The sequence below is a fragment of the Rutidosis leptorrhynchoides genome, chromosome 1, assembly GCF_046630445.1.
Source record: "Rutidosis leptorrhynchoides isolate AG116_Rl617_1_P2 chromosome 1, CSIRO_AGI_Rlap_v1, whole genome shotgun sequence".
NCBI classification, from domain to species: domain Eukaryota; kingdom Viridiplantae; phylum Streptophyta; class Magnoliopsida; order Asterales; family Asteraceae; genus Rutidosis; species Rutidosis leptorrhynchoides.
The window spans coordinates 646903209-646975297 of NC_092333.1; the positions used below are offsets into that span (position 1 = coordinate 646903209).

Sequence of the window (72089 nt, forward strand, 5' to 3'; positions counted from 1 at the left end):
GATATGGTGAACACCTGGTAACCGACATTAACAAAACGCGTCTAGAATATCCCCATCATTTCGGGACTCTCATCGGACATGATAAAATCGAAGTACTAAAGCATCCGTAACCCGGATGATGTTTGTTAGGCCCAATAGATCTATCTTTAGGATTCGCGTCAATTAGGGTGTCTGTTCCCTAATTCTTAGATTACCAGACTAAAAAGGGTGATATTCGATTTGATAATCCAACCATAGAATATAGTTTCGATTACTTGTGTCTATTTCGTAAAACATTTATAAAAGCAGCGCATGTATTCTCAGTCCCAAAAATATATATTGCAAAAACATTTAAAAAGGGAGCAAATGAAACTCACAATACTATATTTTGTAGTAAAAATACATATGACAGCATTGAACAAGTGTAGGGTTGGCTTCGGATTCACGAACCTATATTATTTGTATATTCATTAATACATATAATCGAAATCAAATAAATATATATATTATTATTATTAGTGTTATGATTTTTATATTAACAACTTCTATATATATCCTTATTTAATTAAATGTAATCATTTTGTATATTTAAAATAAATAAGACTATTGATATAGTTAGGTTATGTATATTAAATAAATTTTTATATATAACGTTTGTTTATTGAAACTAGTAATTATAATGATACTTATATAATAATTGTCATGGTACAAAAGATAGTATTGATAATACTACAAATAATAATGTTAATAATTCTATTAGTGATAATAATAATGATATTAATAATAATAATCATAAAACTATTAATTTTTATTGTGGATGATAGTTATGATAATGGTTTTAGTATTTACATAATAATAATACTCATTATAAATGATAATAATAATAATAATAATAATAATAATAATAATAATAATAATAATAATAATAATAATAATAATAATAATAATAATAATTATGATACTTGAAATGATAATTATAATACTATTAATAATTATAATACTAGTAATAATTATAATAATAGTAATAATAATAATAATCATAACATCTATAGTAATAATACTTTTACTAATAATATTAATAGTGATATTAATAATACTTATAATACTATTAATAATGATAATATTGGTAATAATAATTATAACTATGTTAATAATTATACTAATGCTTAAAATGATACTAATACTAATATTTGGTGAAAGTAATAATAACTTTGATTATTTTTGTGATAATAATAATAATAATAATAATAATAATAATAATATTAATAATAATAATAATAATAATAATAATAATAATAATAATAATAATAATAATAATAATAATCCTACTCCTATTTTTAACAATAATACATATATTAGTATTAGTAATAATTATAATACTTGTAATAACATTAATCACAATTAATAATAATAATAACAACAACAATAATAATAATAATAATTAATAAAAGAAATGTAAGTTGTATACCCTTTAAAAGAACCATCCTAAAAAGAATTGCCCAAGACCGGGCTTGAACCCGAGACCTCTCGGTACCCGCTAACACCCTTAACCAATACGCCATACTTACTTTTCTATTTTAATTCCCTTGTGAATTTATTTAAACCCGTATTATAACTTGATTCCTTCTTCTTCTTCATCTGACCCATTAATCGATCCAGAATTAAAACCATTGTTCTTAACTAGTTGTTTATTTTAGTTATAGGATTCAAAATTGAAACAGAAGACTACTGAGAGTGTTGGATTGGTAGAGAAAAAAAAAATATACATAAACCAAACAGAAGCTGGAACAGTCGTGAAATACATATATGAATACAATTTTTTGATTCGATGATCCGGACACTTTTAGGCTAGGACTTCTTCATGAAAGAGGTAGGAAAACATTACTAGAAACTCCTTGAATCGTCAGTTGATCCAGAAATATCAACATGATCACGAATTTCACGATGAACACATTGTTTGACTTTTTGAATTTGAAGTTGACTTCCAAATTCTTACTCAATAATAAAAATTGGGAGTTGATACTTTACAGGTAGTTTAAGTGGAGGATTTCTGACAAAACTACATTTATACATTTTGAAATTTGATTTGAATTCGGGGTTTTTGCAGTTTGAGTTCAAAACAGATATACCGAAGCTTTTTATGTTTTTTTTTTGATTTTTTTTATTTGAATTGCAATCGAAGGTGTATATAAAGTGAATGAGGGAGTGATGTAGTAATATACTTGATTACGATTGTTTGTATTTGGCAATTGAAACTGACATGTAACTGTGTGTCGACATAAGGAATCAAGATCAGATGGAAGAACCAAAAATTAGAGTATAAAAAGCAGATTAGGACAGGGACATTCAACAGAATTTGGATCCTATCTGATTAAGTATTTGATTCGTACCAATTTAGAGACATAAACAAAATATAAAACAGTGTGATTGTGATGCACAACCGAATCTCATGCTATATATAATTTTTATTTACAATTAATATTAAGATTAATAATTATTAAATATAAATATATTAATATTATAAAAATATTGATAATTATAATAATAGAATAATAATAATAATATTATTAATCAAAATAAGTTTAATATTAATAATAGAAATAATGATAATAATATTTATAATACTAATATTAATAATTATTATATCAATAATAATGATACAAATATTAAAATAAAACATGGAAAGTATGATAATAAAATGATAATAATAATATTATTAATGTTAATAATAATGATTTTTAATGATAAAGGTAATAATAATATTTGTTAATTCTACAAATAATAATTAAGATATAACAAGTTAAATGTATCAAATATCATATTTATATATTTATATTGTAAATACTAATATTAATAGCACAAATATTAATATTAACATTAGTAATAATAATGAAATTACTAATAGTAATATAATATTTATCTAAATTTGTAATTAAATATATTAATATTATAATTCATTAATTATGTAATATTTAATAATAACATACATTTAATATTAAATATTTATATATGTTAATATATTAGAATATACATATAATCGTAGTCATATTTAGAAAATCATTTATACATAGATTCATTATATTCTGTTTATATATACATATTAATATGTTCTATTACAAGGATATTATCAGAATCAATTAAGTATAATGTTATATGTTTAATACTTTGTTAAGGTTTCCAAATCCTAATCCTAATAATAGATTTCGTTACTTAGTAATTTATTTTCATATTAACCAAACCATTTACAGTTTTATTTATATTTCTCAATTTATTACACACACACACACACACACACACACACACACACATATATATATATATATATATATATATATATATATATATATATATATATATATATATATATATATATATATATATATATATATATATATATATATATATATATATATATATATATATATATATATATACATATCTAATTACAAACAATTATTCGTGAATCGTCGGGAATAGTCAAAAGGACAAATAAATATATGAAACAGTTCAAAACTTTTGAGACTTAACATAACAGGCTTTACTTATCGTGTCGAAATCATATAAGAATTTAAGTTTAAATTTGGTCGGAAATTTCTGGGTCATCACAGTACCTACCCGTTAAAGAAATTTCGTCCCGAAATTTGATCGAGGTTGTCATGGCTAACAATAAAAATGTTTTCATGGCGAATATGAGTTGATAAATAGAGTTTTATCATTATTGACTAATATAGATAAAACGATTCGATTATGTGAAGCGTACGAGTGAAGCTGTCACAACAGATTGAGATAGAGATTTAACTTTTGATGTAGTCACTGTAGATTTCCGGAATTCAAGGGATTTAAAGAAAATTTTCGAAATCTAAAAGATTTGATTCTTCGGTGAATAAGGAAATTAAGACCTCTATAATTAAATACGGTGATCTGCCTTGATTACTCTGTCTGATATTTTCATTATAAATTAAGCCCTTCCGTTCCATTATTCTCACCATTCCTATACTTTCTTTCTTAGTCCATACATCCAAAAGATTGTGAAAATGCTTAATCACGTTCTAATCCTTGATATTTTTCTAATTATCATTTCTGTCATCCTTCTTTTCAATCTTCCACTAGCGAAATCGGTTTATTTCTACTATTACCTTGGGGTGATACTATTCTTAATTCTACCGTGTCTTTATATTGCTATTCGTATTAATACCCACGGATTGTAACCTCCGTGTTGTTATTGGGCTTTATATTTTCTCTTATATTTTGGAGCTCTTTGCCTTTTTATTATCTTCTCGATCTCTAGTAAACGAGTAACGGTCCAGAATTTGTAAGTATGGAACTTCGAATGAACTTAATGTTCTAAACAAGAAGGAACAAAATCGTACGATTTGATTTGTCAAATTACCTGAATCACTGAGAATAGAACTATCAAGAATATACTTTCTTGATATGTTCAGAAGTTAAGCAGAATGAAAGAGTTATGTAACATGGCACGTGATGGCATTATGGTCTGTGAATCATCACGTTCCATTAGAAACTCAGCATGACTTACTGTAATATAATCACGTTGATCAAGTGTCATTATATTATACTAACTCATGCTTCAGTTCCCAACACTACTTCAATAACATTCGTATTTTAAGTTCGAATTTTTTTCATAATTTAGAAGCTAAAACAGTTTCCTTTCTGATGTAACACTGATAGCGCGAGAAGATAAATAATTTCGGATAAGAATAGTTATGAAATTATCTTCAGAAATATCGAGGATATTTATAATAGAGGATACGATAATATCTTAGAATTTTAGAATCAAATTGTGATGAAGAAATTCATTCACGATGATTTAGAGCGATTAAGGAGCAAGGTATTCGCTAAAGATTTCATCAGAATCAGAATCATCAGGATTCTTAAGTTTAGTCCTTGTGATTTGTCCACAGCCTCCTTCATAATTTCGCATAATCCGCTTTTTGGTACAATTTTTTTTATTGAGCGTTTCCAACACTCCATTCTTTATCATCATACTTTCGACAGTTAAGGTCGTTTACAGTTGTCTACAGTCTCTGCTGCTTCATTCAGCTTTTTAAAAAGTTGGAGTATCGATTCGTAAACTGGGTGCTTTTCAGAATTTCAGAATGAAAAGTCATAATTCTAAGAGATAAATGTTATATGTATACATATAACTGTTGTTGTAGGAACGCTACGAAATTCAAAATACTGATTGCTGATACCCGATAATTGGTATGTCAGTTCTTGTTACAAGATGCGGATAAGTATATGATAGGGTTTTAATGAACAATTATAATGGTTCTTCGGAGAAACTTAAGCCAATGAGTCATGAAGTTTTTGGTAAGTTTACTGCTTATGTGGTGGAATATAAATGGTTTCCTGATAACGATTACGAAAGTTGAACTTATATAACAAAGTTAGAGTTCATTCGAATGAAAATTCGAAATTGATTTGTTGGAGCCGTGACAAAATTGGCTAATTTGAAAGGGATTACCAAGTTATTTTGGGTAATAAAAATGCTTACAGGATCTGATACAGATTCATGTTAAACTTTTACTCAGGTTCCGAGTGTTTTCAAGTGCATAACTATATGCGTCAATCTTTTCTTTCGTAAATGAAGTGCGATTGGTTCATCCTCTTGATTGAGGTGTTTTCAAGAATCATAAAAGGTTTGAACGCAGATTGGAATCGTCAAGATACAAACGAGGTTAAAGATGAAATTAAGTGACAACTTGAAGAATTGTTTAGTTTCATATGTTATAATCAATATTTTAATTCATTTTAATTGTCCAATGTTGATAGTCCACAGTTAGCAATTTAATAATTCATATATAGTTTAATATATAATATTTGAATTAATTACTACGTATCGTGACCCATTGTATACATGTCTCAGACTCGATCACAACTCAAAGTATATATATTATTATAGAATCAACCTCAACCCTGTATAGCTAACTCGATCATTACCGCATATAGAGTGTCTATGGTTATTCCAAATAATATATATAGATGCGTTGATATGATATGTCAAAACATTGTATACGTGTCCCGATATTTAAAATGCGTAAATAACAGTATTTAAATGACGATAAATAAAGTGCGTAAAATAAATAACAGAAATTAAATGACAATAAATAAAATTGCGAGAATATAAATTGCGATAAATAAACTGCGATAAATAAATTACGATAATAAAATGTAATAAGGAATTAATAGTTAGCTAGGAACAGTTAACTAGGATTTTGTTAGCGTGAATTCTTAACAAAATTTTCTCATAGTTAATTTGTTTGTTTCTAACAAATTTTATTTTTGTCCAATGTTTTCTTCATTATGCCACTTGTTGGATTCCGATAAGTCAAAAATCCAAATATGAAATTGAATGAAAATGGTTATTTTGTGGTGAACGGATTCCTATATCTTGTGGATGTAAGTAGGATAGTAAATGATTGTTGAATTAGATTCGAAGAATGTACAATGTAACTTATTAATGTGAAATCTAAATATTTCTCTGGTATTACCTACCCGTTAAAATATTTTCACCATTAATAGTTTGTGAAAGAATTTTTAATTACAATCTTTATGAAAATATACTTACATATATATTTTCTTCAGATGTAATCATAGATTTAATGAGTTAATATAATATTAATCTCATTTGATTTACAGTTAGAACTAGAATACATAATCTCTAAAACATTAGAGATTACATAATCGCCATGAAGAACGAAGATAATTGATGTAGAACGATACGTAGAACGATGATTATACTCGAGGTACAGAATGAGATGTTGAGGCATGAATTGTTGAAACTTAGGTTGTTGGTGGTACTGGTGTGGATGTTGATGTTGTAGACGTAAGTCTATCTTCTAAATTGCGTACTGTACTTTCCAGAGACTCCATTCTTTCTTCAAACCTAACATGAAGCTCCCTGAATTCTTCCACTAATCCTACCTGATTAGTAGTCGGGAATAGAGGTTGAATCACCAACATAACTCTATGAATGCGTTCTTCGTGGCGGAATATTCTGGCAAAGAGTGTAAAAATGGTATTGCGGATTGGTTGACCGGTGAGCGCGTTAAGTTCTCCGATGTCGGGAGGTAAATTTGGTTCACGGTAGGGTTCTCCCTCTTCATTTCTCCGGCGAGTGAGTATGTCTCGAACCCATCCCCATCTCCTCCAGAAAGAAGTGCAGTCAACCAGTTGGGGCACTTCGGTCACACTACCTTCAGAGTCTTCAGAATTGTCTTCGGAATTATATGAATTCGAATTTGGTACAGGATCCATCTGACACGATCAGCTAAAGGATTGTCGATATGAAATGATTTTTGGATTCGGATGATATTATAATTACATAGGATATCTATATATAGTTCAAAAAGATTCCGTAGATTACGGAGGAACTTTTGGAAGCTATCGGGCAAAGTTTACAGTAACAGATACGCTAAGATATGAGTTTTGTCTATACACTATTTATTCAATCAATGCAGTAAGATGTGTCTAGATTAAGAATGATAAGCAGATAATTTCCTAAGGATGATAAGTAGGTAATTTTCGACACGAAATGATAAGCAAAACTTTTGACATGCAGACACAGTCGAAGTCCAGACTCACTAATGCATCTAAACAACTATCAGTTAGACACACTAATGCAAGACCTGGTTCTCTAAGACCACCGCTCTGATATCACATGAAGCAACCCGTCCTAATCCAAAAGGACGAATACAATAACATATGGTTACATTGCGAGGTATTTGACCTCTATATGATACATTTTACAAACATTGCATTCGTTTTAAAAGACAAACTTTTATTTCATCGAAAGTTGTTAGGCATGCATACCATTTCATAATATCCAACTACAAATAACCTAATCTGTCATTTGCTTAATCATAATCTTTAATGAACTTAACGACTTGAATGCAACGTCTTTTGAAATATGCCATGAATGACTCCAAGAAATATCTTTAAAATGAGCAAATGTACAACGGAAGATTTCTTTCAAACCTGAGAATAAGCATGCTTTCAAGTGTCAACCCAAAGGTTGGTGAGTTCATTAGTTTATCATAATCATTCATTTTCATCATTTTAATAGACCACAAGATTTCCAGATAATTAATTGTACACGTAACCCGAGTACAAAATAATACGCGTAACCCGCGAATTAAAAATCATTGATATGGTGAACACCTGGTAACCGACATTAACAAAACGCGTCTAGAATATCCCCATCATTTCGGGACTCTCATCGGACATGATAAAATCTAAGTACTAAAGCATCCGTAACCCGGATGATGTTTGTTAGGCCCAATAGATCTATCTTTAGGATTCGCGTCAATTAGGGTGTCTGTTCCCTAATTCTTAGATTACCATACTAAAAAGGGTGATATTCGATTCGATAATCCAACCATAGAATGTAGTTTCGATTACTTGTGTCTATTTCGTAAAATATTTATAAAAGCAGCGCATGTATTCTCAGTCCCAAAAATATATATTGCAAAAACATTTAAAAAGGGAGCAAATGAAACTCACAATACTATATTTTGTAGTAAAAATACATATGACAGCATTGAACAAGAGTAGGTTTGGCTTCGGATTCACGAACCTATATTATTTGTATATTCATTAATACATATAATCGAAATCGAATAAATATATATATTATTATTATTAGTGTTATGATTTTTATATTAACAACTTCTATATATATCCTTATTTAATTAAATGTAATCATTTTGTATATTTAAAATAAATAAGACTATTGATATAGTTAGGTTATGTATATTAAATATATTTTTGTATATAACGTTTGTTTATTGAAACTAGTAATTATAATGATACTTATATAATAATTGTCATGGTACAAAAGATAATATTGATAATACTACAAATAATGATGTTAATAATTCTATTAGTGATAATAATAATAATGATATTAATAATAATAATCATAAAACTATTAATTTTTATTGTGGTTTTAGTTATGATAATGGTTTTAGTATTTACATAATAATAATACTCATTATTGGGTAGATTTAAGTAAGGGCTGGTTTAAATCATAAATGGGAGTTTAACGCACTACAATACAAACTAAGCTTATAAATCTTTAAGGATGACTGAGAACCATCAGAGGTTCTAATTTGTCGACAAACCCTTAGATTTTACCAAACCATTGACAGAAAGGAATTCGAAACACAATCATAACCACTCACTTGGGTGATACACTAAGGTGTTAAGAAAGGTTGGATATTATATATATATATATATATATATATATATATATATATAGTTATGCTACTTTATTCGTGCGTCCAAGGTATGCATTGCATCCAAGATGGGCCGCTTATATCCTTAAACTGGATTAAACGTCGGGAGTTGAGCATAGTCCATCCGATCAGAATCACGATAGCATAATTCCTCGTGACATGCTAATCGAGAAATCAATTAGTAGGGAATCTAGTGTTTACACCAAGGTATATGTATCCAATGAGTGTCTCGCAATCATCCCGACACTAGGTTATCTTAAATCATGGTGAACCACGTCTTCTCTATTCTTAGCTGTTGCATGCTAGCTAGCTTATTTTAATTATATTGCTTTAATATCTTAAATCAAATCAACCCAACTATTGCCTTTACACAATTTGATATTCCGAATAAAAGTGATTTCTAGAATAAACCGGTTGTACTTGGTTGTTGGATTTTCCGAACAGTCGTCAATTTATTGGGACCAAAAGGATCATGCCTCTCTACACAAGGTGTATCTGGCCACTAGTCTTGGATATTGATTTGTGTACAAACCATATCTTAATCACTAAATTATCTTAATAAGCTCCATTTCAATTTCAATCGCTCAAAGAACGACCGTAGGTCATATTTGCCCTTACTAACCCATAAGAAGGAATAATAGATTTAGGCCCAACATATATAAATTAAACAATCAACTTCTTATATTGATATCCTGAATTGACGTTTTGCGATCTAACGACACCGCATAAATAAATCGTCTGATTCAGACATATCAGACATCATCATGGTGCCTCCAAGAATTTTCTAGTTTTTTTTTTTTTTAGTTTTTGTTAAGCTTGAAAAATGTGTATTTACAATATCATCATTTTAAAATTTTAATAGAAACTAGAGATACTTTATTTTTCGCATAAATACCTCCTCGGTAAAATGAGCAATTGACATTGGCGTGATGTCATCGCGATGTCAGCTTGTAATTGCAATTAGTACCGTATAATGTTGATAAATAAAATATTTTTTTAAGTTTAATAAAGCTGACTATTAAGGAAAAAGATATCTAAATATAAATTTCGTACCTTTGACCCATTAAGTCATGCATATCTTTAAACCCCGTTGTACAAAGCTTTCTTTGTCCTCTTCATGACTTCGTAGTTACTTAGAACTGGTTAGAAGAAAAAAAATCATAGTTGTAGAGGTTATACCAAATATTGTATACATATTCATTTGAAAAAATGAATGAACAGTAAAATTTAATTGAAATTCAATTTTGAATTATATTTTTTACCATTAAATATTATTCTACATCTGAAACAAATCAGATGTTGGCTAACTGGTTAGACACCTGTGTTCATTACCAACGTGTCACGGGTTTGAATCCCCTCTTCTCTCACCCTTCTACTTTTTTTTTTTTTTTTACCCAGTACTCTCCCTTTTTAATTTTTCTTATTGCACCCCTTAAATTATATTATTATTAATACAATCCTACCACACTAATTTTTTTATTTATAATTTTTTTTTTTTAAATCTAACCTTTATTACAATATTTATATGACTTCTTTTAGTTTATCTTAAACATTTTTTATATTTTTTATATTTTAGTTAAAATCTTTTTTTTTTTAGTTTTTTTTTCAAATATCACGGCTATAACTATTTTTTTTCTGGGTCACCTTAGGCTCATTAACGTTATACTCCGGCCGTTTCAAAATAAATGTCCACCTTACTATTTATATTTGTCTCAAAATAACTGTTCACTTCTAAAAATAATCAATAAATATCATTAAATCCTCAAATTTACTTTTATTTATTACTCTCAATCACTCATATATTAAATAAATTCAGTCAAACTTACCTTAACTATATGGACAAAATTGATATTTATCATCAATTTCTTAAATTCAACAAAAATAACTCCCAGACATTCTTTTTGGGACGGATGAAGTATTATTTTAATTGAAAACATATAGTTTTATACGAAAAAAATACTAACATAGACATTTAGTAGTAATATTCGTTAAAATCTTACATGGTCAATCGCTCTTCGACCGCAGCAAAGCGCGGTGACCCTAAAACTTGTTTATTACATTTATAATTTTCCTTATTTTTATATCACATAGTTAGATTAACCCATGCTCAATAGAAGAGAAAGAAGGTGATCATGATTCATGACACATAATCGATCTACACCATATAATATAGTGACCTTTATACCCTTTAAGGTTGCAAAATTCGTTATTCCAGAATTATCAGTTGGGACTTTAAAAAGAGTAAGTAATCTGTATTTGGCAATTTACGGATTAATCGCCGATTAACCAGATTGTACTTTTATACATTTAAATAACAAATTTCAAAATGTAGAATAAAACCATAAACATTAAAATATATAGTGTAACATAATTGTTTAAAATCATTCATTTTGTTCAAAAACTCTAAAAATCTAGTTTAAAAGTCATGTTAAAATGTTGAACGATAACAAATCCGATTTTGACTCATCAATCGGCATGAACCGATTAATTAAATGAATTTTTTAAAAAAATTTGAGACTATTTTGAAAAATAAATAATCGGTGATTAATCGAGAATAACCCGAGTCTTTTACAATAATGCTTCATATATACTAATTAACAAAATCAACACTATAGTTAATTGTCACACGTTCATTTACGTTCTATTGATTTTTACAGCTATTGATTTTTACAGCTAACATTAACATGGTTGTTAAACATGATTTTACACTATATTGATTTATTACTTACCAAACAAAAGCATCTTTATAATTAAGTATTGGATATTGCTAACGAGAACTCATGCTACTGTCGTTAACATACGTTATTAAATTGTACAATACTTGACATTTACAAGACCCGTCATCAGTTACGCCGTGCAACATGTGTGCTTGCATACTCACAATCCGATGGACATTCTCATGGATGCACTAAAGCGGATAATCCATTACATTAAAGGCACCATCTCTTATGGTCTACACTTAACAAAATCAGGGGCCACATCCCTTGTCTCTTACACTGACGCTGACTGGGTGGTTACCCCCAACACCCAACGGTGAACATCGGGATATTGCATATTAATTTCCTAGGTGCCACTTTGATATAGTGGTCCGCCAAATGCCAACCAACCATTTTAAGGTCAACTGTGGAAGCCGCATATAGAGGTGTAGCAAATGTCGTATCCGAGTCCCGTTGGCTTCGAAATCTGCTCCTAGAACTTCATTGTCCAATTAATACGGCAGCGCAATATATCTATCCGGGAATCTTGTACAACACCAACACACCAAACACATTGAAATAGATATCCACTTTGTTCGGGAGAAGGTTGCTCAAGGATAAATACACATATTACACGTTCCTACTTGTTTTCAAATAGCTGATATATTCACCAAAGAAATACCACACATACTTTTCGATGACTTTCGAAACAGTCTAAGCATACGTCTTCCTCTCGCTTAGACTAAGGGGGTATATTAGACAATATATTGTATAGTTATAGTTATATTTGGTATGTAGATAATCATGTAAAGCATGTAACTGATTGTATGTATCATATCCTTAATTTTCGTATTGTCTACTTGGCAAGTCCAAGATTGTAGTATATATTGGCGATTATCATGCAATAAAAATCAGCAGTTCAAATTATAACACCAACGACAAAATATACACTATCAAACAAGAAACTCAAATACGACCAAGCTTCTCCTCGACAACCGAGGTTTTTATTCCTCTCGCCCCGTGCTTTGAAACCTTAACGTCAACCTTTTTTAGGGGACATATATTTTCTTTTTTGAGACGGGTACGAGTACAAAATTAGGGGAGGAAAATGATGTGGCACTCGAGGAACCAACTAGTTTACATTCGACCGTATAAGGGCCAAGAACCGATTCAAGAAACTTCGGGATTTTTACCAAAGAGCCGCCGAGCGTAGAATCACCATCCTTGTCCCGAAAGACAAGAGTCAAGAGACTTGGGATACCGAATAAACTCAAACCTTCACTGTTCTTCGTTGAATCTGAAAAACTTATATTGGACTTTCCCTACGCCTCAACCTGGGGCGGAAATATGTGGGACAAGGTGGGGCGCCCGGCCGCCCCCAATGAATTTGTAATTTTCAGTGCAAACATTTTGGATTTTTCGATTTTTCCCCAGTGAATTTTTTTTTGCATAGATGTCTCCATATTTTGCCCCCAAAGCCTCCGTATTTTGCCTAAAAGCTTCCGTATTTTTGCCCAAAAGCTTCCATATTTTGCCAAAAAACCTCCGTATTTTGTCAAAAAACCTCCGTATTTTGCCCAAAAAATTTGCTACGCTTTTAAATTTTTTTTCACCCCGGTGAAAAATTTGTTGCTTCCGCCACTGGCCTCAACAATCTTCAAACCCCGAGACCCTTTGCCGAAGGATAGTCCTTAATCAGGATTATCTTTAAATAAATCCTTCTTAATGTATAATACATATATTTGATTGGGTAAAGTCAATTTAGAAAACGGACACAAATCTTGAGGACGCAAACGTGAATTAGATCTAAAGGTTAAGTTAATAACACACATTAAACATGACAAACACATTCTTAGTTCTTACACTACCTTTTGGGTCTCCTTATTCAAAGAGATAAGACTCTATACATGCATATTATACTACTATAGATATGCTTGATGCACACTTCCAAAACTACAAACTCCTGAAATTGAATACACAAATTTTCGAAAAATATTTCGAAAAATGATGTTACTTATACAAGTAATCGCTATCGTCCTAGCCACCATCTTTCGTACACACCAAGCCAATAATGTTATTTACATACCATTTTCTTCTTCGTTAGTTCTTCCAATCAGTAAACACGCAGACGCTGCTAAACCTCTCTATAGCACTAGATCGTATTTCAACAACTCTGTATTTAACCAACAAAATCTCCTTATAGATCTCGACGCTCCATTCATATGGCACAACTGCGTCCCACATCAAGACGTTACATGGCATAACTGCTCTCTACTAACCAATCGTTCGATGAATTCAGATTATAAAGATTACGAATTAAACCCATTTAATATAGTCAATCCTGTTACTGAACTATGCAGTCAAGACCTCGTTCCAACGTATAACGAGCAGTTGTTGTTTAACTATAGCAACCAAGGTAGAAATGTTATGATTGATTTATTTAGTACTTATGCCACCACTGCTTGTGCTTCTCCTTCAACGTTTGATGCGTTCCCATCGAACATTTTTGGTGTGTTATCCCTTTCATCCTCACTATTCGCTTTGCAAGCCCAATTACACTACCCGATAGAAAAAATACTAGGTTTATGTCTGCCTAGCACTTTGTCTGTTCCTGGGGTAATGTTTTTAGGAGACGGGCCTTACTACCCGTCTCCTAAATTCAATATCGATTTAAAGAGGCTACTTTCTTATACACCATTGCTTAAACAACCAAATTCTTTTGGTTACTTTATCAGTATCAATTCAATTGTTATTAAAAATAGATCTATGAATCTTCCCGCGAGTACCGTTGCAAAGATTAGTACACTTGACCCTTACACCATTCTTAGGAGTGACATTTATAATGGCGTGGTTCGAAGGTTTTTTAAGGTTACAAAACGAATCGTTACTGCAAATCCTATGGCCCCTTTCGGGCTTTGTTTCAATACGTTTGCTAATAATGCTAACGATGTTGGAATAACAGTACCAGTTATTGATTTAGTACTAGAAGGTGGGAAGAAATGGAGTATATATAAAGCTAACTCTATCAAGCAAGTGACGGATGACGTGGCATGTTTGGCATTTGTTGATGGTGGTGCGAAAAGTGAACACGCAATCGTAATAGGAACATATCAGTTTGAGGATAACTTCTTGTTGTTTAACTTAGAGAATTCGACTTTTGGGTTTAGTTCATTGTTGTTACGTAAGAAGGGTTCTTGTTCAACTTCTAACTTTGCTCATTAGTTTACGAATTTTGAATAGTTCATAGGCCCCGAATGGTACTGTGTATCCATCACATAAATAAAGTACTTTCTGTATAATTAACATGTTAATTAATTTTTTTGTGCATAATTGTGAATTTGTCAATAAACCAGGAGGTGTCAATTTGGGTTGGTGTGGATTGGTTGGTAAAGTATCTGTATGACTGTATAACCAATTCAAATGTAGGTACACTCCTGAGGTCACCAAGACTATCGAGCTTGTTCTTTATACCGTCTGAATGTCTGATTGAGCTAAACTCATGATCTAATACTCAAAAACTGGATTTATTCATTTTTTTTCAAAGACATAATAAACTAATTAAAAAAAAACTAGCGAGGAGATCACGAAGATTACAAACATCATAGCAGATAAACAAACTAACTAAACCTTTACACAGGAACACGAGTAAATAAAAAGCGACAAAAAAATTACATATTTGCACTAAAATGACTGTGTGTGAAAATATAACAACAATGGGGTGGTGGCGCAGTTGGCTAGCGCGTAGGTCTCATAGCTAAAGAGTGATCCTGAGGTCGAGAGTTCGAGCCTCTCTCACCCCATATTTTTTATTAACATAACCAAACTTTCTAAAACATTTGATCAAAATTATGATAAAACTACACAATGATCATATAGTTAAAAGGTTTCATTGTTGAATACCGGAAATATACTATGATACCTCTACCGGAAATATACTATGATACCTCTATACGCTTGATTCATTATGTGAATCACTGTGGACATAAGGACATTAAATGTTATTATTACCATAACAAAATTTATTACGTGCAAATTCAATCAGACTCATTGACTAAATCTCCCATAGCGTGCGGTTATTGTGCGATATGCCGTCACGCGCGCAACTTTGAAGTCAATCATTAATTTCTTGGTGACCAAGGATAAGAACTTTTGGATAAGTATATCCAATATTTTGAGAAGTCAAGTTATGGAATGGATTATCATGATCCTGAATGATCTGGAATTAGGGTTTGTCTATAAATACAAACCCTAAACTAGGGATGACAATGGATGTCCGATCCATCGGATATCTATCCGATCTGATCCAATAAAGCTGATATGGTTAATATCAATTGATGATGATAAATAAATTGATATGGATATGGATGATGTGAAAAATTATTAAATCAAATATGAATGACAATTTATCATCCACGAATGTATCCATTACCACCCAAATGCATATATACATATGAATATATACATATTTACTCAAATATATCAATATCCATAGACATATCATTTTACATATATTATATATTATATTATATAAACTATTAAAATATTATTGAATATATGGATTGTAAAAAAATACATGCATATTTTCTTGTTATAAACCGAAACCAATTCTCTTTGGGCAAAAGTTATTCGAAGTATTTGTGGCTCAAGTGGTGGCTTGGAGTTGGGGAGTGATTCTCGTCACTCCTCTCCTCTAGGTATTTGGCATAACATTATTTTGGCAGGTTATACATTAGAGGAGTTGAATATCCCATTCAGGAGCTCATTTTCAAGATCAGTGGGCGACGATTCAACAACTTATTTTTGGATCGAACATTGGATCGGGGAGAACATAAGTATCGTTATGTTTCCTCAATTGTACAGGCTGGAAGCTTCGAAAGATGCGTTGGTCAGCAGCAGAATATTGTGAAGCGATTTTGAGGTGATTTCGAGTTGGGACTGGACATGCGTGCCATCCAGAAGAACGAACGACGATATGTTGGCGTTAACTAAACTTTTGTCGAATTTCAGGTTCGATTTTGAAAACAGATATACGTGGAAGTGGATCCTTTCATTAGATGGTCGAGTTACAGTCAAACGTCTATCTTCAATTATGGATGAGCAGCTCATTTCAGACAGCAATTATGTGGAGGAGACAAACCGAACAGCCTTGTACCAAAACAACTGGAAATCTTCGTGTGGCGTATTATCAAAAACGAATCCCGATTAGGATCGAGCTCGACAAAAGAGGGATCGATTTACATTCCGTTAGGTGTCCCCTTTGTGATGACAATTTGAAATCTATCAACATTGTCTCATTTTTTGCAAGCACTCTTTAGAATTATGGTATTGAGTATTTAGATGGTGGGGGCTTGGCACATTCACAAACCTAAGTTTAAATGAAATACTTCGGGGAAATGCCATGGCCCCAGTGTCGTGTTTTGGTAAGAATGTTTGGCAAGCGGTAGAATGGATTTGTGTGTATTTTATTTGAAAAAAGGGAACAATATGGTATTTCGCAATAACATGTGAAACGTCCTGGTGGCCCTAAATGAAATACAAATAAAATCTTTCGAATGAATATCACAAAGATCGGGAGGAAGGAAATTCGATTGGCTTACATGGTTGAATGGTCCTGGAGTGTATCTTGCGAGTTAATATAGTTTATTCACTTGTTCGGGTTTGCTAACTTTGCAACCCATATATTATTCTATTATATGTAATTCGTGTACTATCTGATGATGCGTTTAAGGGTACTTAGTGGATGCTAGCTTTGGCTATATGATAAGAATTGGAGTCTACATTTTAGTTTAAATTTCAGTTAGTAACCTTATCTATTTTGTTTGCTATCTATCTGCTTGTAACTGCATATCATGAACAGTACAATAATTTTATTCAGTTTTTGAGTTTTAATAAATAAACAAAAAAGGACGTGAAGTCTTATTAAATCGAGAAGGTTTGTTGTCAGGTTAACCCGTTAAGATTTAGCCATTATCTTTCTTTATCATTTAAGCTATCGATCTCTTACCCCCGAGTGCTCGTGATGCTGAGTTCGAGAGACTGAATCGCAGGATTCGAGAGTTGGAATACATGCAAAATCTATTGCTTAATATAGAGATGAAGCTTGAAAATCCTGAATTTTCGGAAGAGACCCATTCGGATCACTTTGTTGATTCAGTTGATAAAGTTTTTAGCATGGAGTACGTTCCTGAACCTTGTGTGGTTGAAGATACCGTACTTATTTATGATACGGATGGTGAGGAAGAGAAAGAAGAGGCACAAGCGGATGAGGTGATTATTACTTTGGCGCCTTTGGTGTCGCCAATCACTAGTCATACCACTGGATAATGCAAATTTTTGGTGAAACACTATTGTTGGATAGTGTAAATTGTTTTAAGCTTTTAACTAGTGATACTAGTAACTATTCGTAGACCGCCACTCGACATATGATCAATAAAAAACTATCTGCATGAGAAATTGTACATTTGAAATTAGGTACAACTATTATCAGCTTCCGAAAATATTCTTGCATCTCCTTTATTTTAGAAGGTGTGTTTCACATGTGTGTAAGAATTGAAGGAGCAAGTCAAGTTGTTGGAGGATTAATTCGAAATATTGTTGAACTTAACTAAACACACACACAAAATAACAAGGCTAAATGCTGAAATTGAAATGGAAACACACAGAGATTTTGCACGTAATGTTTGTGCTTTTTCTGATATTAAATCAAAGAAAACATGATGCCTTATATAGGCTTACAGAGAATAAAAATAACTGAAGATAGCCTAATCTACTGCCACTACTTTCTCCACTACTCAGTGACAAAATCAAATGCATAAAAATAGGAACAACCTACCACTAACTTATTCAAACATAACTAAAATAAAAGATAGGGTTGACTAAGTCATACTAACTTAGTCTTTGGTGTTGTAATGTGACTTTAACACTCCCCTTCAACACCAACTTTCTCCATTCCAAGTTGACGACAAAAATAATCAAATTTGTTGCCAACCAAGCTCTTTGTGAAAACATCCGCAACCTGCTCATCTGTTGGAACATACTTCAACTCAATTTCTTCATTCAACACTTTCTCTCGTATGAAATGATAGTGTACTTCAATGTGCTTTGTTCTAGCATGAAAAACCGGATTCTCAGCTAATTTGATTGCTGACAGATTATCACAATACAATGGAACCCCATATTCAACTTCTTGATGTAACTCAGATAGCAACTGTACGATCCATTTGACTTCTTGAGCTGCCATAGCTGCTGCTCGATATTCAGCTTCGGTGGATGATAATGAGACTGTAGGTTGCCGTTTACTGCACCACGAAATGGCTCCTGTTCCAAGCATAAACACGTAACCAGTTGTTGATCGTCTCGTATCATGATCACCAGCATAATCTGCATCACAGTATCCAACCAAGCTACATTCTTCACCTTTCTTAAACAAGATGCCATAACCAAGAGTACCCTTTACATATCTCAACACCCGACGAGCAGCTTCCAAATGAGGCTTCTTAGGACTTTGCATATATCGACTCATTACACTAGTAGCAAATGAAATATCGGGTCGGGTTAGTGTAAGATATATCAGACTGCCTACCAATTTTCGATACATAGTAGCATCTTCAAGATTCTTCCCTTTATCAGCACACATCTTGAAATTAAACTCTAAAGGTGTTTTCATTGGCTTGCATTCCATCATGCCAAACTTCTTCAAGAGATCAGTTGAGTACTTAGTTTGATGAAGTATAATTCCATCACTACTGTACTCAAGTTCCAAGCCAAGAAAGTGTCTAAGACGGCCAAGATCTTTCATTTGAAACCTTATACTTAGATTCTTCTTAATTCGAACAATTTCTTCTTCACAATCGCCTGTGATAATTAAGTCATCTACGTACACCAGAATCACAGCCATCTTTCCTTCCAACACTTTGACAAATAAACTGGAATCGGCACTTGTTAATATATAACCATTATGAGTTAAGAATTCAGAGATTTTACCATACCACGCTCTCGGTGCTTGTTTAAGCCCGTAGAGTGCCTTTCGAAGCTTACACACATACTCTGGATGACGTTTATCTTGAAAACCCATAGGTTGATTCATGTAAATTTCGCGATCCAACTCGCCATGCAAAAAGGCATTTTTCACGTCCATTTGCCACAATTTCCAATCTTTGTTTGCTGCCAATGCTAGTAGCACACGTACTGTTGTGAGTCTAGCTACAGGGCTGAACGTTTCATCATAGTCCATCCCATATTGCTGTGAAAACCCTCTTGCTACCAATCGTGCCTTGTAACGTTCGATTGAACCATTTGCTTGACGTTTTATCTTGTACACCCATTTACATGAGATGGGTTTAACATCATTCGGCTTTGGTACTAGTTCCCAAGTCTGACTTCTCACCAATGCATCTATTTCTTCCTTCATGGCTGCATCCCATTCGACAATTTGAGATGCATCTTCGAATGATTCTGGTTCAACCTCCTCATCAGTTACAATCGCTGCATTAGCATATTTTGGATTTGGTTTTCGAATTCTTGATGATCTTCTCACTGACTGTGATCCTTCTCCCTCTTCATTTCTTTGATGCACACCAGTTTGCCAAGGACTGTCACTTTCACTTTGTTGATTATCAGAATCATCCTCTACAACTTGCTTATCTTTTGCAACAAGTTGTATTTCTGACTCTTCTTTTTGTTCCTGATCAGGTACTTCTCCATGTGGTGCTTCTTCATTGTTTGAAGTCCACCACGAAGATGATTCATCAAACACGACATTTCGGGACGTATAACACTTTCCAGTCGATGGATCACAACATTTCCATCCTTTTCGATTGTTATCATACCCTACAAAAATACAACGAATGGCTTTCTTTTCCATTTTGCTGCGTAAATGATCAGGCACAAATACATAACAAACGCATCCAAACACACGATAGAAACTAACAGAGGGTTTAGTATTCCATATTTTTTCGAAAGGAGAGAGATAAGCTAACCGTTGTTGTGGAATCCTATTGATCACATAGGCTGCGGTTTTCATTGCTTCAGCCCAAAAACGACCAGGCACATTCTTAGAGTGCATCATACTTCGACATGTTTCAGCTAAGTGTCGGTTTTTCCTTTCAGAAACACCGTTCTGTTGAGGTGTATTAGGACACGTAAGATGATGACGTATCTTACTTTCTCGAAGGAAAGTTGTAAACTCGCTTGAAACATACTCTCCCCCATTATCAGTGCGTAAACACACTATACTCGAACCAAGCTCAGATTCACTTTCTTCCTTAAACAATTTGAACTTCAATAAAGCATCAGATTTATGTTTAAGAAAATATACCCACACGTACCTTGAATAATCGTCAATAAAGGTGATCATGTACTTCATTCCACCAACCGAAGCCTGCTTTACTGGACCAAATAGGTCTGAATGAACCAGTTCTAACACCTTTTTAGCTTTAAAATTGGAGTCCTCATATGGTAGTTGATGTGCTTTACCGTATTGACAACCTGCACAAACTACTTCTTTTCGCACTTCAAGTTTTGGCAGACCCCTCACCAGTGACTTCTTCATCATCATTTCCAATTTATCATACCCAACATGACCCAATCGTGAATGTCATAGATCCACAGTCTCGCTTTTTCTTGTTTTGTCAACATAAGCTGTTTCGGCAGACATCACGTAGACAGATTCTTTCTTCTTCCCTATCATTATTGGTTCACCAATTACTTGAATCTTCTCATAGACTTTAACATCTTCTGGACCAAATAGCACGAATTGACCATTTGATGTTACTTGAGGAACTGAGAACAAATTCTTCTTGACACCAGGCACGTGATAAACATTTTCTAGTGACACATCAGAATCACCTTGAGGAGATGATACAACAGTATTGCCAATATGGGCAATAGATAATTTCGTATTGTCTGCTGTCACCACAACTTTGCTGCCATTGTATCTTACTGTGTTATGAAGCTTCTCCTTGTCACCGGTCATATGATTCGAACATCCAGAATCAACAATCCAGTCACGTTGATGATTAAGTCGTTTAGACTTTGAAACAGACAGAGACAATTCTTCTTCTTCTGTCACCAGTAATGCTTCGACATCCCACTCATCATCATCTTTTGATTGAGCATTATTGACCTCTTCTGTTTTCTTGGCATTACAATCCCTTGCCAAGTGCCCTTTCTTCTGACAACTGTAGCACCTTGGTTGTAGCGACCCCGACAAATCGTCAAATGACGGCGTCATCTACGTATGGTCCCATTACATGGTCGTAAGTCTTTATAACAAAGTTTGACCGAAAAGTATGTCGCATTCATTTCATAAATAAGGGTGTTTCAAAGTTTACAAAAGTAGTTTCCACAACAAGTACATAACAATGTTTAAAGTTTGTGTAAAACACATGCGACACGATTAAAAGTAGTCAAAAGACGCTCCACGTATGCAAGTATACTCGACATCCAATGCAAGTATCAAATAGTATGAGCGGAAGCATGTATCACCTAAGTTCAAGGACCTGAGAAAAACATAGAGAATCTGTCAACGAAAACGTTGGTGAAATCATAGGTTTAAATAAGTAAATGAGTAATAGTAAGTTGAACCACAATATTTGCAACATCGATAAAGCCATAGTACATTCTAAAAGTTAATATTCACGAGCACCCAATTATCAAAGCTTAACGTTCCGTCCGTTGAATACCCCATCAATTAGTGCTAGAACAACACTGTTCCCGAAAATATATTTCATTCGTAAACGGTAGCGAACCGTTTGAATGAGGGTTTGTCAAACCCATATGGCCATATAACATAAGTTCTCGCTTACACCATCTGATGTAACTAATGATAATCGGATTGAGGATTTTCGTTCTAACTCGTATGTAGAATGTTTGTTTTCCCGTTCTTGTGTTCACTTAGTTCAAAAGTATCGTTTATGTTTTCTCATCCCAAAAGTAAGTTTAAAAGAGTAAAAGTGGGACTATGATCTCACCTTGAGTGCACGAGTAGTAAAGTACTTCAACAAGTAAACGTGTGCAAAGAACAATGCTAGTCTTGACCTAAACAATAGGTTGTATCAATAACGGTAAACACGATAGGTCAAAGATGTTCAATTAGTCCTATGGCTCGTTACGACTCGATTATTTAGCATGTGAAATCAAATTGCCAAGTTTCATGCAAGATACAAGTATGTAAATAAGTTAGGAAGGTTGCATAATCATTTGGTTAAGTTTGACAAAAAGTCAAACTTTGGTCGGTCAAAGTCAACGGAAGTCAACACGTTCGGGTCGGGTCCCAAACTATTTTTCTAAGCTTAGAAGTCATATATGAGCATGTTGGCCAAGTTACATGTTAATCGGAGGTGCGTAGCATAGCAAACATTATTCGAAAATTGACCAAGTTGGACAGAATCTGTCCAGGTTATTCTGCGCGCCGCGCAGAAAGGGGGCGCGCCGCGCCACTTCCTGGGCAGAGAATCCTGGCCAGTTTTTCAAAGTGTGCACGAACCAAAACCTTTTCTAACACAACTCTTGACCCGCAAACACTTATAGCGCCTATCATACGTCGTTGGAAAGGTATTTTGACGAAGAATGCAACTAAACACATATCATCAATCAAACTTGCACTTAAAACAACCAAAAACCGTAATTAAACATTCATAATCAAAGTTTAAGTTCCAAAAACGCATTTTATGATTCGGGCAACCAATTTACATGTATGTTATGCCGTTTCGAAGGTAATCCAACACACATTGCAACAAAACACTTAACAACAATATCTCATAGCATTTGACGCATCAAAAGTTCATGTAAAGCTCATCAAACCCTAATCCAAAATCACAAATTCAACAATCTTGCATATGAAACTAATCCATGTCAACCTACATACCAATTTGAAGCTAGTGATGTTAGGAACACAATTAAAACATCAACTTTTAACATCTAACAACATATGATCATCCAAAATTCAAGAATAACACACCAAAATTCAAGTTCATGCTAGTTACACTAAAACAACGAGATCGAGCATATAAATCATATATTCGTGTTAGACTTGAGCCATAGACACTAATTAACACTTTTATAAGTTAAAAACATCAAGAACACAAAATCTAGTGATTTTAGAAAGTTACCCAAAATTGATGAAATCGGTATGGAAACGAAGAGGAGATCACGAGGAGTTCAAATATGCAATTTGTTTTGATCGAATCCTTCTTGAACGAATTTGGATGATGATTGAAGGTTTGAGGGTTTTGAGAGAAAAAGGTGAAGTATTATTTTTGGGGAGGTGATAGAATGAATGGAGAGGAAAGAGTTGACTAGTTGACCTAGTCATCTCTTTCTCCATTTGGCAACTTTAGTCCCTCAACTTAGGAAACGGGTACGGGAATTACTCAAACGAGATAATTCAAACGCGTATTAACGAGATGTGTTATAAACATATAACGGAACTTAAATAGTTAAACGGAAAAGTAAATGGAAAAAGGCGGGATGTTACATTACCTACACCTTAAAAGAAATTTCGTCCCGAAATTTAAGTAGGCGTAGTAGTCGTTGTTTCTTCCTCGAGATCTTGCGTTTCCGAATTCACGAATAGATGAGGATACTTCCTTTGCATTTGATCTTGTCTTTCCCAAGTAAACTCGGGTCCCCTTTTGGCGTTCCAACGGACTTTAACAATCGGGATTCGGCTTTGTTTCAATGTCTTGACGGAGGTGTCCACAATTTCAACCGGTTCCTCCACGAAATGAAGTTTGTCATCAATGGTGAGCTCCTCGAGAGGAATGACGATATCGGGTTCGGCAAGACACTTTTTCAAGTTGGATACATGGAAAGTAGGATGAACGGAGCTCAATTGAGGCGGAAGATCTAAACGATAAGCAACGGTTCCAATACGCTCCAAGATTTCGAAAGGACCAATATACCGCGGATTTAGCTTCCCGCGTTTCCCAAAACGGATTACACCCTTCCAAGGTGCGACTTTTAACATTACTCGGTCACCGGCTTGAAATTCAAGATCGTTGCGTCGTTTGTCGGTATAGCTCTTTTGACGACTTCGGGCCGTCCTAAGCCTATCTCGAATTTGAATGATTTTCTCGGTGGTTTCGTGAATGAGTTCGGGTCCGGTGATTTGCACGTCGCCTACCTCGGCCCAACAAAGAGGTGAACGACATTTGCGGCCATATAGCGCTTCAAAAGGTGCGGCTTTAATACTCGCGTGATAACTATTGTTGTAAGAGAACTCGGCGAGAGGTAAGTGCTTGTCCCAAGCTTTTCCGAAGTCAACCACGCAAGCTCGTAACATGTCCTCTAAGGTTTGAATTGTACGTTCGCTTTGTCCATCGGTTTGAGGATGATATGCGGTGCTCATGTCTAAACGCGTTCCCAACGCTTCTTGCAATGTACGCCAAAATCTAGAAACGAAACGGCCATCTCGGTCGGAGATAATCGATAAAGGTACACCGTGTCGGGCTACGATCTCCTTAATGTAAAGTTGTGCAAGTTTCTCCATTTTGTCCGTTTCTTTCATGGCAAGGAAGTGTGCGGATTTGGTGAGACGGTCAACAATAACCCAAATGGTATCATAACCGCCCGTCGTTTTTGGTAGCTTGGTGATAAAATCCATCGTTATCCTTTCCCACTTCCATTGCGGGATCTCGGGTTGTTGAAGTAGTCCGGACGGTCTTTGGTGTTCGGCTTTGACTTTGGAACATGTCAAACACTTGGAAACATAAGTAGCTACGTCTCTTTTGATGTTCGGCCACCAATATAGTTGTTTAAGGTCGTGGTACATCTTATTGGCACCGGGGTGAATCGAGTATCGTGACTTATGGGCTTCATCTAAAATAAGGCTTCGTAGGTCCCCATAACTAGGCACCCAAATCCTTCCGGCGAAATATCGGAGTCCGGTTTCTTTAACTTCGAATCGAGAGGTGAGGACGTTCAAGTGTTCGAGAGAGATGTTTTCATCCTTGAGAGCCTCATCTTGAGCTACCCGAATTTGGCTATTAAGGTTGGTGTGAATGGTGATGTTTAAAGCTCGGACACGGAGAGGCACCGCTCTTTCTTTTCGACTTAAGGCATCGGCTACTACATTTGCCTTCCCGGGATGGTAACGAAGCTCGCAATCGTAATCGTTTAAGGTTTCAATCCACCTTCGTTGTCTCATGTTTAGTTGCTTTTGATCGAAAATGTGTTGAAGGCTTTTGTGATCGGTGAAGATAGTACTCTTGGTTCCATAAAGATAGTGTCTCCACATTTTAAGTGCAAAGACAACGGCTCCGAGTTCGAGATCATGTGTCGTATAGTTTCGTTCATGAATTTTGAGTTGCCGAGAAGCATAAGCAATGACGTTCGTTCGTTGCATCAATACACACCCAAAACCATGTTTTGAGGCATCGCAATATACAACAAAGTCATCATTGCCTTCGGGAAGTGACAAGATAGGAGCGGTGGTTAGCTTCGTTTTCAAGATTTGGAATGCTGATTCATGTTCGGTCGCCCAAATGAATTTCTTTCCCTTGTGAGTCAATGCGGTTAGAGGACGTGCAACCAAAGAGAAATTTTCGATGAATCTACGATAGTACCCGGCGAGACCCAAAAATTGACGAATGTGAGTAGGAGTAGTAGGAGTCTCCCATTTGCTAATGGCTTCGATTTTCGTTGGATCGACTTTAATACCTTGGTCACTTACAACATGACCAAGAAATTGAACTTCCTTTAACCAAAATTCACACTTGGAGAATTTGGCATAGAGTTGTTCTTGTCTTAAGAGTTCAAGCACAAGTCGGAGATGTTGTTCGTGCTCTTCTTCATTTTTAGAATAAATCAATATGTCATCGATGAACACAATAACGAATTTATCGAGATACGGTTTGCACACGCGGTTCATAAGATCCATGAACACCGCCGGTGCGTTAGTGAGACCAAATGGCATGACAAGGAATTCATAACTACCATAACGAGTTCGGAAGGCGGTTTTGGAGACATCTTCCCCCTTAACCCTCAATTGATGATAACCCGAGCGGAGATCGATTTTCGAATATACACAAGACCCTTGTAGTTGATCAAAGAGGTCATCGATGCGAGGAAGAGGATATCGGTTCTTGACCGTCAATTTATTTAGTTCACGATAATCAATGCACATTCGTAGGGATCCGTCTTTCTTTTTAACAAACAAAATCGGAGCGCCCCAAGGTGAATGGCTAGGTTGGATAAAACCACGATCAAGTAGTTCTTGGATTTGACTTTGCAATTCTTGCATTTCGGATGGGGCGAGTCTATATGGTGCACGTGCTACGGGTGCGGCTCCCGGAATAAGATCGATTTGGAATTCAATCGGTCGATGAGGCGGAAGACCCGGCAATTCGTCGGGAAATACATCGGAATAGTCACTAACAATTGGCACATCATCGATGTGCTTCTCATCAGACTCGACTTTCTTAACGTGAGCAAGAATCGCGAAACAACCCTTGCGAAGCAGTTTTCTAACTTTAAGGCACGAAACGAGGTTGAGTTTGGTGCAACTCTTATCGCCATAGACAATCAATGGTTCACCATTCTCGATAGGAATTCGGATTGCGTGAAGATCGCAAAGAATGTGAGATTTATTTTTGACCATCCAATTCATACCGATTATTACATCAAAACTCCCTAATTCCATGGGTATCAAGTCAATTTCAAATTCCTTACCCAAAATGTTCAAAGTACACCCCCGGTAATATGTGTCGGCACTTAAGAGTTTTCCGTCGGCCACTTCGATGGAATAAGTAGTATCTAAGGGGTGTGGTGGAGTGCAAAGAGTAGGAGCTAAAGTCTTGGACACAAAACATTTATCGGCACCCGAATCGAATAAGCAAGTAACATAAGAGTTGTTGAGAAGAAACGTACCCGTGACTAGTTCATTGTCATCTCGGGCTTCCTCGGTGTTGATGTTAAAGGCTCGGCCTCGGTTGTTGGGGTTGGTTTTCTTTTTCGGGCATTCGTTCTTATAATGGCCCGTTTGGCCACATTCGTAACAAGTGACCGTTTTTGGAGGATTGGGCCCCTTTCGAGCGACGGGGGCGGTGCTTGTGCAATTGTTGGCCCTATGACCAACTCCTTGGCAACGGTGACAAATTAGCTTGTTACATTCGCCGTAATGATGTTTGTGGCACTTGTTGCACAAAGGTAAGTTTCCGACATAACCCTTCTTGCCGTCGTTGTTGAAGGGCTTTTTGGTGAAGGTGTTGTTGTTGTAGTTAGTTGATGGAGTGGCTTCCCATTTCCTTTTGTTGCCACCCGACTTGTCCTCGGCCTTAGGAGCCGGTACTACGATTTCGTCAACCGTTTCAATTAATTGGCGAGCCATGTTCATAGCGGCTTGATGAGTAGTGGGTTTGGATGACATCACCCCTTGTTTGATGCTTTTTGGAAGACCGAGCATGTAGAGCTCAATCCTTTGAGATTCGGGGTTAACAAGATTAGGACACATTAAGGATAGTTCGGAGAAGCGTTGATTATAAGCCTTAAGATCGTTTCCGACCGCTTTCAAAGCTCTTAGTTCTTCCTCGAGCTTTCGGGTTTCTTCGCGCGGAAAGTATTCGACAATCATCTTTTCCTTCAAATCGGCCCAAGAGAGGGCATGAGCTTCATCGGTACCCACCGATTGAACATAGGTGTTCCACCAAGTGAGAGCAACACCGGAGAACGTGTGGGTGGAGTATTTGACCTTGTCTTGATCCCGACAACCGCTTATGCTAAAGACGGCCTCGGTTTGTTCAAACCAACGAGTAAGCACAACCGGTCCACCGGTTCCATCATAAGTGTGAGGTTTGCACCCCATGAAAGCTTTGTAGGAGCATCCCTCGTTTGAGTTACCGGCTCCATTGTTGTTGTTGTTGTTGTGGTTGTTGTTATTGTTATTGTTGTTGGAAGAGTGACCGGCCATGGCCGCATCTACGGCGGTAGCTATCATCCGTTCGAGAGCTTGTTCTGGAGTTTCGTTGCGGCGTACGCGACGAGGAGCCATTGTTCCTTCAAAACAAAAGAATACCGTTGGTTAGTATTCTAAATAATACTAACCGTGATATGGAATAAAGATAGAGAGAAAATTTATCTTTGACCCGCCTTAAATTCTTTATGTCATAATGTCGGTATGTTCATATGAGTCACCGTACTATAATTTCCGGGAATTATATTACCCTAATTCATATGTGCATTCGACATTACATCATATAGTCAAGGTGGCGTGTCAATTAAATTATACAACGCAAGATTTAGATAGGATAAGAGTAGATATGAGTAAGAGAGTTCGAGTATAAATGCACAAATAGTCAAGTAATTCCTACGTCAAGTCTATATGCCGGTTGTAGTCTAGACTCACCAATGTACCCTAAGACTCGGGGTTGACACCAATGAACTCTAAATCCCTACAACCAAAGCTCTGATACCACTTGTAGCGACCCCGACAAATCGTCAAATGACGGCGTCATCTACGTATGGTCCCATTACATGGTCGTAAGTCTTTATAACAAAGTTTGACCGAAAAGTATGTCGCATTCATTTCATAAATAAGGGTGTTTCAAAGTTTACAAAAGTAGTTTCCACAACAAGTACATAACAATGTTTAAAGTTTGTGTAAAACACATGCGACACGATTAAAAGTAGTCAAAAGACGCTCCACGTATGCAAGTATACTCGACATCCAATGCAAGTATCAAATAGTATGAGCGGAAGCATGTATCACCTAAGTTCAAGGACCTGAGAAAAACATAGAGAATCTGTCAACGAAAACGTTGGTGAAATCATAGGTTTAAATAAGTAAATGAGTAATAGTAAGTTGAACCACAATATTTGCAACATCGATAAAGCCATAGTACATTCTAAAAGTTAATATTCACGAGCACCCAATTATCAAAGCTTAACGTTCCGTCCGTTGAATACCCCATCAATTAGTGCTAGAACAACACTGTTCCCGAAAATATATTTCATTCGTAAACGGTAGCGAACCGTTTGAATGAGGGTTTGTCAAACCCATATGGCCATATAACATAAGTTCTCGCTTACACCATCTGATGTAACTAATGATAATCGGATTGAGGATTTTCGTTCTAACTCGTATGTAGAATGTTTGTTTTCCCGTTCTTGTGTTCACTTAGTTCAAAAGTATCGTTTATGTTTTCTCATCCCAAAAGTAAGTTTAAAAGAGTAAAAGTGGGACTATGATCTCACCTTGAGTGCACGAGTAGTAAAGTACTTCAACAAGTAAACGTGTGCAAAGAACAATGCTAGTCTTGACCTAAACAATAGGTTGTATCAATAACGGTAAACACGATAGGTCAAAGATGTTCAATTAGTCCTATGGCTCGTTACGACTCGATTATTTAGCATGTGAAATCAAATTGCCAAGTTTCATGCAAGATACAAGTATGTAAATAAGTTAGGAAGGTTGCATAATCATTTGGTTAAGTTTGACAAAAAGTCAAACTTTGGTCGGTCAAAGTCAACGGAAGTCAACACGTTCGGGTCGGGTCCCAAACTATTTTTCTAAGCTTAGAAGTCATATATGAGCATGTTGGCCAAGTTACATGTTAATCGGAGGTGCGTAGCATAGCAAACATTATTCGAAAATTGACCAAGTTGGACAGAATCTGTCCAGGTTATTCTGCGCGCCGCGCAGAAAGGGGGCGCGCCGCGCCACTTCCTGGGCAGAGAATCCTGGCCAGTTTTTCAAAGTGTGCACGAACCAAAACCTTTTCTAACACAACTCTTGACCCGCAAACACTTATAGCGCCTATCATACGTCGTTGGAAAGGTATTTTGACGAAGAATGCAACTAAACACATATCATCAATCAAACTTGCACTTAAAACAACCAAAAACCGTAATTAAACATTCATAATCAAAGTTTAAGTTCCAAAAACGCATTTTATGATTCGGGCAACCAATTTACATGTATGTTATGCCGTTTCGAAGGTAATCCAACACACATTGCAACAAAACACTTAACAACAATATCTCATAGCATTTGACGCATCAAAAGTTCATGTAAAGCTCATCAAACCCTAATCCAAAATCACAAATTCAACAATCTTGCATATGAAACTAATCCATGTCAACCTACATACCAATTTGAAGCTAGTGATGTTAGGAACACAATTAAAACATCAACTTTTAACATCTAACAACATATGATCATCCAAAATTCAAGAACAACACACCAAAATTCAAGTTCATGCTAGTTACACTAAAACAACGAGATCGAGCATATAAATCATATATTCGTGTTAGACTTGAGCCATAGACACTAATTAACACTTTTATAAGTTAAAAACATCAAGAACACAAAATCTAGTGATTTTAGAAAGTTACCCAAAATTGATGAAATCGGTATGGAAACGAAGAGGAGATCACGAGGAGTTCAAATATGCAATTTGTTTTGATCGAATCCTTCTTGAACGAATTTGGATGATGATTGAAGGTTTGAGGGTTTTGAGAGAAAAAGGTGAAGTATTATTTTTGGGGAGGTGATAGAATGAATGGAGAGGAAAGAGTTGACTAGTTGACCTAGTCATCTCTTTCTCCATTTGGCAACTTTAGTCCCTCAACTTAGGAAACGGGTACGGGAATTACTCAAACGAGATAATTCAAACGCGTATTAACGAGATGTGTTATAAACATATAACGGAACTTAAATAGTTAAACGGAAAAGTAAATGGAAAAAGGCGGGATGTTACATTGGTATGTACTTCTTTCCTTTGAAGCGTTTACTTGAACCGTCTTCTGATCGATTCCCTTTACCACCTTCTTGAGTCTTTGTCTTGTCATCATTCTTTTTCCACCCACTTGCATTTTTGTTTTTCGAATTCCACTTGCTCTTGTTGACATATAGTGCTTCTTCTTCGGTCTTTACAGAGACTGCACCCATTTGCTTTGTCAACGCCTCCTGACTAGCTAGTAGATTTTCAAATTCTACAAGTGATGGTTGTGTTTGCCATCCTTGTACAGCTGCAACAAAACTGCGAAACTCAGGTTTCAAGCCATGAATAATTATTCGCTTCATCCTGGCTTCACCTATTCGAGCTTCTGGATCTAATTCAGAAATTTGACGACAAATAGACTTCACTTTGTAGAAGTATTGTGCTATTGTCAGATCACGTTGAGTCACTGATAGTAACTCACCTTCTAACAGTTGAAGTTTTGTATCATTCTTCTTGGAAAACAGCTTTTCAAATGTATCCCAAGCCTCCTTTGGATTTTCAGCATCCCGGATATGTTCTAACACCTCTTCTTCAACTGTTGTCTTCAACACGAACATTGCTTTCCCTGCTTTCACCTTCCACTTCCTTAATACACCATTGTTGTCTTCTGCTGTAGGCTGGTGAACATCGTTCCCATTCACAACTTCCCACAGATCTTGTCCCTGCATATAAGACATTATGCAGGTCGACCATGTGTTGTAGTTTTGATTGTTTAATTTCTTAATCCCACCAAAAACTTGTAGATCAGACATGTTTATGGGCTGGCTCTTGATACCAGATGTTGAACTTAACTAAACACACACACAAAATAACAAGGCTAAATGCTGAAATTGAAATGGAAACACACAGAGATTTTGCACGTAATGTTTGTGCTTTTTCTGATATTAAATCAAAGAAAACATGATGCCTTATATAGGCTTACAGAGAATAAAAATAACTGAAGATAGCCTAATCTACTGCCACTACTTTCTCCACTACTCAGTGACAAAATCAAATGCATAAAAATAGGAACAACCTACCACTAACTTATTCAAACATAACTAAAATAAAAGATAGGGTTGACTAAGTCATACTAACTTAGTCTTTGGTGTTGTAATGTGACTTTAACAAATATATCCACAAAATTATCCTATTTATTTGTTATTGACTAATTAAATCTTCAAATCAAGATTTGTTTAATTACATCCACTAACTAACCTCCTTACTTGCCGTCCATGTCTGCACAACAACACCACTTATATCTATATCTTGCATGAAAACTTTTTATCTTCTTAAAAACTATATATATCTCGCTCATAGCTTCTTTGTACTTTATAGAATTTTATTCATTTCTCGTTTCAAAAAACTATTTATTCATTAGTGCACTAGTGTTGTCCCTTTAAATGATTATTTATAATTAACTAATTACTGTTTTGAGATTACAAAAGCGATCGTGTCTACTCCAAAGAGAAGAACATTTTGAACAATAGTTATAAAAGGTTTAATTCGCAAAAGCGATTCAATTTTTATTTTGAAAGCATTTTTAGGTTTCGATTAAAAGTCTTTTGAAATTAAATGGGCTCAAACCTTAAAAGTTTCTTGTTGATCTTGATTTTCATGTCACCACCTATGATCTTTGCTAAATTAACTAGCAATGTAGGTGGTTTTTCATCGGCTTTAGCGACATGGTATGGAGATCCATATGGTGCCGGAAGTGGTAATTAATTACATCATCTAATAACGTTATTAATTAATATATATACTTTTGCATAAATTTAATTATATAATGGTTTCACTTAAGTAATTACATTGCAATAACATTAGTGTTTTGATAACACAGGTGGAGCATGTGGATGGGCAAATGATGTGCAATCTCCTCCATTTTCAGCCATGATTGCAGCCGGAAATGCAAACTTATATTTGGAAGGAAAAGGTTGTGGAAATTGTTATCAGGTATTGTAAGGTGTACGTTAAGCTTCTTACGGATAAGTTCGATCGATCACTTTATGTGAGTGAGACGTTATTAGGTCGGTAACATTTAACAAGTAATGTTTCAGGTTTTTTGCACAAGACAGCCATATTGTTCGATGAATCCTATTACTGTAACCATAACCGATGAGTGCCCTGGTGCATGTAATAATATACCATTTGCTTTCGACTTAAGTGGAATCGCTTTTGGCGCAATGTCAAATCCAGGACAAGCTGATAATTTGCGAAACCTTGGTCGAGTTGACATTCAATACCGAAGGTATATATGTAATAAATGCCTTCTTAATGAATTAGCGAGTATCAACTTAAGTGTTTATTTCTTTTACAATGAACATATATGCATTGTTAGGATTGTTTGGATTCGCTTAGTTAATTGTTGTTGATCGATCGAATTCAGCAATAAATGATAAGCAATTAGATAATAGGAGCGTATACAGTATTGGAATCACGTGACACTACTTGAATTTCTCTTTTTTCTTTTTTAAGAATTATTAGAATTCAAATTATATAGAACACCAAACTTCAATTATAGTCACATATATTTGTAGGATTTAAGTTTTTTTTTGGAGTTAAACAACCACTTAATGTAGAAAGTATTTTGTAAATTTCGAGACCCCTTTGAATTTTGATCCACGTGCTATAAAGATCCCCTATATTCTATACAAAAAGTTCAACTATATTACGTTTTTATAATAGTATTATACAATTCATTCTGTGTTATTTACATCTTAACTATGGTGATTTCTAGAGTGCCATGCAACTATGGGAGTACAAGTATTGCCTTCAAGATAGATCCAATGACGAACCCATATTGGTTCGCCATGGCAGTAGAGTTTTGTGCAGGAGATGGTAGTCTTAGTTCTGTAGAGGTATCGGCAAATGGTTCACAACAATATAGACGAATGGAGAACATATGGGGTGCGGTTTGGGCAGTGCATGTTGATCCATCTTTTCATGGTCCATATACAATTAGACTCATCTCTCGAAACAATGAACCCGTTGTCGCATTCAATGCAGTGCCATATGGTTTTTCACCCGGACAAACGTATTATTCACATGTCAATTTTCGAATCTAGCTAGAATCGAACATGAATCCTGATAAGATGTACATATCATCATGTGGGATCGATGCTAGAAGGATTGTTTTGTTTCTTTTTTAGGTCCAATTAATTACTGGAAGAAAAAAAACATAGTTTAAGTGGTTAGTCTTGCAAAATGATTCAATTGATCAATCAATTAAAGAATCAAGATTTTATCCAAATGCAGGTTTTTTTAGCATAAGGAGCTAGCAAAACTTGTAGTATTATAGCAAGCTAACTATTATTTTAGCTTTTAAGTGCAAAGGAAACGAATTATGTTGCAATAAGCGATTTAACCCATTGTAATTATAATTTTGTTGCAAAATAAGTTATGAAAGTTGTCTAAGATATCACTTAACATGTTTGGTTGTTCAAAACTTTTATAACAAGTACACTTATTAGTTAACAACTTTGATCGATCACTTAATACGGCTCTATTGAATCGACATCAATCGTCGATTTATTGGCGACTTAACTGACCTTAGAGCCTAAATTAAATTCCAGGCAAGATTTAAAAACCATGGAAATTTGATTCTACCATTTCCATGGTGTCTATTATTATTTTTATTTTAGTATTATTTTTTTTTTTTTAACTTTTTTCTACTTAAAGGCCGGAGGTCTTCTCGGAAGCAATCTTTTTATTCGTCGAATAAAGAGAGGGATGACTTTCTCTACTCTTGAGAGTGTTTCACTCTGGGTGGAGAAATGGCTTGTCTTTATTCTCGGATAGGGGAAGGATTGTCTACATATCACCTCCCTCATACACCACTCATGTGATATTGAATTTTGTTGTTGTTGTTAATCGATCACTTAACATTATTTGATATTGGGACATGTTATATTTTATTACGTTTGCTCCAAAAAAATAAAAATAAATAAATAATAAAAATAGCATGGTTTGGTTGTTTCATTGTATTGATTTATATTGTATCTATCAATATATGTTATTTATATTTGTGTGTTTATAACTTTGAGCAAATAATTTAGTTTCTGTTAGATCATGGGCCTAGTATGATATATATGCAAACAGCCCACAAATCAACTAAATGATTATACCTCATAACCTCAATGGTTACTAACAGTAAGAAAAAGTAACCCAATTTTTTGAAGGCCCAATTACTTGACACATTCTGGTAACTCAGATTTTTTAAGGCCCAATTACATGACATATTTTCAAGTACCTATTTCCACCACTGCTTGCTTATGGAGATGCTCATGGCTACAGTACGGCAGTACATGTCTTTTCATCTATAAATCTATAATCTATAAATTGTTATAATTCAGTAGGCTTATAACTACCTTTAGTGGTTTGATTCTTGATGTTATAATTCAGTAGGCTTATAACTACCTTTAGTGGTTTGATTCTTGATGTTATAATTCAGTAGGCTTATAACTACCTTTAGTGATTTGATTCTTGATTTAGAATACTAATAATGAAGTGTAAGAACAAAGATGATAATGGAGAGAAAGAAAGAAACACTTTGTAAGTGTGAGAAATGGTGCAAGTTTAATGCTTGCATTCATGAGTATTTATAGCCTAAAATCTCAATATAAAAATACATACTTTGTGTACCAAAATTGACTATATGTATACACCAAAATTGACTATCCATATCTATATTATTATTATTATTATTATAACACTCCCCCTTGGATAGCAATTTTATTTTGTTGAAGATCAACTATAAATTACTGCCTCGTTAAAAACCTTGCTAAAGAAAACCCAGTGGGAAAAAACTTTAGCTAAGGGAAAAAGAGTGCAGCATGGAGTTGACTCCCCCTCAAGTAGACATCGCTTCAGCTGTTACATCTTTTGAACATGTCTCATGCCAATGTTATGAACGTGTGTTCTGAAAATAGCAGTTGGAAGTGCTTTCGTGAAAAGATCAGCAGAGTTTTTGCTAGATTGCACATATCTCATTTCAATCTGGTTGTCCTTAATGAGATTTTGAGTGTATGAGAAGAATCTAGGTGGTATGTGTTTTGTTCGGTCACTTTTGATATACCCTTCTTTCATCTGTGCTATGCAAGCTGCATTATCTTCATAGATAGTTGTTGGACTTTTATCGCGTTCTAGTCCACAAGAATCAGTAATGAGTTGTGTCATTGATCTCAACCAAAAACATTCTCGAGTAGCTTCATGTAATGCAATCACTTCGGCATGATTTGACGATGTAGCAACAAGTGTTTGTTTTTGAGAACGCCATGATATTGCAGTACCTCCATTTAGGAATACATATCCAGTTTGAGATTTAGCTTTATGTGGATCAGATAAATAACCTGCATCTGCATAACCAACCAAATCTTGTTTTGATTCGTTAGAATAAAATAATCCTAAATCAGTAGTTCCTCGAAGGTATCGAAATATGTGTTTGATCCCATTCCAGTGTCTTTTGGTAGGAGCAGAGCTGAACCTTGCCAACAAATTAACTGCAAAAGAAATGTCAGGTCTTGTACAATTTGTAAGATACATAAGAGCTCCAATTGCACTAAGATATGGTACTTCTGGTCCAAGAATGTCTTCTTGATCTTCACATGGACGAAATGGATCAGCTTCAACATTGAGTGATCTAACAACCATTGGAGTACTTAATGGTTTTGCCTTGTCCATATTGAAACGTTTCAAAATCTTTTCAGTATATGTTGTTTGATGTACAAGTAAACCATTAGGCATATGCTCAATTTGTAAACCAAGGCAATACTTGGTTTTTCCGAGATCTTTCATTTCAAATTCTTTCTTTAGAAGTTGAATGGCTTCATGGATCTCTTTATTTGTACCTATGATGTTAAGATCATCAACATAAACAGCTATGATCACATATCCGGATGTTGTTTTCTTAATGAAAACACAAGGGCAAGTAAGATTATTTGTATACCCTTTGCTTATCAAGTAATCACTTAATCGGTTATACCACATACGTCCCGATTGTTTTAACCCATATAAAGATCTTTGTAATTTAATCGAATACATTTCTTTGGGTTTTGCATTTGATGCTTCTGGTACCTTAAATCCTTCAGGTATCTTCATATATATATCACTATCAAGTGATCCATATAGATAAGCAGTCACAACATCCATGAGATGCATTTCTAAATTTTTAGAAACTGCCAGACTGATTAAGTACCTAAAAGTAATTGCATCCATAACAGGAGAATAAGTTTCTTCATAATCAATTCCCGGTCTTTGAGAAAAACCTTGAGCTACAAGTCTAGCTTTATACCTTGTAACTTCATTTTTCTCATTTCTTTTTCGGACAAAAATCCATCTGTATCCTACAGGTTTCACATCTTTAGGAGTGAGAATGATGGATCCGAAAACTTTTCTTTTATTGAGTGATTCTAATTCAGCTCGTATTGCTTCTTTCCATTGAGCCCAATCATGTCTATTTTGACATTCAACCATAGATGTTGGTTCTGGATCATCATCATTATTCATGATGTCATATACAACATTAAATGAAAATTTCTCATCAAGATTTTTCATTTCATTTCGGTTCCATAATATTTTTGAATATGCATAATTGATTGCAATTTCTGTATTGACATCATCAATCTCCTCTGCAGTAGGAGTACTGATTTGTGGTTCTTTTTGAACACTTTCTTTTACTTCATTATCAGCTGATTTTCTTTTTCGAGGATTTTTATCCTTTGAACCGATTGGTCTTCCACGTTTCTGACGTGGCAAAGATTCATGAGTGACGTTATTGCCAGCTTTTGGAATTTCAATTCGAGCTGGAGTATTTACTGCTGGTATATATGATTTTGTCACCGTTTTTGTATCTGTAAATGCATCAGGCAATTGATTTGCAAGTTCTTGTATATGCATTATCTTTTGAACTTCTGTCTCGCATTCTTTTGTGCGAGGATCAAGATACTTTAATTGAGGTTCACACCATGAAACATCATTTTCTTTATTTTTCATTTCTCCCCCTAATCTAGGGAACAATGTTTCATTAAAATGACAATCAGCAAAACGTGCTGTAAAAACGTCACCTGTCATAGGTTCAATATACCTTAATATTGAAGATGTTTCATATCCAACATATATTCCCAACCTCCTTTGAGGACCCATTTTTGTACGTTGTGGTGTCGCAATTGGAACATACACTGCACAACCAAATGTTCTAAGATGGGAAATATTTGGCTCTTGACCAAAAGCAAGTTGTAGGGGGGAATATTTATGACTTGCACTTGGTCTGATGCGAATCAATGCAGCAGCATGTAAAATTGCATGACCCCATATAGATACAGGGAGTTTTGTTCTCATTATCAATGGTCTAGCGATTAACTGTAAACGTTTAATCAATGACTCGGCTAAACCATTTTGTGTATGCACATGAGCAACAGAATGTTCAACAACAATTCCTATAGACATGCAATAGTCATTAAATGCTTGAGATGTAAATTCACCAGCATTATCAAGTCTCACCCTTTTAATGGTGTAATCAGGAAAATGAGCTCTCAATTTAATAATTTGGGCAAGAAATTTTGCAAATGCCACATTACGGCTTGATAACAGACAAACATGAGACCATCTGCTAGATGCGTCTATTAGAACCATGAAATATCTAAATGGTCCACATGGTGGATGAATTGGTCCACATATATCACCTTGAATTCTTTCAAGAAACATTGGTGATTCTTTCTCAACCTTAAGTGGTGAGGGTCTAGTTATCAATTTTCCAAGAGAGCAAGATGTACATGGAACCATTGTATCATGATGGATTTTTCTATCCTTTAATGGATGTCCATGAGTACATTCAATAATCCTTTTCATCATTGTTGATCCTGGATGGCCTAATCTGTTATGCCATAAACTGAATACACCAGGATCAATATATTTTTCGTTAACTACCATATGTATTTCTGGTACATTTATATGTGTATAATGTAATCCAGAACTAAGTCTTGGCAGTTTTTCAACCACATGACTCTTGTCAGTGATACTTAAATATTTCTCATTTTCTGTTGTCACTGACTGATAATCATACCCGTTAAGGTATATGTCGGAGAAACTCAATAAATTTCTGCTTGACTTGGGAGAAAATAAGGCATCATTTATTAAAAATTTTGTACCATTTGGTAGTATGAAATTTGCCTTTCCTATCCCTTTTATCAAGTTAGCAGGTCCTGATATTGTATGTATAGTTCCTTCCGTTGGTTTTAGATCAATAAAATATTTCTCGGATTTAAGTATAGTGTGTGTAGTTCCACTGTCTGCTATACAGAGATCTCCACCACTTGATTGATGTTGTATTCCAGCAAAATTCATATTGAACTTCATATATAAGAAATAAATAGTGAGTACATTAATATTACACAATATTTTAAACGCAAATAGATAGTACTGAAACATTTAGCAAACATAATGACAAAGACAGACGATATTAAATCGTTTATTTTTCAAAAAACACACAACTTAAACATTCAAGAAATCTTCATATAAATCAGATGGTTTCTCAGTGACTGTTGGATCAATATTATCCACAAAATTTACTTCCTTTTCTTTACCTTTCAGCGAATCCTGATACATCTTAACAAGATGTTTAGATGTTCGGCAAGTATTAGCCCAGTGGCCCATTCTACCACATCTGTAGCAAGATTCTTCAGAATTTTTAGAAGAATTTTCTTCAACATCTTGTTTAATGGGCTTGTTTTGTGGTTGATATTTATATTTTCGTGGATTACTATTTCTTTGACCACCACGGCCACGACCACGACCACGTCCACGCCCATTACCATTACCATAAGGATGGTTTCTACCATAGTTATGGCTTTTGGCATGATGATGGTGATGGTTATTATAACCACGACCTTGCCCGCGTCCTTGTCCCTGTTTATAATTATTTGCAGTATTTGCTTCAGGGATTGCAAGTGTACCAGTAGGACGGGATTGCTGATTTTTCATTAATAGCTCATCATTTTGCTCTGCAACTAAGAGATATGAATTAAGTTCAGGATATGTTTTGAACTTTAGCATTCTCAAATTTCTTTACACTGTGATGTTTGCAGCATTCATTGTGGAGAAAGTTTTCTCCATCATGTCTGCATCACTAATTTCATGTCCACAGAATTTAAGTTGTGAACATGTATTATACAGAGCTGAGCTGTATTCATTTACTTTCTTAAAGTCTTGGAACCTTAATGTTCTCCATTGTTCCATTGCAGCTGGAAGTAAAATTTCTCTTTGATTATTGAATCTGCTTTTGAGACCTTCCCATAAAACATGGGGATCTTCTACAGTCACATAATTATTTTGTAAGCATTCATCAATATGTTGATGAATAAAGCAACATGCCGTAGCTTGTTCTTTTTCAGAACAAGTGTTGTTTTCATTTATGGTTTCAAGAATGCCCATTGATTTAAGATGCATTTTTACTTTTATAACCCATGGCATGTAGTTGTTTCCAGTTGATTCTAAAGGAGTAAATTTAAGCTTTTCCAGATTCGACATTTTCTATTATCAAAAATTAAAACAAACATCATGATAAATTAGAGTCAATTTATATTCATAAGTATATAAACATTAAACATAAATTTAATATAACATAAATGATAAGTAGGTGACAGTGTCGACCATGTGTAAGCAATCATAAATAAATGTTATATAACAAAAATATAAATATTAGTAAACATAAATGAAAATTTGGCGACAGTGTCGACCATATATTTTTTCAGGTGGTATAACCGACCTATATCATTCTGGTGGTATAACCGACCATATATCATTTTGGTGGTATAACCGACCATATATCATTTTGGTGGTATAACCGACCATATATCATTTTGGTGGCAGAGCCAACCATATTTAGTATTAAGATTATCGTGCTGATAACGTGTTATAATTCAGTAGGCTTATAACTACCTTTAGTGGTTTGATTCTTGATGTTATAATTCAGTAGGCTTATAACTACCTTTAGTGGTTTGATTCTTGATGTTATAATTCAGTAGGCTTATAACTACCTTTAGTGATTTGATTCTTGATTTAGAATACTAATAATGAAGTGTAAGAACAAAGATGATAATGGAGAGAAAGAAAGAAACACTTTGTAAGTGTGAGAAATGGTGCAAGTTTAATGCTTGCATTCATGAGTATTTATAGCCTAAAATCTCAATATAAAAATACATACTTTGTGTACCAAAATTGACTATATGTATACACCAAAATTGACTATCCATATCTATATTATTATTATTATTATTATAACATAAATTAAATTATAATATACTCCGTATAATCTCATTTATTTTATTAAAATTAATATTTAAAACTAAAATAAAGAAATAATCCTAGCTAGCTAGCTAGTGATATTACTGGGATTGTGTCATGAAAAAATAGACGTGATAATGTTCGATTGACTATACAAAAACAAATACTCCGTGTATAATACTGCTAAGTCCTAAGTAGCAGTAGGTATACTCAAATTTAAGTTTAAAAGACAATAAAAGGCTAGCTTTCGTATTAAATATAATATATGCTCATAAGTCCATATATAATAACATAACATATAATGTATAAAATAACATTAATATATAATTTTAATTTATTTTATACGTATTATATTATTATATTATACTTAGAACAAGGAAAAAGTGACTGAACTAGGTAACATTCATCGTAAAAAAGAGATAATACTTGCACACCACTTTTTTAATCCATGTACACTTCATTACCTATTATACCCTTAATTATAACCTCCCATTGAATAAACCGTAATTAATTAAATACCAATCTCACATAAAACATACTCGTACAAACATTAGAACATACATACATATTTGATTGATTATTAATTTATGGGTGTTGATTCGTACACCACTAAGTTTTAGCCATACACCACTAAACGTGCATTAAAGCATTGTACTGCACAACAGTCTACTGCATATTTATTGGTGTATGGCTAAAATTAGTGGTGTACAAATCACCTCCCTTAATTTATTATTGAATAAAATATACTACTATATGAAACTTAAATTCTACGAACTTTTCTTAGTAAACGCTTTGTCAGTGCTGAAGTTCTGTCTTTGAAAAGATGGTGATATGATGCACATAGGCTAGAGAAATTAAATTAAATATTTGAATATATTTAAAATAATAAAATATATCGACCAACTAATTTTAATCTAATAATTTAGGTCATAAAAATACATTTTTATCCATCAGGTAAACATATGTGATCAACATTCTTTTAATTCTTTTAATTACAATCATATTGATATAAAATTTTAATGATCCCATTTGGAAAATAGTAAAAACAATGCAAATATATATAGCTGCAAGTCTCCCCAAAATTATGCATGTATCTATTCAAATCATGGCTGCCATAAGATATCCCATTTTAATGTAAAGTCAATCACTTGGCATTTCACAAACTCACACACACAACCTTTAATATTATGTATGTGACAAGTATCTGGTTTTAGATTTAGTTTTTCAAAAATAATCATACGGAAAAGGAAGCTACGAAATTGAAGGAATTAACTTGTACACATTTGGTGCCTGATTTGTATTATATAAAATTAAAACTTTGTAAAAATGACACATAAAATAAAGTCCTATTTGAATTTCCTTGAACTTTATTAATTCAAACAGTTTCAAATGTATGGTTATGACCTAAAGAAGTGTAGCATGAGTATATTTTTTAAATATGGGAATCAAAGGGAATACTATAAATACATTAATAGTAGTTACAATATAGCATGGATGTGTGTGTGTGTGTTTGACTGTTTGTACTTTGTAGTTTATGGGAAATACATGAGGGTTATATGGATATTACATACAAGATCTGTTGGCAAACATGCTTTCTGAAAGAAGTCAAACACAATAAATGAAAAATGAAATTGTGAGAATCAAGAAGAAAAAACTTTCTAAATTTTAAAAAGTTGTAGGCCTTTTATGCATTCCAAAAATCAAGATGGTCAATGTATAGTTTTGGAATTTGTGGGGGTAAAAGAATAGTAGATAAACAAAAAGGTTGGTTTGAGTGAAAACAGTGCAGTGATAACCATAGCTAGGTATGTTGTTAACAATTAAATTCCTTTAATTACGTAAGACACTCCTTATGTCCCACCATTAAAAAAATCAAACTATAGTAAAGTTCTTCCATTTATACAGTACAAATTTTCTTGTACTTTATTGAAAGCACCCTATCATGGTGCTATATAGAACCATGGTTACAAACGACTTCGTTGAAGCAGTCGTTGCGACAATTTGGTGACTAGTCCGTTTTGACTCCTTCTTGATATCTAATAAGTCGGTAAACGGTCAAATTTCGGGTCAAAGGCAGAAAAGGTCGGGTCAACGGCGGTTAAAGTCGAAAATTCGGTTAAAGTCGGTAAAATCAATCAAAGTTGACGTAGTTTAGTGTTACTTTTAAGTACAGTATTATATTAGCGGTGATAGCGATTATAAGTACCAATTGGTCAACGGAAGTTTTTTGGTTTTAAAATATGTGTATATATATTTATTTACTCCCTCCGTCCCAAATCTATAGTCCACTATTTCATTTTGAAATGTTCCAAATTAATTGTCCACTTCCTTAATTGGATAAGAATAGTGTGATAAAAGTCTTGTGTGCCTCTACTTTATTCATCTAGGACAAAAAGATAGGTAAAAAGTAGAGGGTAAGACTGAAAAGTAAATAAAAATGTACATGTGACATGTACTTTTTCTTAAATTGTGTATTTTTTGTCTGGGGACAATAGATTTAGGACGGGGGGAGTATTTAAAAAGTAAACATCAGTCAATGTCTATCTCGACCGTCTTGACCTTTTAAGATCCCGATTGTCTCGACCCCGTCTCACGCATTTTTAACCTTGTATAGAGCTAACTATATGCGCTCGTTCAAATTTAATAAATACATGAAGCTAGGTTTATAAGTTATTTCATGCTCAGATTTTACTAAAATGTACGCAATAAGGGTTAATAATCTGATCGATCGTACTAGTTAAATATTAATATCTTGCATTTTTTTTTGAGATCTTATACAACTCATATGAATGAGGGGAGCCCAACATATTCTTAATGTCACATATTCTGGTTTTCTAAAAAAGAACCTAATCATGTGAGACTCAGAGTAATTTAAACTCATTATAAACAAAATAATACTCCGTATATAAATTAGAAACGGTATGTATTACTAGTCATAGACTCATACTCCTTATCAAGTATGGTTTATTTTGCAAACAAGGAATGTGCATTACATATAGACAATGTTTACACTTTCGTCTCTTTTTGGCAAAGCTTTTATTTGCCTCTAGCTTTTGCGATAACAGTATTATGTTTACAAGCTAAGTCTCATTACTGTAATTGATAAGGTCACAAATTTCTTTTGGATGATCTCAGAAATCAACATGGATCTAGGTTTCGCTTAATCATAGGTGTTTTTCAATTCAAAGCGTACGATTGACTAAATGATATTGTACATTTTTATCTTACTAGCTGGCCGGTCATATCAAGGAAATGCATAATATAAAACGTATTTTATCAATTTATCAATAAATCAATAAAACAAAATTATTACAAAGAGACATATATCGATCTATGGATTTGAATCTGGAAAACCCTAGCCTAATAAGTAAAGATAATGACTTAAGTATCAATGATTAGTAAATGATTGTGTACTAACTTTATGGGTTTCATCATGATGTAATTGTACTTTAACTACTTTACATCTAAAATATATAACTCCATATTTCAAGCTACTGATCAATGATCTCTAATCTAATCCGATTCTAACTACTTATAACAAAAACAGATTAGTATTAGAAATATATATACTAAAAGATAAAACCAATCAAAATACTCTAACAACACGAACATACACCATATATTTTTACTAACAAATAAATAATAACAAGTGAAACCAAGAAAAGAAAATTTTCATTTTTTTTTATGAAGTGATATAGCAAAGGAGTTTGAGAGGAATGAAGCCTGGTCCGATGCCGTCACCGTATTAATCGGAAGAAATAAGTGAATGCATCGAGCCAGCCAACATCCCCCACAAACAACTGCAAATTCATAAAATACAACCAGCTGCTAATTAAATATCATATATGATTTATGATACTACACAAGACACACATATGTATATATATAGAGAGAGATTGAGGAAGAGAAGGTAGAAGATGAGAAACCCTAAGACCAAATGTAAGGTATATAAAGAGAAAGAAAGAGAGAGTAGTTGGGAGAGCAGGATTTTATTTATATTTTAATAATAATTAAATCATTAAATATTACAGAGTAGTGATAAAATAATTAAATATTAAATAATAATAATTAAAAAAACAAAACCACGTACGTACGTAGACACCTCATTTTCTATCAAGATCGATACAACACGGCATTTAATTAATTTATCATCCAACTTGCATCTTCAAACCGCCTACTAACTACACTACTTTTCTTTTAATACAACAACTCAACATTTTTCTTTTTCATTTAAAAAAAATTGATAAAAAATACTCTCTATTTTTTTTTATATTTTTTTTTTTTGAAAGGCAAGCCCCCCAAAATGTAGCAAATGAGGATTGAACTTGGGTCCCTTTGGAACTTTCCAACATCCTACCACCAAGCCAACCCCTTGGGGTTAAAAAATACTCTATATTGTAGCAAAAAAAAATATATATTATAGGTACAAATCAATTGGAAAAATAATTAGTAGGTGCATTTTAGAAAAACAAATACTTTTCAAAGTTATTGTACATGTGTTACTTCTTGTAAGTTAATTATTGGCATCGTATTAAAACGTAACGTCAATAATTATAATTTGTCCATGGACAAGCAACATATAAGGATTTGACTTTATCTAAATTTATGTAAACTGTTGGACTTTATTGGATCAAGTATTTAAGGAGTAATCAATTATTACTTGTCATGACTACTCTACATGTCATGTTTTTAGTACGAAAAGGAAAAGACGTTGATACATTGCAAGAAAAGAGAACAGACTAAGTATCGATTACCATAAGGATCTAGATGTTGGTAGATAGATATATTGTTATTTTCCTAAGAAGAAAATAATATATGTTTCAAAACAAAATATACATTAAAATTCAAGTATTAAAATATTAACATGCATTAAAGCTAGTAATTAATAAATTAATATGGTACTTACACTTTATAGCATAAAACGTTTGTCTTTTTGGAACAGGGAATATGAAATTTTTTATTGTGTTATAAAATTAGTCTCGTGTTCTCTGAATTTATATATGTGTGGGTGTATTCAGTTCAATATAATATATCGTTTTTCATACAACCTTTGCTGACCGTACAAACAAAGAGATGTAGCACATATGCTAAGATCATTTTTTATGTTTTGAATGTTGTGGTTACTATTGTGAGGTTTAATTTTGTGTAACGTGGTAACGTTGTAATTTTGTGAGGTTTAACATAATAACTTACACATAACTTCTCTCTAGAAAAACCCTTATACTGCCGTTCACAATACATCATTCATTGATTTCATAGTGAGGCTTTGACCTCTATATGATACGTTTTGTAAACATTGCATTATTTTGAAAAGGCACACCATAAATAAATATATAAATCCAAGGTTTTCGACGTCTGATGATTTCTACGTATAGACAATCACCGTAAATAATAGTTTACAATACTACATCCGTTGACAATGCAGTCAAAATAAGATACATGGTGATGATTTTGTGAATGCAAAGTTTTCTTGAATAAAGCATGTATGACTCCATGCACATAGCTTGTATAACGTATAAGCAAACAGCGGAAGACTTCTAAGGAACCTAAGAATAAACATGCTAACAAGTGTCAACACAAAGGTTGGTGAGTTCATAGTTTTAATGTTTCGTATAATCAGTATATAAAGGTGGATCACAAGATTTCAGTTGTTTCATCCAAAAACGTTTATCAAAATACTCTACGAAATTGAGCACCCTGGTAACTAAACTTAACGTATATATAATTTATACCCTTTGTATAATCATCTTAATAATACGCGCAAACCAACGTGTACGCTTCTCAAATAGCATACGTCCGTTAAAAGGCTAGTGCTCTAGCTCGGACGGAGATATCAAGCCCTATGGATCCATATACTACTACTCGCGCCCACCAGTTCTTATAACTGGCAGTTACTAGTTACCAAAGCTAAGGGATTTTCGGTTCAAACTCAGTGTAAAATTTAGTATGTACTTGTATCCATTGCGTTTAAAATAAAGTGCATGTATTCTCAGCCCAAAAATATTGATTGCAAAAGCAATTGAAAAGGGAGCAAATGAAACTCACCTTAGCAGCACATACGGTCATTCACCGAAATGTGATCGAAACTCGGAATGAAAAATAACCGTAGATCTCAACCTAGAGAACATATATTGGTCAATACATGTCTAATAAACTAGGTCAGGTCATAGTGTATCACAATCCTAATGCTCGAGACCGACATGTGAAAGTTAACAAAAGTCATTTCAAAAGTCAACCTGACCCAATTTGATCTTTAAATCTATACATGTTTATTATATTAACATAGTATACGTGTTGATAGTTGAACGAATTTATAGTTTATCAAACTCAAAACATTATTTATTTCAAGAGTTATATTGTATTTGAATGATCATGGCAATTGGATATATTTTAACATTTCATATAGTTTCCCAATACTTGTAAAACAAGATTTAGTATTTATAAAGCTTTAAAACATGATAAGACAGTCAACTTTGACAATTGGTCAACAAAACGAGACGTGCCTTACATAAAAATTCATTTACTCGATTAGTAATATATAAAAATTTCATTTATCAATCTCTTAGACAAGTTGTTTAAATATTAATTTTACAGTTTCAAATATAATTTCAATTAACGTTAACCATGATTCAGTTGACCATATCTTTTAATCTGTTCCTCGAAAACACACGATTTCTAAATGAAAAGTTAATAATTTTTCGCCAGCTTTCCAAAAACATGCATATCATATACTTTATATCAGTAGCATATGTATCGAATTCGTAAATCATTATAAACTATCTATCGACAAAATTAAAGCATACAAGCATGCATAAACATATATACTCGAGCACTAGATATGGATACAATATTAATATATAAAAATTAAATTACGAGTACTCACGTATCAATATTGAGATTCAACATTGCAGGAAAGGTACGTAGACGCAACGGAGATGATAAACACTAAATTGACCTCACGAGCATACCCATGAACCATACTCATCACCTCCATAGCTATAACCCATAATTTCCTTAGCCCTATCCTACCCGAAAAATCTATTTTTAAATTACTCCATCAACACTCCGTCGTAGTATTTTATGTATATACTAATAATAATACTAATACTACTAATAATAATATTAATAATAATCTTTAATAATAATAATAATAGTAATAGTAATAATAATAATAATAATAATAATAATAATAATAATAATAATAATAATAATAATAATAATAATAATAATAATAATAATAATAATAATAATATAGAACAGAGAGATTGAGAGATGTGTGTGTTCTCTCGAGCCAAAAACTGTCGAATTTATAGATGTTGCCAGGAATCTCACCCCATGCGATCGCATGGGTATTGTGAGTGTATGCCATGCGATCGCATGGACAGTTGTTATGCACCCTATCTCTTTTGTTTTCATTCTGCCGACGCCCAATTCTCATTTCTCATTTGATTAGTATAAATAATATTATTTAATATATAATATATTTAAACTTTAGAATTAATTAAATATTATATTATATTTACGTGCGTAGTAAAAATGTTATTTTTGTTCAAATGACTCGTACGTTGTCACTCGACTCATGTACCACTTTCGGTTTTTCGAGCGCACTTTCGTACGTTTAGAAAACTGGTACTTTACGTTTCGTGTAATGTACCTTTATCAATAACAAGACTCAAATCAATAAAAAAATTTATCCACTCAAAGTGTAACTTATTCATTTGAGTGTTTTGGTCATTTGCTTCTATAAATCGACGTCTCATTATATACCAATATATATTATAATAATACTATTTTAAATCCAAACGTTTTATGACTAAATTATCATTATATTTTATCACATTATAAAATATATATATTTATATATATTTTTATTCATGCCTAATATTTGTTCGTGAATCGTCGGTCAAAATCATATAAATTTTAAATTTGGTCAAAAATTTCCGGGTTGTCACAAATTCCATTCAAATAAATGGAAGATGGATTCGAGCATATAAGGCTTTGGAGAAGAAAACTACATGTGTAGAACATCCTGCTTGCAGAATTCATGAAAAGAAAGATGAAGATCATCTCCCTTGCAGAAATCTTGATTCCATCCCGAATATTTATGGGTTTGAGGACTTTCCTCCGGCTCCCTGAAACCGAGGTCAGACTATCCCAATTAAATGGGGAGTCAAAAATACTGCTGAATCACCTGCTAATCACGAATCCAAGATGTTTCAATTTCCTGTCAATAATCGAATTGAGATTAAGGTTGGAGGTAAGAGTTTCGATTTTAACCTACCTGAGTCGGTGAGCAATCACAATCTTTTTGGCTTTAACAAAGATCGAGTATCGTGGTCGTTGATCGAAGTTAATAAGTTTCCGGTAAATGTCGATTGTGGAGACGCCTCGAAGAAATCACATGGCATCTCCAGTGTGGGTGATTTGAATTCGTCGAATGTTGGGGATAAGGTTTTGTCCCAATCAGTGCCTGACAAGGATTCTAATATGATGGTTAAAAATGTGTCGAGTGTGGGTACGAATTTCAAAATCTGCGATGAAGTGTCCAACGAACAAGATGAAGATGGTGATGGGTCAGCAGATGTTGTTGATGATCTTGAAGATGGGGAGTTTATCCCAATTCCGTCTGTTGGTTTTTCGGCTTCTGTCTCCTCACCGGATTTTGTGCCGGACAAAAATCCATTGGCAGGTGAAGATCTTGGATCGAGGGAAGAAGTTAAGAATTCCAACATGGATGCTGGTTCCAAGAGCACGCGTATCTCTAGGGATAACTTGGATTCCCCAATGCAGTTTCAAAATAGTTCTGGGCCTGAACACAACTTGGTTAATGGGCCAGTTCAATTTAATGACTCTAAGGTGGGCTGTGATTTTTCAAACGGGCTGGACCCTCTTCCATTTTATGGATGAAAGTGTTTCGGGTGATTCTAGTTTAAATGACAGGAATTGCGTCGACTCGAATGAGGTTACCGCTAGCCCAACATCTACCACAGTAGCTCGTTTTCATGTTAAGGGGAGAAAAGTCCATCCCCTGATTAAAAGTCATTTCATTAATCATGTGTGAGGAAGGAGCAATATGAAGCGTTGCCGAGGTCGGGAAAACTTTCGTTGGCATGAAAGACTTTTCATCGATAATGTGATGAAAGATTCGATTATGGACGAGGATGAAGATGCTTGTTGCTCATGTTGTTCTTCCTGTGCGTCCTCGAAGTCGGATACATAGCTTCCTGTCTAGTCTCGGTGTGTGTTGCTTTATTTCCTCGTGATATTGTGTTCCTTATTGCTTCGAGTATCTAATTGTTGTATGTTTTTTAGTTGGGTGATGTCGTTGAGTGTAGTCTCATGTTTTTGTTTCTAGCTTCTTGCTAGTTCCGTTTCGTATTATTTTCATATATTAATAAATCCTACTTGCCTTTCAAAAAAAATGTTGTAAGAATATGTCATAGCTTAATTAGGCCTTCAACTTTTTTGCTCCACAACGCTTCACAAAGGTAAAGACAGTTTTAGACCATTTTCAATAGTGACTGTGACGCCACAAGCAGTTAGTGCACTTTTTGGCCAAAAAGTACAATCTGACTGTGATATGGCAATGTCTTTCTGACATTTTTTAACTGCTGTATCAGCTTTTTTGTTAAATATTGGGTTAGGATGATGTGGTAAAATCTGACTGGAAACTGGGTGGAAAAAAATTAATTAATAATAAAAAAATATTTTTTAATTAATCTTAAAATTATGTGATTGGCCAAAGAAAACTCACGGATGAAGATGAAATTTGTTATGTTAGTGACTAACGAATTTGTCTGACGCTCCCTTATTCTCATCACTTTTCATCGCATTCCCTCCACCTCATCTCACAGACAATTCTAACGCTGGGTTAGAATTGGTCTTAAGCATTGTATCCTAAATGCTTGTCCACTAACGGGCCCTAGAAAACGGTCAAATACAACAAAAATAATATGATAATTATTAGAATAACATATGGATTTGTTAACATAAGTATTGTTTATATATATATATATATATATATATATATATATATATATATATATATATATATAGATGAAAATATGAACATTTAAAAAAGACACTTTGTGATGAATGTCATTATTTTGGCGGAAAAACGCTCGAAGAAAAAAATAAAAACATTCAATACATTGAATGTTTTCCTGCTGCGTTTTTTTTAAAGGGTTAGAAATTAGGGTTTAGAAATTATGGGGTTATAAATTAGGGTTTAGCTATTAGGGTTTAGAAATTAGGGTTTTGGGTTTAGAAATTAGGGTTTAGGGTTTAGAAATTAGGGTTTAGATTGAATATTTTAACACGAACGGTTTAGAGTTTAGGGTTTAGGGTTTTGGGTTGAGGGTTTACGAAGTAAATCCGAAAACCCAAAACCCTAAACCCTAAACTCTAAATCGGGCTAAATTCGAAAAAACACTTCACACAAGATGAAAACAAAACGATGCAAATAAACTCAGCAGCAAAACATTCAATGCATTGAATATTTTTATTTTTTCCTTCGAGCGTTTTCCCGCCAAAATAATGACATTCATCACAAAGTGTCTTTTTTAAATGTTCATATTTTCATCTAATCTATAATGTTCGTGAATAAAGTTTTTTCAAAAAACGAAAAAAAAAAATTTGCTTCCCCCCAAAAAAGTGCTTCTCTCTTGATTATGACCCTATATATATATATATATATATATATATATATATATATATATATATATATATATATATATATATATATATATATATATATATATATATATATATATATATGCAGTAGATCAAGCGCTAAGTAGCTTTTTTGAGATAAGGGGATAAGTGATTTTGTGATTTTTATAACTTTAGTTCTATAGCTCTGATTTAAAAAAAAAATTGCTTGTATATATATATATATATATATATATATATATATATATATATATATATATATATATATATATATATATATATATATATATATAACTACCTAACCCGTTAAACATCGCAAAACATTTTTTTTTTAAAGTGGACAGGCCAAGCCTGTCAGGCAATTACCGCGGTGCGGTTCTTCTGGCCGCGGCGCGACCCACAATGGAAACTGAAGGTCAGAGACCATCAAAAAGCTGATACCAAAGTACATTCAAGCTCGCGGCGCGCCCCAAAGGGGTAGCGGCGCGGCACAACCCTGGACCTGATTCTGACTTTAACAAAAATTATACAACACCAAATTTTGAAGTAAGCGACTTCTATCAACACAATGGCTTCCCGCAGCATTAGTAAATAAAATTTACATGTTTTAACAACCACAAATCGAGTATTTGACCACCGAGCTCCATACGCTCACTTACACATCAAATATAAGTTTCGACCGACAAGTTTAATTACCAAACAAAACCCGAGCATGGTGTTTGGGGTTAAACTTCCTAAACCTAGGTCGAACTTCAAAAGCAATACACTAGCATATACATTAAGGAGCCCGCTAGTCCAAGCAAATACCCTTGCCTCTATCCACGCCGGAGCCTAAAAATGTAAACAATGAGAGTGGTAAGCAAAATACTTAGTGAGTAGAATAAATATATACATGCATATACAATTTACCTACTCGCATCCACAACATCATACAATGCATCAAAATGTAAATCATCTCATAACAAAAGGTAGTATCGTCAGTTCGTACAACTAGTAACATCATTAGCATAATAATCATAATAGTAATGAAATGCTAAACAACAACAAGTATAAACCATGGTTAACCAATAATCGTAAGGGAATGACCTCGCGAACAAGTCATCGGTGTTCATAACAACCGTTAACGCCCAAAAACGTCTATGGTATGCTAACCCCCGAGGTGTTCCAAAAACGGCTATGGCATCACCTCTAAGTGTTCCAAAACAGCTATGGCATCACTTGATCACGTGTGAGTAAGAACCGGCTATTCAGTTAGCGCCCAAAACGGCTATAGTATGCTAACCCCGAGGTATCCCAAAACGGCTATGGTATTACCCCAAAGTGTTCCAAAACGGCTATGGCATCACATAATAACGGCTATTACTCACAACCATGTGCACAAAATAGATATGTGCACAATTAATATGGGCAAATAAATCATATACATTCATACATAAACATTCCACTCACCTTATCGTCCTCGTGAGATTCCAACAATAAACTTGCAACCTTCAAAGCAAGTCACCTAATACAATTAATGCCCAATTAATACACATAACAAGTTGGACTATTTACCAACTAACCTCATTAGTACATTTATGACCCAAAATAACAAATCTTTCGCTAACATCTAAGTGTGCTAGTGATTCAACAACACAAATAACCCTACAACTTCAAATTTCATGGTTAAACCCTATATTTCAAACCTTAGGGTTTCCATTCATCAAGTTCACCCCAAAATCGCCCATTTAACCCTAAAATGGGTCTTACAATAAAACCCATAACCAAATCACTAGTCATAAAACAATTAACAGTTAAAACTTGGAATTAACACTTACCACTACTATCAAATCGTAGCTAGAGACGTAGTGAACAACTTTAATACTTGGACTATGGCGAGATTTGGCCTTCTTCTTCCCCAAAGTGAGCTCTCTCACTCTAAAACTCAATCTCTCTCTAAAATTGATTTGGAAGAGATAAGGTTGGTGTGAGAGGAGTAAATGATCCTCCTAAACTGATCTTGTGGCCTTAAATTCGTTCCCCAAGTGAAAATACCAAAATGCCCTTCTTCAATTTAAATAAACAAGGAGTTTCCACCTGACGCCCGCCGCGTCGCGACTTAGAGGGCCACGTCGCGGCCCCATGCTGAAACAGAAGCCGCCAGCTTTTTATTATATACACAATTATGTACCATTCGGACTTGGGTCTTACAACTCTCCCCCACTTGACTCGGATTGCGTCCTCGCAATCCAAGCCGCATGACAAGCAGGAAGATAACCCAAAACAAACTATTCGGATTCCCATGTGAACTCGGAACCCTTTCGATGATGCCATTGGACTTTAAAAGTCCTCACCTCCTTATTACGCAACATTTTGATCTTCTCATCAAGAATGGCAATCGGTTCCTCCACATACTCTAATTTGTTATTCAACGAAACCTCATCCAACGGTACCCACGTCGAGTCATCCGCAAGACACTTACGGAGATGGGAAACATGGAATGTGTTACGAATCCCCGCAAGCTCTTCGGGCAACTCTAGTCTATAAGCAACCTCACCGACACGATCCAAGATCTTGAAAGGACCAATAAATTGAGGAGCTAACTTCCCCCGCTTTCGGAACCGTATAATACCCTTCCACGACGAAACCTTAAGCATCACCATGTCACTAGGGGTGTTCAAAACTGGATATCCGAAAATTCGGATGCCCGAAATTTCGGATTCGGATATCGGATTATCCAAATATCCGAACTTTTACTTTAAAAAAATAAAAAATGAAGCAATACTACTCTACATGCTGCTTTTGCTTGGGATCACACTCAATTGTTTATATAGTAAAAAAATTATAACTGAATGGAGTATATTAGTTTAGTAATAGCAACTTTTATGGAAAACTCTGTAAAGTTTTATCACTAGTCACCCCTGTTTAGCAAAATACAAGTAAGATTTTATAGTACACAATAATTTTTTTCAAAAAATACAATTTCGTTAAAATCGAATGTGATAAAAATGTTCAGGCACCAAAATTTAAAGCAGGCTTGGATTGTTTATAATGTGCATTTGTAATAAAAAGTTAAAAACAGCTTAAGTTAAAAATGTTCACGCACCACAAATTAGGGCAGGCTTGGATCTGTATATACTTTACAATAACTAATAAAGCTTTGGATCTAGATGTATAGAAAGAGTCTACATCGAGTAGATGAAGATTACTTTTAACAAAAATTGGAGATAGAGGTGTAGAGATGAAGATGAGAAGAAGTGCAGATTATAAGTTTTAGATCTGGACTTTTCGTTTTACTAACTTTTAAGCCTTCTCTATTATAGCCATATTATAAAATTATAATTATAATTATAATATAATAATGTAAATATAAATATATAACTAAAATAAGTTTTTTTTCAATTTGGATATTCGGATATCCGAATATCCGATTTTTTTGAAAATTGCATCCGAAATCCGAATCCGAAAATCCGGATATCCGATTTTTCGGATATTTTCGGATCAGATTTTTGGATAATTCGGATATCGGAATCGGATTCGGATATTATGAACACCCCTACATGTCGCCCTCTTGGAACTCAATCGGTCGCCTTCGTTTATCGGCATAAGATTTTTGTCTATCTTGCGCCGCCTTTAATCGAGCTCGAATCATTTCAATCTTACCATTAGTCTCTAATACCAAGTCGGTGCTCCCGAATTCCTTTTGACCCACTTCACCCCAACAAATCGGGGTTTGACACCTTCTACCATACAACATCTCGTATGGTGGCATTCCAATACTAATATGAAAATTATTATTGTACGAGAATTCCACAAAAGGTAAATGTTCATCCCAACTACCTCCAAAATCAATCACGCACGCACTTAACATGTCTTCCAAGATTTGATTAGTACGTTCGGTTTGACTATCCGTTTGAGGATGATATGTCGTGCTCATGTTCAACCTTGTACCCATGTCTTCATGAAACTTTTTCCAAAATCGAGATGTAAAACGAGTGTCTCGATCCAAAACAATAGACACAGGAACCCCATGTCTCGCTACCACTTCCATAAGGAACAACTTTGAAAGTGCCTCCGACGTAATCGCTTCACAAATCGGAAGGAACAAAGCACTTTTCGTCAATCGATCGACAATCACCCAAATAGTATCATGTTGGGTCCTCGCCGTCTTTGGCAACTTTGTGATAAAGTCCATGGTAATATGCTCCCACTTCCACTTCGGGATTTCTAAAGCTTGCAATTTACCATAAGGTCTTTGATGTTCGGCTTTTACTTGCAAACACGTAACACATTGTTCAACATATTTAACCACATCACGTTTCATTCCGGGCCACCAATACTCTTTCTTCAAATCGAGGTACATTTTCGTTGCACCCGGATGAATGGAATACTTTGACTTGTGCGCTTCATCAAGAAGCACCTTTTGGTAATCCCCCATCTTTGGTACCCACACCCTATTTTGAAAGGACAACAACCCGTGAGGGCCTAATTGAATAGACTCCGTTTGCCCCATGATTCGTTCTTCATGTTTGTTATTAACAAAAGCTTCAATTTATTCACCGAGCTTTACAAGAAAATAGTTAGTAATTGTCATGCGTAACGATCCTACTCATATCGCCGGATGTTGACTCTTTTGGCTCAACGCGTCTGCGACCACATTCGCCTTACCCAGATGGTAAAGTATCTCACAATCATAATCCTTCACCACATCCATCCATTAACGTTGACGATAATTCAAATCTCGTTGATCAAAAAGATGTTTCAAACTCGTGTGATCCGAATAAATCGTACACTTGACACCATACAAGTAGTGGTGCCAAATTTTCAATGCATGGACCACCGCCGCTAATTCGAGATCATGCGTCGGGTAATTCTTTTCATGTTCCTTTAATTGTCTAGAGGCGTAAGCGATCACTTTACCTCATTGCATTAGAACACACCCGATCCCTTTAATGAGGCATCATTATAAACCGTCATATCTTCTACACCTTCCGGCAATAACAAAACCGGAGCTTGACACAATTTCTCTTTCAATAATTGAAAAGCAATCTCTTGCTCAGTTTCCCAACTAAACCTTGCATTCTTCCTTGTCAACCTTATCAATGGAGAGGCGATCTTAGAAAAGTCTTGGATAAACCGAAGATAATATCCGGCCAATCCGAGAAAGCTTCGGATTTTCGTAGGTGTAGTCGGTTGTCCCCAACTCTTTACCGTCTCTATCTTTCCCGGATCTACTTGAATGCCTTCTTTATTCACAATATGGCCAAGGAATTGCACTTCCCTTAACCAAAATTCACACTTGAAGAATTTAGCATACAACTTCTCCTTTCGCAACGTCTTCAACACATCACGCAAATGGTGTTCATGTTCCTTCATACTTTTGGAATAGACAAGTATGTCGTCAATGAACACAATTACCGACTTGTCCAACATAGGATGGCACACTCGATTCATAAGATCCATGAATGCCGCGGGTGCATTCGTAAGACCGAATGGCATAACTACGAATTCAAAATGCCCGTAACGAGTTCGAAAGGCCGTTTTCTCAATATCTTCCTCACGGACCCGCATTTAGTGATAACCGGACCGTAAGTCAATTTTAGAAAAGTAAGTCGCACCTTGAAGTTGGTCAAACAAATCGTCGATCCTAGGCAATGGATAACGATTTTTGATCGTCACTTTGTTCAACTCCCTATAGTCGATGCACATCCGCATACTACCATCTTTCTTTTTCACGAACAAAACCGGAGCACCCCATGGAGCATTCGGTCGAATAAAACCCTTTTCAAAAAACTCTTGGGTTTGGTTCATCAATTCTTGCATTTCCGTTGGTGCTAAACGATAAGGCGTCTTAGCAATGGGATTAGCTCCCAGAACCAACTCAATGCGAAATTCAACTTGTCTTTCCGCCAGAACACCTGGTAGTTCATCCAGAAACACATCTTCAAATTCGCTAACCACCGGAATTTCACGAATAGATGGTGGGTCTTCGCGAGTATCAACAACATGGGCAAGAAAAACCATACCATCACTATTAAGGAAACGACGCGCCCGTGCTTAAGTGCATAATGGTACTAGTCTCCTTCGTTTATCGCCATGAATAATTAACTCTCCCCCACTTAGGGTCTTTACACGAATAAACTTTTCATGGCATGCAATATCAGCTCTATAACGATCGAGCCAATCCATACCCACAACAATATCAAACTCACCCAAAGTCATCGGGATAAGATCGATTTTAAAGGTTTCGGCTCCAAACACAACATCACAATCTTTACACACATCAACCCTTAGCACCGTCTTACCATCCGCTATTTCAACTTCTATGTGATGACCCGGAAAATTTTGACTAATTTAAACCAATTCTCTATATGATTTAATATTATGTAAATATATATATATATATATATATATATATATATATATATATATATATATATATATATATATATATATATATATATATATATATATATATATATATATTAAGATGTACAAGTAAAACACTAATTGCTACTGTAAAAATGACTTTGCTACAGTAAAACACTATTTGCTACAGTAAAACACTATTTGCTACAGTGAAATCGTATTTTGCTACAGTGCTATAATTATAATTTTAATTTTAAGTTTAATAATAATAAAGTATATTCGATGGTGTTTTAATTCGGGTTTCAAACCGCTTTAAGCTAAGGAAATATTGGGTATTGTTCGGGGTATTGTTCTTGAATCCAAGGCCAACCATACAGTCGTCTACCATCATTACGTCTACGCAATTTGCCTACAATATTGAGTCTCAATATTGAACTGTGAGTTTATAGTCTCCCTTTTTAAATACTTTAAATATTTTTGGGCTGAGAATACATGCAAATTATTTTAAACGCAATAAGACACAAGTACATACTAAATTCTACACTGAGTTAAACCGAAAATCCCTTAGCTTTGGTAACTAGTAGCTGCCAGTACATAGGATATGGACTGGTGGGCACGAATAATTGTATATGGATCCATAGGGCTTGACATCTCCGTCCGAGCTAGAGCGCTAGCCTTTTAACGGACGGTTGTTATTTGAGTTTAAGACACGTTGGTTTGCGTGTATTAAAACGAATGGGGTAATTATCACTATAGCGTTAAGTTTAGTTACCAGGGTGCTCTGTTACGTAGAATCTATTGATAAACTTTTGATGAAATCTTGTGGTCTATCTTTATATATGTTTATGACTCGAGCAATTAAACCTATAACTCACCAACATTCGTGTTGACTTTTTTGCATGTTTTATTCTCAGGTCCTTAGACTGCTTCCGCTGTGATGTGCTTGTTGCCTGCATGGAGTCTCTCATGCTTTGTACAAAGTTTATTGCATTCAAAATAAAACTGCGTTGTGTAATAAATAATTGGACTGTGATGTCAACCTGTAAATAAAAGACTTATGTATTTTGGGGTTTTGCTTATACCTAAGCACTCGCCCACATATTTATAACTTTCTATGTTTAGAAAGTCACTTATTTTAATGAATGCAATATTTTATCAAAACGTATCATATAGAGGTCAAAACCTCACTGTGGAATCAATGATTAACGTGCCGCGTCAATAGCGATTTTGACGGGTCATTACATTCTACCAGATGAATTAACTTAGCTAGCGGTTTATTAAGCTTGGACACAAATCGTTGAGACACAAACGATAAATTAGCACCGCTATCAAATAGTATTCTTGCCGGATTAGAGTTAACCATGAAAGTACCTGAGACAACTTCGTTGGATCATTTGGCTTCATCATTAGTCATTAAATAATTTCATCCCCTAGTTGTACCCGCCGCCTTCTCTAGCATCTTCACTTGGTCACCTAACAATTCGGGACATTCTGACTTTCGGTGCCCCGTTTTTTGACAATTAAAGCACGTGACCGTCTTGCTCAAACAATCACGGGAGAAATGACCCTTCTTCCCGCAACTATAACACGTAGGTGTAAAAGTACTCGAACCACTTTTTCTCACACTTCCGATGCTTTCGGACACACCCTTGCTTTTCTTGTTGGAGTAACTAGATGCTTCAAATTTTCTTTTACTCGACCCATAACCAACCGGACTCGGAGCTTGCGCTTCAAACCCTTTTGCCACCGCCAAGAGCTTAGCAAAAGTCTCGACATGATCAATACTAATCTTACCCTTCAAATCATCTCTAAGGGTCGCATGAAAATCTTCCATCAACAATTGGTCATTCCCCACATACTCGGGGCAAAAACGAGCTTTGGCTAGAAAGTTGGTTTTAAGAGTGTTTAGGTCCAAAGACCCTTGACGCATGTTTTTTAACTCGTTGCGCAATTTAGAAAGATCCGCTTGTGTACGATACTCAAGGAAAAACTCTTTCTTGAACTCTTCCCAAGACAACCCTACAAAATCCGTGTCACCCACCATGTCAATCTTACCATTAAGCCAATATTTAGCATGGCCCCTCAACAAACTAGTGGCAAGCCTTGTCTTCTTTTCGGGTGGACACTCGCTAGTGCGAAAACAACCTTCAACATCGGAAATCCAAGCCGTACTTTTCATGGGGTCGGGATCCCCGGAAAAGTGAGGAGGCTTAGTTGCCATAAAGTTTTTGTAGCTAAACACCATCTCTCCCCCATGTTGAGGTCTAGGAAACCTCCTTTCAACTTCTTTTTTCACGGCATCGGCCATTTGTTCTCGAATCAAATCAACCACATGTTCCGAAACCGACTCTTCAAGTATTTTCTTAACTTTTCGGGAGATGTAATGACCTAACCAGTTAAACATCGTAAAACATTTTTTTTTAAAAAAGGACAGGCCAAGCCTGTCAGGCAATTCTCGCGGTGCGGTCCATCTGGCCTCGGCGCGGCCCAAGCTGGAACCTAAAGGTCAGAGACCATCAAAAAGCTGATACCAAAACGCGTTAAATCTCGCGGCGTGCCCTAAAGGGGTCGCGGCACGGCACAACCCTGGATCTGATTCTGACTTGTACAAAATTTTACACAACACCAAATTTTGCGGTAATCAACGAACATCGCCACAAAAGCTTTCCGCCACATAAGTAAATAAAGTTTATATGTTTTAATAACTCCGAAAACAAGAACTTGACTCCCCGGGCATCATTTGCCCATTTACAAATCAAGAATACGAGTTTCGACCAACAAGTTTAAATACCAAACATAAACCCGAGCATGGTGTTTGGGGTTAAACTACCCAAACCTAGGTCAAACTCCAAAAGCTAAACTCTAGCATAATCATGTAGGGAGATCACTAGTCCAAACGTATACCCTTGCCTTTGTCCACGCCGGAGCCTAAAAAAGGTAAACAACGAGAGGGTAAGCATAACGCTTAGTGAATGCAATAATTATACACATACATATATAATATACCTACTTGCAAACACTTACACATTACAGCATACACGCTAGCAAAGTAATAGCATATCATCGAAAATATAATGCTAAGTTCCCAAAACCACGAGCTAGCACAATTATTAGCATATAATCCAAACAATATAATATGCTATATCACTACACAAAACCATGGTTAATCAATCGCGCAAGGGAATGGTACTCGCGAAAGACCATCGGAGTTCGTAACATCTATTAGTGTACTTAACACCGCGTATCACTAATCCACCGGGTGGCATCTTAACACCTCGATACTTCACCCCGAGTGGCATCTTAACACCTCGATGCTTCACCCTTCCATTTTACTTTCGGGAGTGGCATCTTAACACCTCGACACTTCACTCCTGGGTGGCATCTTAACACCTCGATGCTTCATCCGTTAATATACTTTCCGGAGTGGCGTCTTAACAACTCGACACTTCACTCGTCACGTGAGACGTGGCGTCTTATCACCTCGACACTTCACATTTCACGCTACACAAATAAATACATTATATACCTATGCATATAATTATTCCACTCACCTTAACGCCTTTGGTGAATGATAACCGAGCTTTCAACCTTCAATGTAATGTACCTGTTACATTATGCATATAATCAATCACACAATCAAGTTGGTCAACCAACTCACTCACCATCCTAGTGTCATTTTGACCCATGGTGCAATTTCGACCCATTTGCAGTCTTAACCCAAAAATTAGGTCAACTTTGCCAAAACCCTAACACTAGCCATTTAGGGTCTTAATATACTTATTAACACGAGGTTATCGCATTTTCATACTCATTAGACAACTCAAGTCACCCAAGACTCATTTGACCCATTTCAAGGTTAACACACCCATTTGGGTCACCAACAAACCCAAATAACACCCACTTACTTAATATCTAGGTGTTCTAGTAATTTACTAACCAATTATCTAGGTGTTCTAGTAATTTACAAACTAATTAAGACTCGAAAACACATTTATCATTTCAAAATCCTAGGTTAGTCACTCTTGGGTCTTTATGACCCAAATCTTTACCCAAAACCCTCAAATTACTAACAAATGGGTTTTATGTTCATCACTAACCCAAACCCTAACCCTTAAACTAATTTAAAGTAAGGAAGTCAAGATTAGGACTTACCACCAAAATCAAAATGTAGCTAATGACTAGATGAACAACTTTAATACACGAGCTTAGACCCAAAACAAGCTCCTTCTTCCTTGATTTAAGCTTTCTCACACTAGAACTCTTTCTTTCTCTAGAATTGAAATGGAAAGATAAGGTTGGTGAATGTGAAATTATGAGCCAAACCAGCCTCCTAATGGCCATAAATTCGGCCTCAAGTGAAAATACCAAAATGCCCCTCTTTATAGTTAAATAAAACAAAAGAGTCACCATCTGACCTTGGCCGCGCCGCGGCCCCCTTCTGGAACTGATACCGGCAACTTTTAATAAAATTCACAATATGTACCATTCGAACTTGGGTCTTACAACTCTCCCCCACTTGACTCGGATTGCGTCCTCGCAATCCAAGCCGCATGACAAGAAGGAAGATACACCAAAATAAACTCTTCGGATTCCCACGTAAATTCGAAACCCTTTCGATGACGCCATTGGACCTTAAAAGTCCTCACCTCCTTGTTACACAACATTTTAACCTTCTCATCATTCTCGGTTCCTCCACATACTCTAACTTGTTATTCAACGAAATCTCATCCAACGATAACCACGTCGAGTCATCCGCAAGACACTTACGGAGATGGGAAACATGGAATGTGTTATGAATCCCCGCAAGCTCTTCGGGCAACTCTAGTCTATAAGCAACCTCACTGACACGATCCAAGATCTTAAAAGGACCAATAAATCGAGGAGCTAACTCTCCCCGTTTTCGAAACCGAATAACACCCTTTCACGGCGAAACCTTAAGCATCACCATGTCACCTTCTTGAATCTCAATCGGCCATCTTCGTTTATCGGCATAAGACTTTTGCCTATCTTGCGCTGCCTTAGGTCGAGCCCGAATCATCTCAATCTTACTATTCGTCTCCAAAACCAAATCAGTACTCCCGATTTCTCTTTGTCCCACTTCTCCCCAACAAATAGGAGTTCGACACCTTCGCCCATAAAGCATATCATACGGTGGCATTCCAATACTAGCATGATAACTATTGTTGTACGAGAATTCCACCAAAGGTAAGTGCTCATCCCAACTACCACCGAAATTAATAACACACGCCCGTAACTTATTTTCTAACGTTTGATTAGTACGTTCGGTTTGACCATCCGTTTGAGGATGATACATCGTGCTCATCTTCAATTGAGTACCCATATCTTCATGAAACTTATTCCAAAACCGAGACGTGAAACGAGTATCTCGATCCGAAACAATAGATATAGGAACCCCATGCCTCGATATCACCTCTTTGATAAACAACTTCGATAAGGTCTCTCACGATATCATTTCCCGAATGGGAAGAAACAAAGAACTCTTCGTCAATCGATCAACTATCACCCAAATCGTATTATATTGGGTTCTAGCCTTCTTTGGTAACTTTGTAATGAAATCCATGTTAATGTGCTCCTATTTCCACTTTGGAATTTCTAACGGTTGTAACATACCATACGACTTTTGGTGTTCGGCCTTAACTTGTAAACACGTGACTCATTGTTCAACATACTTAACTACATCACGTTTCATGCCGGGCCACCAATAATCTTTCTTCAAATCAAGATACATCTTTGTCGCACCCGGATGAATGGAATACTTTGACTTATGTGCTTCATCAAGTAGCACTTGTCGGAAATCTCCCATTCTAGGCACCCACACTCTTCCTTGAAATGACAACAAACCATGCGGGCATAAGGTAATAGACTCCGTTTGCCCCATGATTCGTTCTTCATGTTTGTTGTTAACAAAAGCTTCAATTTGAGTCTCACTGAGTGTCACGAGAAAATTGTTAGTAATAATCATGCGTAACGATCCTACTCGTATTTCTGGATGTTGACTCTTTCGACTCAACGCATCCGCGACCACATTCGCCTTACCCGGATGGTAACGTATTTCACAATCATAATCCTTTACCACATCCATCCATCTACGTTGATGATAATTCAAATCTCGTTGGTTAAAGAGATGTTTCAAACTCTTATGTGAAATGTCCCGTTCTTATTGATTAAAAAAGTTCCATATTAATTGATTTCGTTGCGAGGTTTTGACCTCTATATGAGACGTTTTTCAAAGACTGCATTCATTTTAAAAAAAACCATAACCTTTATTTCCTCAATAAAGGTTTAAAAAGCTTTACGTAGATTATCAAATAATGATAATCTAAAATATCCTGTTTACACACGACTATTATATAATGGTTTACAATACAAATATGTTACAATGAAATAAGTTTCTTGAATGCAGTTTTTACACAATATCATACAAGCATGGACTCCAAATCTTGTCCTTATTTGAGTATGCGACAGCGGAAGCTCTTAATAATCACCTGAGAATAAACATGCTTAAAACGTCAACAAAAAATGTTGGTGAGTTATAGGTTTAACCTATATATATCAAATCGTAACAATAGACCACAAGATTTCATATTTCAATATACATCCCATACATAGAGATAAAAATCATTCATATGGTGAACACCTGGTAACCGACATTAACAACATGCATATATAAGAATATCCCCATCATTCCGGGACACCCTTCAGATATGATATAAATTTTGAAGTACTAAAGCATCCGGTACTTTGGATGGGGTTTGTTAGGCCCAATAGATCTATCTTTAGGATTCGCGTCAATTAGGGTGTCTGTTCCCTAATTCTTAGATTACCAGACTTAATAAAAAGGGGCATATTCGGTTTAATAATTCAACCATAGAATGTAGTTTCGATTACTTGTGTCTATTTCGTAAAACAGTTATAAAACCTGCATGTATTCTCATCTCAAAAATATTAGATTTTAAAAGTGGGACTATAACTCACTTTCACAGATTTTTACTTCGTCGGAAAGTAAGACTTGGCCACTGGTCGATTCACGAACCTATAACAAATATGTACATATATATCAAAGTATATTCAAAATAAATTTACAACACTTTTAATACATTTTGATGTTTTAAGTTTATTAAGTCAGCTGTCCTCGTTAGTAACCTACAACTAGTTGTCCAACGTTAGATGTACAGAAAAAAATTGATATATATTATCTTGAATCAATCCACGACCCAATGTATACACGTCTCAGGCTAGATCACAACTCAAAGTATATATATTTTTAGAATCAACCTCAACCCTGTATAGCTAACTCCCACATTACTGCATATAGAGTGTCTATGGTTGTTCCAAATAATATATACACATGGGTCGATATGATATGTCAAAACATTTGCATACGTGTCTATGGTATCCCAAGATTACATAATATATTATAATACATGTATAATACAATATAAGTTAGCTAGGATATGATTAATATAGATTTGTTACCAATTTTCACGTTGCTACAACAAGAAAAATTATCCAATCTTGTTTTACCCATAACTTCTTCATTTTAAATCCGTTTTGAGTGAATCAAATTGCTATGGTTTCATATTGAACTCTATTTTATGAATCTAAACAGAAAAAGTATAGGTTTATAGTCAAAAATATAAGTTACATGTCATTTTTGTAAAGGTAGTCATTTCAGTCGAAAGAACGACGTCTAGATGACCATTTTAGAAAACATACTTCCACTTTGAGTTTAACCATGATTTTTGGATATAGTTTCATGTTCATAAGAAAAATCATTTTCCCAGAAGAACAACTTTTAAATCAAAGTTTATTATAGTTTTTAATTAACTAACCCAAAACAGCCCGCGATGTTACTACGACGGCGTAAATCCGGTTTTACGGTATTTTTCGTGTTTCCAGGTTTTAAATCATTAAGTTAGCATATCATATAGATATAGAACATGTGTTTAGTTGATTTTAAAAGTCAAGTTAGAAGGATTAACTTTTGTTTGCGAACAAATTTAGAATTAACTAAACTATGTTCTAGTGATTACAAGTTTAAACCTTCGAATAAGATAGCTTTATATGTATGAATCGAATGATGTTATGAACATCATTACTACCTCAAGTTTTCTGGATAAAGCTACTGAAAATTAGAAAAATGGATCTAGCTTCAAAGGATCCTTGGATGGCTTGAAAGTTCTTGAAGCAGAATCATGACACGAAAACAGTTCAAGTAAGATTTTCACTAGAAATAAGATTGTTATAGTTATAGAAATTGAATCAAAGTTTGAATATGAGTATTACCTTGTATTAGAAAGATGTCTTACTGTAAATAAGAAAGATTTCTTGAGGTTGGATGATCACTCTACAAGATTGGAAGTAAGCTAGCAAACTTGGAAGTATTCTTGATTTTATGAAACTAGAACTTGTAGAATTTATGAAGAACACTTAGAACTTGAAGATAGAACTTGAGAGAGATTAATTAGATGAAGAAAATTGAAGAATGAAAGTGTTTGTAGGTGTTTTTAGTCGTTGGTGTATGGATTAGATATAAAGGATATGTAATTTTGTTTTCATGTAAATAAGTCATGAATGATTACTCATATTTTTGTAATTTTATGAGATATTTCATGCTAGTTGCCAAATGATGGTTCCCACATATGTTAGGTGACTCACATGGGCTGCTAAGACCTGATCATTGGAGTGTATATACCAATAGTACATACATCTAAAAGCTGTGTATTGTACGAGTACGAATACGGGTGCATACGAGTAGAATTGTTGATGAAACTGAACGAGGATGTAATTGTAAGAATTTTTGTTAATTAGAAGTATTTTGATAAGTGTCTTGAAGTCTTTCAAAAGTGTATGAATACATATTAAAACACTACATGTATATACATTTTAACTGAGTCGTTAAGTCATCGTTAGTCGTTACATGTAAGTGTTGTTTTGAAACCTTTAGGTTAACGATCTTGTTAAATGTTGTTAACCCATTGTTTATTAAATCAAATGAGATGTTAAATTATTACATTATCAAGATATCATGATGTATTAATATATCTTAATATGATATATATATATACATTAAATGTCGTTACAATGATAATCGTTACATATATGTCTCGTTTCAAAATCATTAAGTTATTAGTCTTGTTTTTACAAATGTAGTTCATTGTTAATATACTTAATGATATGTTTACTTATCATAATATCATGTTAATATATATATATATCCATATATATGTCGCCATATAGTTTTTACAAGTTTTAACGTTCGTGAATCGCCGGTCAACTTGGGTGGTCAATTGTCTATATGAAACCTATTTCAATTAATCAAGTCTTAACAAGTTTGATTACTTAATATGTTGGAAACACTTAATCATATAAATATCAATTTCATTTAATATATATATATATATATATATATATATATATATATATATATATATATATATATATATATATATATATATATATATATATATATATATATATATATATATATAAATGGCGTTGTTTGCTATGGATGTGGAAAATCGGGCAATACCATAAACCAGTGCAGGAATGGAAATAGGCAAGGCCGTGGGAGAGCCTTCAACATTAATGGGGAGAAAGCACAGGAAGACCCGGAGCTTGTTACGGGTACGTTTCTTATCAACAATACACCTGTTTATGTTTTATTTGATTCGGGTGCCGATAGAAGTTATATGAGTAGAGAATTTTGTGCCAAATTAAATTGCCCGTTAATGCCTTTGGATAAAAAGTGTATAGTTGAAGTAGCAAATGGTAAACTAATTAAGGTTGATAAAATTTGCCGAAATCGAAAAATTAGTTTAGTTAGCGAAACGTTTGTAATTGATTTAATACCGGTGGAATTGGGAAGTTTTGACGTAATTATTGGAATGGACTGGATGTCCAAGGTGAAAGTCGAAGTTGTTTGTCATGAGAAGGCGATTCGCATTTTGAGAGAAAACGGGTTACCCTTAATGGTGTACGGAGAAAAGGGTAATGCCAAATTAAATCTTATTAGTAGTTTGAAGGCGCGCAAACTAACAAGAAAAGGTTGCTATGACGTACTAGCACACGTCGAGAAGGTTGAAAAAGAAGAAAAGAAAAATCGATGACGTTCCCATTGCATGAGAATTTCCTGAGGTGTTTCCGGACGAATTACCGGGACTACCTCCACACCGATCCGTTGATTTCCAAATAGATCTTGTACCAGGAGCCGCACCAATAGCTCGTGCTCCATATAGACTTACGCCCGCCGAAATGAAAGAATTACAAAGTCAGCTACAAGAATTATTAGAACGTGGTTTTATCCGACCGAGTACGTCACCATGGGGAGCTCCAATTTTGTTCGTTAAAAAGAAAGATGGGTCTTTTCGCATGTGTATCGATTACCGTGAGCTGAACAAAGTAACTATCAAAAACCGATACCCTTTACCCCGAATCGACAATCTATTTGATCAACTACAAGATTCGAGCGTATACTCCAAAATCGACTTAAGGTCGGGTTATCATCAACTGAGGGTTAAAGAAGCCGATATACCGAAAACAGCCTTCAAAACTCGTTATGGCCACTACGAATTCATGGTTATGCCATTAGGTTTAACCAATGCACCCGCAGTTTTCATGGACCTCATGCACCGAGTATGTAGTCCATATTTAGATAAGTTTGTTATTGTCTTTATTGATGACATCCTTATCTATTCGAAGAATAACCAAGAACACGAACAACACCTGAGACTTGTGTTAGAGCTGTTAAGAAAAGAACAACTTTATGCTAAGTTCTATAAATGTGCTTTTTAGTTAAATGAAGTACAATTTCTTGGCCACGTAGTCAGTAGTAATGGAATCAAAGTTGATCCCGCCAAGATTGAAGCCATCAAAAATTGGGAGACCCCGAAAACTCCAACGCAAATACATCAATTTTTGGGTTTGGCTGGTTATTATAGGAGATTTATTCAAGATTTCTCCCGAGTAGCCAAACCTTTAACTGCATTGACACATAAGGGGAAGAAGTATGAATGGACTTCCGAACAAAAGGGTGCCTTCCAATTGTTGAAAAAGAAGTTGACTACGGCACCTATTTTATCGTTACCTGACGGAATGGAAGATTTTGTTATCTACTGCGATGCATCAAGAATGGGTTTTGGGTGTGTTCTTATGCAACGGAAGAAGGTGATTGCATATTCTTCTCGACAACTCAAAATTCATGAACAAAACTACACCACACACGATCTGGAATTGGGCGCCATTGTTTTCGCATTAAAGATGTGGAGACATTATCTATATGGGGTCAAGTTCATCATATACACTGACCACAAAAGTCTCCAACATATTTTAAATCAAAAGCAACTAAATATGAGGCAGCGTAGGTGGGTTAAGCTGCTAAATGATTATGATTGTGAAATCCGTTACCACCCAGGGAAAGCAAATGTGGTAGCCGATGCCTTGAGTCGAAAGGAAAGAGAACCTATTCGAGTAAAAGCCATGAACATGATTATTCATACTAATCTTACTACTCGAATAAAAGAGGCACAACAGGAGGTTTTGAAGGAAGGAATTTTTGGAAGGGAAATACCCAAAGGATTAGAAAAACAGCTTAATATTCGAGAAGATAGAACCAGGTATTTAGCTGAAAGAATTTGGGTACCAAGGAATGGGGATTTGAGGAAAGTGGTACTAGATGAAGCACATAAAACCAGATATTCAATACATCCCGGAGAGGGAAAAATGTACCAAGACCTCAAGAGAAACTTTTGGTGGCCAGGAATGAAGGCCGATATAGCCATATATGTAGGAGCATGTTTGACTTGTTCTAAAGTCAAAGCTAAGCATCAGAAACCATCGGGTCAACTCCAACAACCTGAAATCCCAGAATGGAAATGAGAAAACATTACCATGGATTTCATTGCTAAGTTACCGAGAACCGCAGGTGGTTATGATATGATTTGGGTAATAGTCAATCGTCTCACTAAGTCAGCACACTTTCTGCCAATAAAAGAAGAGGATGGTATAGAGAAATTAGCACGATTATATCTGAAAGAAGTTGTTTCTAGACATGGTATACCAATCTTTATTATCTCTGATCGTGATAGCAGATTTACTTCTAGATTCTGGCAGGCATTACACGAAGCGTTGGGAACTCGTCTAGATTTAAGTACTGCCTATCATCCACAAACTGATGGGCAGAGTGAAAGGATGATTCAGACACTCGAAGACATGCTACGATCATGAGTTATTGATTTTGGAAGCAGTTGGGATCGACATCTACCATTAGCTGAGTTTTCCTGCAACAACAGCTATCATTCTAGTATTGAGGCGGCACCATTCGAGGCACTTTATGGGAGGAAGTGCAGGTCTCCGATTTGTTGGAGTGATGTGGGGGAAAAATAGATTACACATCTGGAAATTATCCAGGAAACTACCGATAAGGTCATTCAGATTCAGCAACGATTGAAAACAGCCCGGAGTCGGCAAAAGAGCTACGCGGATGTTAGAAGGAAACCTTTAGAGTTTGAGGAGGGTGATATGGTTATGCTTAAGGTATCACCTTGGAAAGGTGTTATTCATTTTGGGAAGGAGGTAAATTGAGCCCAAGATACATTGGGCCATTCAAGATCGAAAAACGCATTGGGCCGGTGGCCTATCGACTTGAACTACCTCCACAATTAGAAAAGATTCACAACACCTTTCATGTTTCGAACCTGAAGAAATGCCTAGCTACCGAAGATCTCATTATCCCTTTAGAAGAAATTAAGATTGACAAGAAACTAAATTTCATCGAAGAACCCGTCGAAATTATGGATCGTGAGGTCAAACGACTCAAACAAAGTACGATACCAATCGTTAAGGTTCGGTGGAATGCTCGTAGAGGACCTGAATTCACTTGGGAATGAGAAGACCAAATGAAGCTGAAGTACCCACATTTGTTTTCCGAGATCGCACGTTAACTAGGTACTATTCTAAATTTTGGGACGAAATTTAATTTAACGGGTGTGTAATGTAACGACCCGGATTTTTCCGCTAATATATTGAAGATTAATATTTATATAATTAAATGTTTCCAACATGTTAAGCAATCAAACTTGTCAAGATATATATATTTGGAATGGATTTTGTGCAAATGTTTGACCACCCAGTCTGTCTGACGA

At 34.8% G+C, this 72089-nt stretch overlaps 2 protein-coding genes and 1 non-coding gene across 3 annotated transcripts; all 3 read left to right on the forward strand.

Annotated features, from left to right (window-relative positions):
* The first annotated feature begins 13936 nt into the window (after positions 1 to 13936).
* Positions 13937 to 24001, forward strand: LOC139849657 (chitinase CLP-like). Its single transcript, XM_071839294.1, has 2 exons — positions 13937 to 15145; positions 23975 to 24001. Exons 1-2 carry the CDS (start codon positions 13937 to 13939, stop codon positions 23999 to 24001), a joined length of 1236 nt encoding a protein of 411 aa, XP_071695395.1.
* TRNAM-CAU (transfer RNA methionine (anticodon CAU)) lies at positions 15648 to 15732 on the forward strand. The gene is given in 2 exon segments: positions 15648 to 15685; positions 15697 to 15732. It is a non-coding gene; the product is annotated as a tRNA-Met (tRNA).
* A 9203-nt stretch (positions 24002 to 33204) lies between the features above and the next one.
* Positions 33205 to 34694, forward strand: LOC139849663 (expansin-B15-like). Its single transcript, XM_071839297.1, has 4 exons — positions 33205 to 33346; positions 33470 to 33582; positions 33687 to 33877; positions 34367 to 34694. The coding sequence occupies exons 1-4, from the start codon at positions 33205 to 33207 to the stop codon at positions 34692 to 34694; spliced, it is 774 nt and encodes a 257-aa protein (XP_071695398.1).
* The last annotated feature ends 37395 nt before the right edge of the window (positions 34695 to 72089 follow it).

What these genes read in the sequence shown, in the direction of transcription:
- LOC139849657 (XM_071839294.1), top strand. Translation starts at nt 13,937, where the DNA reads ATGATGTTACTTATACAAGTAATCGCTATCGTCCTAGCCACCATCTTT. An exon ending in CTTGTTCAACTTCTAACTTT is followed by an intron (nt 15,146 to 23,974) that starts GCTCATTAGTTT and finishes CTTGAGCCATAG; the next exon opens with ACACTAATTAACACTTTTAT.
- LOC139849663 (XM_071839297.1), top strand. Translation starts at nt 33,205, where the DNA reads ATGGGCTCAAACCTTAAAAGTTTCTTGTTGATCTTGATTTTCATGTCA. An exon ending in GTTGTGGAAATTGTTATCAG is followed by an intron (nt 33,583 to 33,686) that starts GTATTGTAAGGT and finishes GTAATGTTTCAG; the next exon opens with GTTTTTTGCACAAGACAGCC. An exon ending in GTTGACATTCAATACCGAAG is followed by an intron (nt 33,878 to 34,366) that starts GTATATATGTAA and finishes GGTGATTTCTAG; the next exon opens with AGTGCCATGCAACTATGGGA.